The sequence below is a fragment of the Bidens hawaiensis genome, unplaced genomic scaffold, assembly GCF_021521415.1.
Source record: "Bidens hawaiensis isolate Kalapana, Puna unplaced genomic scaffold, B.hawaiensis_p1.1 tig00013614_1, whole genome shotgun sequence".
Classification (NCBI taxonomy): domain Eukaryota; kingdom Viridiplantae; phylum Streptophyta; class Magnoliopsida; order Asterales; family Asteraceae; genus Bidens; species Bidens hawaiensis.
Genome location: NW_027492155.1, coordinates 537,985 through 610,073, shown reverse-complemented (window position 1 = coordinate 610,073; position 72,089 = coordinate 537,985). Strand labels below are relative to the sequence as shown.

The 72,089-nt window shown below is 36.4% G+C and overlaps 3 protein-coding genes and 2 pseudogenes across 4 annotated transcripts; 2 read left to right on the top strand and 3 right to left on the bottom strand.

The window, feature by feature from the left end:
- Positions 1–7,499: 7,499 nt before the first annotated feature.
- Positions 7,500–9,587, top strand: LOC143544521 (ras-related protein Rab11D-like; annotated as a pseudogene). The gene is made up of 2 exons (XR_013137267.1): positions 7,500–7,723; positions 9,152–9,587. The product of XR_013137267.1 is annotated as a ras-related protein Rab11D-like (transcript).
- Positions 9,588–15,910: 6,323 nt separating this feature from the next.
- Positions 15,911–17,722, bottom strand: LOC143544520 (small ribosomal subunit protein eS6-like). Its single transcript, XM_077036610.1, has 6 exons — positions 17,703–17,722; positions 17,555–17,619; positions 16,952–17,009; positions 16,747–16,855; positions 16,386–16,658; positions 15,911–16,293 (listed from the first exon to the last, which is right to left on the bottom strand). The coding sequence occupies exons 1-6, from the start codon at positions 17,706–17,708 to the stop codon at positions 16,055–16,057; spliced, it is 750 nt and encodes a 249-aa protein (XP_076892725.1). The 5' UTR covers positions 17,709–17,722; the 3' UTR covers positions 15,911–16,054.
- Positions 17,723–32,947: 15,225 nt separating this feature from the next.
- Positions 32,948–33,373, bottom strand: LOC143544536 (ethylene-response factor C3 pseudogene; annotated as a pseudogene).
- Positions 33,374–36,661: 3,288 nt separating this feature from the next.
- On the top strand, positions 36,662–39,535 carry LOC143544535 (uncharacterized). Its single transcript, XM_077036623.1, has 4 exons — positions 36,662–36,681; positions 36,804–36,945; positions 37,718–39,380; positions 39,450–39,535. Exons 1-4 carry the CDS (start codon positions 36,662–36,664, stop codon positions 39,533–39,535), a joined length of 1,911 nt encoding a protein of 636 aa, XP_076892738.1.
- A 460-nt stretch (positions 39,536–39,995) lies between these two features.
- LOC143544534 (lanC-like protein GCL1) lies at positions 39,996–42,728 on the bottom strand. Its single transcript, XM_077036622.1, has 4 exons — positions 42,585–42,728; positions 41,728–41,918; positions 41,519–41,630; positions 39,996–40,840 (listed from the first exon to the last, which is right to left on the bottom strand). The coding sequence occupies exons 1-4, from the start codon at positions 42,726–42,728 to the stop codon at positions 40,028–40,030; spliced, it is 1,260 nt and encodes a 419-aa protein (XP_076892737.1). The 3' UTR covers positions 39,996–40,027.
- Between the last annotated feature and the right edge of the window lie 29,361 nt (positions 42,729–72,089).

Sequence of the window (72,089 nt, the reverse complement as noted above, 5' to 3'; positions counted from 1 at the left end):
GATCCGCTCTTGAGAGTAGGAACGAGTTAGTAAAAATATAAGAAAAGATTTATTGATAAAAAAATATAAAACAGAATTAAATAATAGATAAAAAATTTTTAATATGATGATTTAAAAGTAAAAAATGAATACTAATAAAGAAAAATACTAATTTGATAAATAGTTTTTAAGTAACATGAAAATGATAAATACTTTTTTCATAATACTAATTTAGGAAAAAAAAACTCGATAAATTAAACACATACCTATGATTATATGTAATATAATAATTAAAATAACAAACAAGTGTTTATTAAATGTGAATATTTTATTAAAAACTCGATAAATTAAACACATACCTTTGATTATACAGTATGTAATATAATAATTAAAATAACAAACAAGTGTTTATTAAATGTGAATATTTTATTCATTTTAAACAGGTTTTTGTCATAAAATATTTTGTATAACCAAACTTGAGATTTAGTTTTTAGGAAAACTTTAAAATACAAATGAAGATAAAAATAAAGGATTTATGGCCTAAAAAACTCTTATAAAAATTTAATAAAGTAATAAAAATTCATAACTCAAAATATAAATAATAAACTAAAATTGTAAAAAAACTAAAACATTTCTCCCGTCTTTCTTATTCAAAAAGAAGACAAAAAAACGTTAAGTAAAAAACACAATGACGAAAATAAACAAAAAAAATACAATGATAAAACAAGACATAATAGATCGCAAAATATAAAACAATATTAAGAAAAAAAACACAGTTAAGAAAAAAAAAGAGACGATCAATAACAAAATTAAACAAAAAAACATAATAACAAATTAAAAGGCATGCTTATTTTTTTTCCTCAACATTGTGTCTCTTTTTTTGGAACGAGGACGACGGTAGAAATATTTTAGTTCTTTTTTTTACATTTTTTGTTTTTAATTTATATTTTGAGTTATAATTTTTTATTTATTGTGTATTGTTTTTTAGATGTTTTTCAGGCTACAAATCCTTTTAATCCTTTTAATTTTTGTCCCTATTAGGATTAATACTAGTTTACAAGCTTATATTTGAATATACATTTTCACAAAATTTTATTAAGAGAAATAACAAAAACAATCATTTTATAGATGTTTTATGCTTCTTTAATCATTCATGTTAAGAGAGCAACCACATGTTTTACACTACCCAATTTTTGTATTTAGTTTTCCTCACACGCCGCATTGTAAGCCAATTAAAGAATGGTAAATGCATGTTCTACACAAACGCTACTCGTCTATCAATCATCTCTTTATTAATGTGTGTATAGAGACTGGGTGTGTATGCGTTATCATGTCAGTTCAAATAGTAAACATTTTTCATGTTGTGTGAAGCTGTGCTATGAGGTCCGTAACGTCTCAACATTGTAAGGAACTTATCGTGACAAGCGACATGATATTTGTGGTGGTATATTTGACCTAAACTATAGTTCATGATAGGTGTTTAATATCAGGAAAGCTCTTTAATTGTAAACTTGCAATGTGAACATTCGAGTTTTTGCACACTTACATTTGTGTGAGACAACACATGATGCTTTTTAAACCTATTAAACTCACGACATACGGTCCAAATGCTTTCAAAACTATCTTCAAAAGATTTTAATTATATTACAGTGATTAAGTCTCTGTAGACTTACGAGGTGGTTACTACTGGTATTGTGGGGTTTTGTATACAAGGTTTGTCTAATGGGCTATTAGACGTTACTTATTGGACAAGTGCTAGCCAATAAGTAATATGGCCACAGTCACAGATACAGTCGAGCGGCAAGTACCTTTCGGTAATTTGTAAGCATACAGGTGTAAAAACATCTTAATGTTGTAATGGTAAAATGTGTCATTTACAAATGAATGTACTCACCAATATTTTTTGCTAATCAAATATTTTTAAACATGTTTCAGGTGACTTGTTAGAGGCACATGAATGATGACCGCGTGCCTCAAGCTTAAATAAGTGATTTCTTACCAGAATAAAGAATGTGTTTTTGTAAATTAGGATTTACCCTATGAAACTTATGTTTGTAAAATATGGGTTTTACCCACAGTTTATAAAATAAGAATCATTGTATTTTTACACTCAGATATTTTTTTCTAACTACGGTCTTGATGAATTTTCCGCTGCTAAATATTTTAATAATAAACATCGATATCACCGCTCGATGTTTATGGCTCCCCTCCCGGGGTGTATGGTCTGGGGCTGTGACAATTGAGGTGAAAAATTGCAACTGCAACTGCAACTGAAGGATATAATTAATAGATTAGGATTACGGTTTATAGCTTAATCACCAAGAAACAATGAAATTGACCTAATTAACTTAATAATAACTCGGCCCAATAACTTCTCTATGTGATCTAAAACAAACCGAAGCCTAAAAGCTTCACTAATCCTAATAGCAAGTTATAGAACTCATGAGTTATAAAGTGTTTGTAAAGCATACAAACATTTTCACCTTCTATTTCTAGGTATTTTTTTCCTTCCCTTTTGTAGTTTAATTTTTCATACATATTTAGAAAATTTAATAGTTGGGGAAACTTGAGTATTACAACCAGACCATGAGCTATAAAGTGTTTGTAAAGCATACAAGCATTTCACCTTCTATTTCTAGGTATTTTTCCCCTTTTATAGTTAAACTTTCCACACATATTTGGAAAATTTAATATCGGGGAAACTTAAGTATTATAACCCAACCATTACCAACTACGTATTGTATATAATAACTTGGGGAACAAAGTTGATCGACGTTTTAGGACCCGTTAGTTAGATTTTATCTAGTATATTTGATAGTAGTGTTTTGATACATGATAAAACAAACTAACTTTTTTTTCTCATTTTAGTTTTATCAAGAGTCAAGACATTTACTAAAACGTATTTAACCATGCTTGTGTCTTATTTACACGGTATGCATCAATGTACTTGCATTAGTGTCTGTATGCATATAATTCAAATATTAACGAGGATTGAGGTTATCAAGTGCCAAAAGACAAGTACGAAGTTGGTGCGTGTAGTCGGTTTCATGGCCACTATTATTTTAATGGGCATAAATAGGACACATGTTTCACATTTCCAAGCAATGTTAGAAAGACAGAAATAGATGATGGACCTTGATGTGGTCTGAAATATACATATTATTATATAAATGTTTTCTATACTTTTATTACTTTTGAGCTAGGTTTTTTATGACTATTGTTTTTAGTTGGCTCATATGCGGGTTTTTAAGGTTTTAAGAGACAACGGGCTAAAATGAATTATATTTACTGATTTGAAACCAACAACTGAATAGTCGAACTTAATATATTTATACTTTCTATTATCGTTCTCCATTGCTTTTAATTATAGGAAAGGACAAGTTGTTTAAATATGAACTTCAAATTTTAAGGTATAATATGAATGATATTTATTTGATTCTCTTGGATACAGGAACATAACATGAAGAGTAAAACATGGAGCAATTCTATTATTGATTTATTTAATGGCCCATGTGAAGATTTGTGAAGCCCACGTGAAGATAAAAAAGGAAAAAAGGCAAATCGCATATAAGGAGGATATTTATTATTCTAACAGAAGTTGGGCACCCGTGAGCGGAAAGAGACGAAGGAGAACCCTACGGCTATCAGAGGGGGTCACGCAAAGAAAGAAGAAAAGAGAAGGAGCAAGCCACTGGTTCGAGTAGAGAGCGTTTAGGTTCAACGCCTACTCATCCAAACATCATTATTATTTGGTTCGAATTTATTGTTTTCGTTATGAAATCATTATTTGAATTTATTTATTTTGGTTTGTCCTTGAGTATGGTTGTTGGCTAAACCCTTAGACTGCCTAGATTATGATGAACCTACTTTGATGTTTTGATTTGACTTGGGATTATTTATCGTTATGGTTTTTATGTTTTAGTAAAAGATTTATTTATATTAAATTGATGCATATGGATGCTTAGGATTGTTTGATGAGTTTTGTTCCATAGCTTTCATTGATTATTGTTTGTCATATGATAGGATTGCTATTAGGTCAATTACTTCGTGTTTTGATTATTTTATGGTTGATTTCATGATAAGATCATAAGAATAATATTGTCAAATAAACTTAAGTGTGCTGCTAACCTAAAATATGTAAAGTGCTAGGTTATTGATAGATCTTTATTATTTAATCTTACTAGATTTAGTTCTTCGTAAGGAGTCCGTCTAGAATTGATTATTTATTATTGTCTATTGAGTCAATTAAATATTTTAAATTGCCTTTGATTTTCGCGCTGTAAGGTAGGATTTCGTATAAAGGAACTAAATCATAATTAATTAGGTGACCGTAAGGGAACTTGATTTTTAATACTGGTGTGCGTTAAAATTTATTAGAAACCCATAGGTGTCTTTTTGAGAAGGGTCAGGGGTCCTGTTCGGGTTTTCTTTAAGTGTCTATTTTACGATCCCAGTCTATAACTAAATATTTTCCCGGGTTAAGTCATAACTGAAATTTAGGGGATTCTAGCCTAGGTAGTTTTCTCATCACCATCTTATTTATAACAAACTTTTGCTTTTGCTTAAATTACTTGTTTTCTTAACTAGTTTTTAATTATAGTATTAAATTAGTATTTTAAATAAAACCCCCCAAATAAATATAAATTAATAAGTCGTGTGTAGTCGAGTCTAATTAGCTAATAACGTAATTTAAAGAGTCTCGTGGGTTCGATATCCGGACTTACTTAGCTTTACTAGAGTCGATCGGTTCACTTGCCGGTTAGTAGTTTAGTCGAGTTTTAGAGAGTCTAGAGTATTACTTAGTGTTTATTTTTAGTTAATTTAGTTAATAAATATTAAACTACTTTTAGCACATCAAGTTTTTCGCTTTCACATTTCCGAGCAATGTTAGAAAGACAGAAATAGATGATGGACCTAAAATGGCTAAAATCATTAACATGCCAATGTTTTTTATTATTAATTTTATAGATTTAAATATTGTTTACAAATTCTGACAAAATATTAGTAAACCAGATTGTAATATATTATTTTAGTCCAATAAAGACTTACAAATAATACGTGTTTTTAATTTTACTAACATGTATTAAATTAAATTTATACAAAAACATCATAATCGGGCGTTGATAATATAAAAGTGTATATTAAATAAAAGTTAACACAAAAATATGATGACAATTTTAGTGTCATTCATGTCACTCTATTTCAGTTGGATTTATTTAGGATCAAATAAGAAGCTTGAATATACATCAATGCGTGTTAAAAGATGTAGAGGGCACACTTAATTAAACTATGTGGTAAACCCTGGTGATAAGTTTGTTATACAATCGAAGGTGCTACGGACTCACCTGTGAAGGTTGCATAAATTTGATGATCGAAAGAAACTAACAAATGAGTAGCAAATATGAAGGTCGGTTGTGTAATCCAAATGAACTAGGGGCTCGACTTATCCAAATTAATTATTTCATGGGATTGGATTGTGTGAAAAACTCATCGGGATGGTCAGGATTAAATCATATATATATATATATATATACTATTAAACAAAAATCACGGGGTGCAGCCTATGCCCGTCTTCAATGTGTAGGTCTACTTATGTGTCACCCAGTTCATTTTTATAAAGTTGTTTCGCTAGAAATAGAGTATCATCTCTGTATGAAATAAATAAACGTGTTCAACTAGCATAATTCGATATCACATACTTAGTTTTCAACAAACTGAGTAAATTGCTAGTTTATAACATGATAGTTGATGTAAAGGTTAATTAGGCTTGCATGATGGTTATAATAAAATGTGAAAATGTACCGCTATGTCACTGTCACATAGATTTCACTTGGAAGAACACTTCGAACTATTAAAGTGTGTAATTGTTTCACTTGGAATATAAATAATAATACAAAATAATAATTGAAACTTAAGTTGAGTAAGGTGACACGATTGCATTAACCCAAAAAGAATAATTAAAACTAAAGTCCACACTGACACCATGTTTGGCCCAACGCTTTTGACCAAAACGTCCCAAAGACACCTATCGGTAATAGTGTGCGAGGCACTTTTCAGCTTAGGTGGTATGAGGCATTGTTCCATTATGGATGCCCTAAGTGTAATTGTCGTACGATGTTGCAACAAAAATCATTTGCACACCAAATGCCAAAGGTTTTATGCATAATGTGAGGCAATAGTTCAATCTCTTTGGTTACACCAATTGGTGGCACCGTGAATTTTGAGGTTTGATTATTTGACACCCCCATAAACTCAATTTAAGTTAAAATAGTTAATATGGTGGTTTAGTTGCTTGCCTTATTACTTAGTCATGTTATAATTTATTGTAGTTCTTATGTCATTATAATAAGAGTTGCTGTAATTTAATATAATTTTGTAACTCGGTCCATTGTAACATACACCATTTAAGCACATAGTGACGAAGAATCTTTTAAATCTACCACCATCTAAATAGTACAAACAAAACACATCAAATCACATCCTATTATTCATATCAACATCACTTGAAGATAGAAAGCTTGAAAGCATGAATGCTCCACTTTAACCTAACCATGCCCGACTAAACCACACGTATTCATGGTTGAGTGTAGTATTTATTCTTTATGTCCATGTATTTTATTTAGTTTTTATTACCAACACAATAATTTTATGGGTTGTTCAAATCACTCGTCGGCTCGTTTAAAAATTGCTCTTTGAATTCGGCTGGGTTTGTAAATGAGCCGGTTGGTTCATTTTGGTTTGTAAACGAGCCAGGCACGAGCAAATGTATGATCTGTTTGGTTCAGCTTGACTGGCTCCAATGAGTTTTACGCGCGCACACACACAGACATACATATAAATATAAATTTTCGTAACCCTTTTAAATTATCCCTTATTCTGTCAATTTCATAGTTTCATTTATTCGATTCAAGTTTTTAGTTTACCAGAAGTTTGTTTACATATACATTATACAACTTCAAACTTCATTCTTATAGAAATTTTTAAGCTGCTATACGTTTATCTAAAGGTTACTAGTTTGTTTATAGATACGTTATTTCCAACTTCAAGCTTATTTCTTATTGGCTCAGTTTGGTTTGTAAGTGAGTTAAGCACTGGCCACATGCTCACTCGGTTTGATTTAGCTTGTGAACAACCCTGTTCTTTTTTTAGAACGACGACTTTATTGTGTTTTTAGGCCACCACCTTCCCCAAATTTGGAGAGATTCGCTGTCCCACTAGGGCCAGACTATGTTGTCTTAACCAGGCTCATGCTGTCTTTAGAATTTGACTTAAGCATTCAACCGAGAAACCGTATCACTGACTACTTTTATCAGTTATTTTACTAGCAGAAGTTTCTGACGTAACGCAGTGTTTTTTTACCCAAAAAAAAAAGTAGATTAAAAAATTAAAAGGAAAAATGAAAGATGAGCAAATCTAAATGGGCCGAGAAACAAGCGAAGCCGACATCCATTCCGCATGTCAACATCTTCAGATACTTACTCTTAAATAAATAATAATTTTGAATTCACCGAGATCCATCAATGGCTACGTACAGTGATCCCAGCCAGAAGATGGACTATGTGTTTAAGGTGGTGCTAATCGGAGACTCTGCTGTCGGTAAGTCACAAATACTCGCTCGATTCGCCAGAAACGACTTCGGTTTGGACTCCAAAGCTACAATCGGCGTTGAGTTTCAGACTCGAACTCTTGTTATTGAACACAACTCCGTCAAAGCTCAGATCTGGGACACAGCTGGTTAAGAACGGTATAATTTTACTGCTTGTGTTTCTAGGGTTTGTATAATATATATGACGTGGTCAGTGGCGGACCCAGGATTTTTTGTTGACGGGGTCCCAACTTTTTCGGTTTACAAAATTTTCAGGTCGGTCGTTATTCGGGTCGGGTCGAGACGAGTAACATAATAAAACACGGAAATATGGTGTCATTGGAAACGAGTAAGTAGAAAGAATCTAGATTAGAAACTTAATAGAACATACATTTTTAATTCATTTTTATTCATACTCGAAAAACATAAACATAAGCTATATATATATATATATATATATATATATATATATATATATGGTCTTACATAAATAATCAAGACATGAAAAACTAACTCTTACACAAATAAATTATTAATTATAATATACATACATAAGATAATTAATAAAAGAATATGTAAAACCCATGTTGTTATTATATATGTTGGATGGTGATAATGACTATATGAGAGAAACTAAAAAAAACACAAATACCCCAACTAAATAACTAATATTGACTATGATATAAAAAAACAACAAAAACTGAGTATGGAGAGGCTTGAACCTGCAACCTCTCAAAGAAAAACAAGGGAATTTCCACTAGACCAGTTTAGCCTTAATAGTATGGGTTCCAAGTATTAATTTTTATGGGGTCCTTACAAAATTTAGTATACCGTCTCTAAGTATTTTTTAAAAAACATTGGTGTCCCGGGACCCCGATGGGACCTATGTAGGTCCGCCCCTGGACGTGGTTTATAATTGATTTGGCATTGTTGTTGCGAGTAATGTACGGTTGTGTTGATCTAGATCTTTGGTTTGATTTGCGAGTATATATATAATGCAAGAATCCCTAAATACGTTTGTGGTGTTTGATTCGTTGTTATCTGTCGATTACCCAAGGCGAATGGAAAAAATGATAGTAGGAAGTTCATAGTACAGTCAGTCAAAATAGCATTGACAAATGAATCAATGATCCAATACATTGAAATTACAAGCATTTCCACATTTTAGGCAATCAAGTTCGATTGCATAATATTAGCAAGTATCGCCAAAGTTTTTCTAGTTTCATTGTATTGTATTGAGCGGTGGTGCAGTGTAGATCATTGATCTGTTTGTGTATGCTATGTTGATGGAGTGTAATTTGGGCTTTCTATATCCAGCTTCCCACCGCCATTTTTATCTCTATGTTTTATGTATTGTTTGTTGACCGTACAAAAGAAAAACTTATTTTTCATTTTCATTTTAGCCTGTTAAAAATAAAGTTTCAATAAGACGTGTTATTATGGTCTTTAGGCTATATGTAGATTGTAAACACTTTAAATTGATTATGATATCACCTATCTTTTAAATTGTTACTATGGTCTTACAAAATTTATTTTTGTTTTTGATTATGCGTATACATATAAGTATCTCAATTTGTTAATGAGCAGGTACAGAGCGGTGACAAGTGCATACTACCGGGGTGCAGTGGGAGCCATGTTGGTTTATGACATAACCAAACGCCAAACATTTGACCACATACAGCGGTGGCTAGAAGAGTTGCGTAACCACGCGGACAAAAACATAGTGATCATTCTAATTGGAAACAAACGTGATCTGGAAGACCAGCGGGCGGTTCCCACAGAGGACGCCAATGAGTTTGCTCAGAAGGAAGGATTATTCTTTCTAGAAACATCCGCACTTGAGTCAACAAATGTAGAAGAGGCATTCTTGACTGTTTTGACTGAAATCTTCAGAATAGTCAACAAGAAAAGTTTGACTGCAGGGGAGGAACAAAATGAGAACCCGGGTTCTTTGGCTGGCAAGAAAATTATTGTCCCGGGTCCTGCACAAGTAATTCCAGAAAAGATGTGTTGTAGATCATAAGAGTCATTTATATATATATATCTATGGAGATAAGGTGTTGTATCGAAGAAAGGCGGTTAAAGATCATTTGTTCTTTTTGTACTTTTGTTTCCGGGTGGTGCTGGTATTTTTGGTCCAGATTCTTCCATTGTTGTATGGTTTATTGCAGAACACTACACAAGCAATTATACCGTTCGTGTATGTTATTGATCGACGGGCGTTTTAGATGCTATTTGAATGATATTCAGAGTTATGTTTTAGAATCAAAGATTTCATATATTCTAATGAAAAAGTTGGGTCAAACTGTTGACCATGGTTGACAAAATCACAAAACTGAACCCGCCGAAGGTTGGTTAAGTACAGTCAATATTCTAAAAATAAAACTTTTATATTGTTAATGGTCAATTTGGTTTACACGATCGATTTCAAGTTTTAAACCACAAACTCGACTATTAAACCGTCAAAATTGAGCTCAGAATTGTGTAAATTTCAAACTGGTCAACTTGCTTCAATTTAACACTTCGCTCCATTTCAAGTGTCTAAACAATTCTAGTCAAGACAACAGTGCTACATATACTAAAAGAGTTTTTTTTTTTTTTAAATTTGGCCATAGTATTATCTTCAGTTGTTCAAGAGTTTTATTGTGTCTGATTTGGTTCATTAGTTTAATTTTATTTATATCGAATTTTGAATTCAGGTTGTGTTACTACTTACCAGTCAAAATGAGTTAACCACACTAGTATTTAACACCACTAGAAAATTGAAATGGCTTGTGATAATTTAATTTGGGTGGACACTCATTGGACTCGTTAACAATATAATATCATAATTTTAATCATGGACAAAGTATTAACAAGATAAGAGTTCATTACAGAAAACATAAAAGCTCTTCCATTTCTGAGTTTCACTTCTTCAGGATAATAGAATTTCTTTTGAGAAAACCTTATTACTCTTTTCATTCATTTTGTTTTCCTTTAAACATTTCTTTAAATATGGATAATCAGATTGTCGAAGCACGAAACGAATTTGACCTGATTCATGACGATGTTTCCACGGATTTTTGAGATGAACGAACCACGTCTTGATCTTCTTCTTCGGCTGCGCCTGAGACCTGCAATGGTTTTCGGGGGTGTGGAGGTGACTGCTAAGATATCCTGAGGATTTCTTGTTTACAGACACAAAAAAGTGGTGGTGGCACTTATTGAGCATGACCTCTTGATAAGGAGGTGAAGACCTCCTTATATAGAGAGTCTCATGGCCACCATCATGATACCCTAATGGGCCTGGCCCAATTAGGGTTACCTCCACAAAACCCCCTCAGCCCAATAACATTGTATTAGTCCATATAATAAAATAAGCCAAACATAATAAATTTAGGATCGTAAAACCATGTTTAGTACCATACCCCTACAAGCCCCCCCAAGTCCAGTGTTGCTCCTGGACGCGCAAGCGTCTAGGTGGAGCGCTGGACTTTATGAGGTGTGTTAGGCTATGAGGCGGTTTTTTCCCTGTTCTTTGGCCTTGTCTTTATTGTCTTTGAGTTTTGGGAGATTTTCTTCATGATGGTGACGAGCTGTAAAAATAATGAAGCCTGCGCGTGAGGCGGCTTACGAGCTATAATAATAGAGCCTGCGCGAGTTGCGGCTTACGAGCTGTAATAATAATGAAGCTTGCGCGTGAGGCGACTTGCGAGCTATGAGAATAATAATGCCTGCGCGCGAGAGGCGACTTACGAGCTAAGAATAATAAAGCCTGCGCGCGAGAGGCGTCTTACAAGCAGAGAATGATATAGCCTGCGCGTGAGGCGCCTTACGAGCTATGAGAATAGTAAAGCCTGCGCGTGAGAGGCGTCTTATGAGCTTTGAGAATAATAATTAAGCTGGCGCGCGGGGCGACTTACGAGCTGAGAATAATAAAGCCTGCGCGCGAGGGGCGTCTTACGAGCTGTAGCATAATAAAGCCTGCGCGTGAGGCGTCTTACGAGCTAAGAATAATAAAGCATGCGCGTGAGAGGCGACTTACGAGCAGAGAATGATATAGCCTGCGCGTGAGGCGCCTTACGAGCTATGAGAATAGTAAAGCCTGCGCGTGAGAGGCGTCTTATGAGCTTTGAGAATAATAATTAAGCTGGCGCGCGGGGCGACTTACGAGCTGAGAATAATAAAGCCTGCGCGCGAGGGGCGACTTACGAGCTAAGAATAATAAAGCCTGCGCGCGAGAGGCGTCTTACAAGCAGAGAATGATATAGCCTGCGCGTGAGGCGCCTTACGAGCTATGAGAATAGTAAAGCCTGCGCGTGAGAGGCGTCTTATGAGCTTGAGAATAATAATTAAGCTGGCGCGCGGGGCGACTTACGAGCTGAGAATAATAAAGCCTGCGCGCGAGGGGCGACTTACGAGCTGAGAATAATAAAGCCTGCGCGCGAGAGGCGTCTTACAAGCAGAGAATGATATAGCCTGCGCGTGAGGCGCCTTACGAGCTATGAGAATAGTAAAGCCTGCGCGTGAGAGGCGTCTTATGAGCTTTGAGAATAATAATTAAGCTGGCGCGCGGGGCGTCTTATGAGCTGTATGAATAATAAAGCCTGCGCGTAAGGCGACTTACGGGCTGTAAATAATGAAGCTTGCGCGTGAAGCGGCTTACGAGCTATAATAATAGAGCTTGCGCGCGAGGCGTCTTACGAGCTAAAAGAATAATGACAGCTTGCGCGCGAGGCGTCTTATGAGCTGTATGAATAATAAAGCCTGCGCGTAAGGCGACTCACGGGCTGTAAGAATAATGAAGCTTGCGCGTGAAGCGGCTTACGAGCTATAATAATAGAGCTTGCGCGCGAGGCGTCTTACGAGCTAAAAGAATAATGACAGCTTGCGCGCGAGGCGTCTTATGAGCTGTATGAATAATAAAGCCTGCGCGTAAGGCGACTCACGGGCTGTAAGAATAATGAAGCTTGCGCGTGAGGCGGCTTACGAGCTATAAGAATAATAACAGCTTGCGCGCGAAGCGTCTTATGAGCTGTATGAATAATAACAGCTTACGCGCGAGGCGGCTTACGAGCTGTAATAATAGTGGAGCTTGCGCGTGAGGCGGCTTACGAGCTACTTTATGTCCCGCGCCATGCGCAGATGTTGCATGCGCGTGCGCGTAGACTTTGGTTTTGTGTTATGCGCCACGCGCAGATGTTGCATGCGCGTGCGCGTAGACTGTGAAATGTGTAAGCATGTGATGCGTAAGCATGTGTGATATGCGTGAGCATATGTGATGCGTGAGCATGTGGTATGAGGATTCCCATCCTTTAAGTTTGGCGGGTAGCCATATAGGATATTATGAGGATTCCCATCCTTTAAGCTTGGCGCGTAGCCATATGGGATATTATGAGGATTCCCATCCTTTAAGCTTGGCGCGTAGCCATACGGGATATTATGAGGATTCCCAACATTGAAGTTTTGCGCGTAGCCATATGGGATATTATGAGGATTCCCAACCTTGAAGTTTGGCGCGTAGCCATATGGGATATTATGAGGATTCCCAACCTTGAAGTTTGGCGCGAGGCCTGATGCGCACATGCACGGCGATGGAGTGGTGACTCGTGTGTGCGTGTGCATGGCGGAGGTCTCTTGCGCAAAGCCCAGATGGTGGTTTCCGCGGCGGCACATGCACGACTGCGGAGTGAGAATCCGCGGGCGCGCGTACATGGCGGCGGAAGTCTGGTAATTTCTGGATCTGCAATTTTAGAGTCAGATCTGCAACTTTAGACCTAAAATCCAGGTCTGTAATTTAGACCTAGATCTATAACTCTGATCTGGGCAGATCTGAAGCCCGGAGCAGATTTAAAACCATCACAGATCCGGAGACCCGATCATTCGAATCAGGCCGTTTCTTTTTGCACAGATCTGGAAGCCTCTTTTAGATCTATGGATCTTTTTGAGCTTTAATAGAACAAGCCTTGAAGCCTTTTTCTGTAAAACTTCCAGATCTGGGTTTTTCCTGGGAGAGATCTGACAGCCAAGATGAAGATCGAAGGGTAGTTCGTTGCCGTCCCACGGATGGCGCCAATGTCGAAGCACGAAACGAATCTGACCTGATTCATGACGATGTTTCCACGGATTTTTGAGATGAACGAACCACGTCTTGATCTTCTTCTTCGGCTGCGCCTGAGACCTGCAATGGTTTTCAGGGGTGTGGAGGTGACTGCTAAGATATCCTGAGGATTTCTTGTTTACAGACACAAAAAAGTGGTGGTGGCTCTTATTGAGCATGACCTCTTGATAAGGAGGTGAAGACCTCCTTATATAGAGAGTCTCATGGCCACCATCATGATACCCTAATGGGCCTGGCCCAATTAGGGTTACCTCCACAAAACCCCCTCAGCCCAATAACATTGTATTAGTCCATATAATAAAATAAGCCAAACATAATAAATTTAGGATCGTAAAACCGGGTTTAGTACCATACCCCTACACAGATTAATTTGTTCAATTTTTAAACCAGTATCGATTAGACGTGCACAAATCGGGTTCACCTTGAAAACCCGAACCGGTTCGGAACCGGTTTTTTCAAACCGGGTAGAAAATGACACCGGTTCCAGTCAGGAACCGGTTCGGTTCCCGACCCGAACCGATGCCCAAAAATGCAAACTTTTAGGAACCGGGTAGGGTTGGAACCGGAACCGGTTTTTACGTAAAAAACCGGTTCCACCGGTTTTTTTTGAAATTTAAATATTATAGCCGTTAGGAACCGGTTCCAACGGCTATATAGCCGTTTTTGACCGTTGGAACCGGTTTTTTAACTACAAATAGGTTATTTTCTTACTATAAATAGCAAGGTTTGTTTGTGTACTTGTTAAACCACTTCCAAAACTATAAAACACACTCCAAACCACAATTAACCTTAAACCGACAACAAATGGCAACTAATGATGACGTTATGGTGATCGAAACAACAAGATGCCCCGATGTTTGGGTTCATTACGATTTGTGTCTCATGACCGACTCACATGAGTTGGCACGTTGCAAATATTGCTCGAAGTTTCTTAAAGCAGGGTCCAACTCGACATTACGAAAACATACGAATAAGTATTGTCGAGAGAAAAGAAGTTTGGAAGCTAAAAAAACGGAAGTGGGAGAGTCGTCCGGCTCTACAACCCAAAAATAAGTATTCCCGGATTAAAACGACGGACTTTGTTTTTTATGTTTTAGTTGTTATGTTTAGTATCGTTTATGTTTTAATAATGTTTGTAATAGTTATTTTTTAAATAAATAAAATGTTCGTCGTTATATGGGCTAGTTTGACTTTTGTTTGACCCTTCAAAAAAAACTCGTCGGAACCGGTTTTTCCAGGTACGAACCGAACCGGTTCCAATTAAGAACCGGGTAGGAACCGGGTTGGAACTGATACTGACATACAAATAGAAGAACCGGGTACGATTTTCGGGTACAAAAATACCCAAACCGGGTATTGTACCAACCGGGTTGGAACTGGAACCGGTTTCGGTTCTGTTCCACCAGTTAGGTTCTGGAACCGGTTTTTTTGTGCACGTCTAGTATCGATAATGCTAAATATATATATATATATAAAAGTGTCAATTGCTATGCTACCAAATAAAGTGATAGCCACCCTCAATAGAACTAATCTCAATGTGAGATAAAAATGAGTGGACATCATCATAGCAAGAACACTAAGCTACACAAAGGATTCATGATAGAGATAATGCAAATGTAACCATGGGTGTATAAAATGAATTAGAGGCTTTGAATAGATAGAAATGACTAAGGAGTGCTTGATATTTCCCATGATTCCAATTAATCGTAACAAACTTTAAATACTGGCCAAGTTTTATATAATCCGAAGAGCCTCTGGCCAGTTCAAGTATGCTCATCTAGGGTAGTTTATATATACCAACAAGACTTTGGACAGTTGAGTACGCCTATCTATAAAGGTGCACAAAAAACCCGGTTCTAGACCCAACACCCATCTAGGGTTCGCTCAAGCATCAAAATACTTGAAAATGAGTAGACAACTGTTGTATGTGTGAAAACTCTTTTTGGCTGCTCAAATTATCTATGCATGTTTATACAAAACTGACACAGTACCAACTTTATACTAAAATTTATACTTATTAGCACAATAAAGGACTGCTTACAAAAATTGTAAAACAACATTATTTGTTCTACAAATATCATGGAATTGCTTTTTTATGCTTAAATGTTAACCATATGTTTATAAAAACTCAGATACTGCAAATTTTAATCATAAAACTTCGGCGCTTCCATGTAGATGAAAACTAGATAAAAGACTTCAAAACAAATAAATGTAGCACATCATCAGAAACAGTACATTAAGCCATAAAGCAGACCATAATGCCAAAAACTTTAATACGAGATAATCAGTCAAATAAACTTATAACAAAAAGGTATCAAAACAAAAGTCTCACTCATCATCAGCATAAGCATACCCTGAAACAGAGTTCATAACACTACCAGCAGAACAGTTTAGGCAGCAATAGAGGGTTTAGAAGCAGCAGACAACCTGGACCTCTTCTTTGCCAAACTCTCACTTCTCCTCTCCCTCTGCTCCTTCAACCTTGTTGCAAGAAGCTTCTGGTATTCTGCGGCCTCAGATTTAGCCCTTGCAATCCTCTTCTTCTTGTCGGCAATTCTAGCCCTCTTCCTTTGCAAAGTTAATGGTGTCACCAGCCTCTGAATCTTAGGTGCCTTGCTCACTTCCTTCCCTATAATAACATTTACAAAACAGACCCGTTAGTTGATCCAACCCAACAAGCCAACACTGATAAGAACGAATGAAAAAGACAAACGAACTAACCAGCTTTGTTTGTGAATGTACGCCTGTAGGTGTTGACATACTTCCTGACATCATCTTCCTTTGAAAGGTTGAAAAGCTTCTTGATCTTTGAAGCTCTTTTGGGACCCCTCATTCTTGGTTTCTCAACGTCAGTCAACCCCGGGAGGTCGTTTTCACCCTTTTTGACAATGACCAAGTTCAAAACTGAGAGGTCTTGGCTCACAATGCATCCGCGAACAGACTTTCTTCGGCGTTCACCGTTACGCCTACCAAAACCTCTGAAGCATGGAGTACCTAAAAAACAAAACCTAGCGTTGTTAATAAATTAACAACAAAATATAGAAATAGAAACCTATATTATAAATGGTTGTTGCTAACTAACCTCGAACAAGTAAAAGACGAACACGCCCTGGAGTTAGCACTCCCTGCTTCATTGGGAAACCTTGCTTATCGCATCCTCCCATGATCTTGAACACATAGCCCTTGAACTCCTGTAATCAAAATAAGAAAAAAGTTACAAATATAACTTTAAAAACGAAAAATATACATGACAATTATAGAAGATAGTATGATGATGCAAACATTACCTCTCCAAGCGCATCTCCACTGACTTCCTGAGAAATCCTCTTGTCGAAAAACGCCCGACTGTACCAATTATTTGAAACGCATAGTGATTAGTTTCCTTGAGATCTCTAAGCCCCAAAATCTTAGTTAGAGAGCAAATTAATAAAATGATATTCAGTTAATTACCATTTCCAAGATCAAAAATAACTTTAAAACATGTGACAATGTAAAACTACAACAAAATATAAAGGCAAAATACCATTAAAAAAAACTTATTTAATGTGCATATAATGTCAACATGTAAACTAATAGTTAAAACTGAACAGAAACTCTAATGTAGAGATGTCAGTGTCAATTTTAATCAACCACCCCAACTGTTTGATTGCTTGCATAACCAGAAGTTTTTAAAACCTCTATTAGGCTATCTATTACAGCAAACTTTTAATCACAAAGACATGGGTTAGGAATTAAAAAGAGTTAAACAAGTTAAGGTTTAACGAAATGAGCATCTATCTATTATATATCTAAAGCTTCGAATCAAACCTAATATACAAGCCAAACTAATAACAAAACATAACAGATAACAATATACAGAACAAAATCAAACGGTGATAATATGCTCTTACAGCTTTTGGTCATCGTCAATTTCGAGCTTCTTCTGGCATCCAGTTGTTGGATTTGCAATGTTGAACTACATATTTCACGTATTGAACGATTAATCTACTGAAATGTTCATGCAATTAATTTAATGAAATTAGGGTTTGAGTTAGTAACCTTCATCTTCAGGCCGCCGCGAGGATACCTGCTGCTTGAAGAGTCAGAAGAATTAGGGTTTCTGAACAAACTGATGCCATTTATTATATACGCTACTTAGTTTTTGTTTGTTTGGCCCACTGGGCTTCTAGCTCTCTTTTGGGTTCTTTATGTGCAAACCCATGAAATTATTTTAAAGTCCGAATTATGCACATATATACTCATATTTACCATAATTGAATGAAAAGATTTAATAGGTCACCATTTGATAAGAAGGCAGTAATCATGCTTTTACAATAGAATGCTCACACCAAGGCAAACTTTCGACACTACAGCTAGAGGTGTTAACTTCGAGCCGAATGTCTCACCGGAAGCAGCCTCTCTATTCCTTCGGGGTAGAGGTAAGGCTGTCTACATCTTACCCTCCTCAGACCCTACCATAGCTTTGCTATTGGTGGGATATACTGAGTACGATGATGATGATGATGATGATGATGATGATGATGATGAGCTAGAGGTGTTAACTAAATTAGCCGTCAAACATCCCTACTAATGTGTATCCTGTCTACCTGAAATCAAAATCTAGTTAAGAAAGCAGCATCTACTCGGTCGAATCCTATTCCAGCCACGCTACATGCTATGGCTGCTAACACTTGATGCCTACAGAAGATTGATAAATAAATCTAGGTGTAGTTGTGTTGCCTCTTGAACCATCTTCTTGCATGACGAATCGATCCACACATCTTCTCGAAGCACTACCTGTGAACTCCTTCACTTTGCGGACCTGGTGCTAAAGTCCTATGACTTGGTGCATGCCCATGCATCCACGCTCCTTCGTGTAGTAAACCCATGTAGCCTAGAAATAGGAATCCTTGTCATCAAGGAATCGTAAGACACTGGTGCGGCCACTCTCAATGCGAAAAGGGTTGTCAAAGCGCGTGAAATGATACAACTCGTTGCCATCTCCTATTGCTAGCTCACCCGAAGCACCTGCGTGACTGGTACTCCGGGTGCTGGTAAGATGGGACTGATGATATAACTGGTGGTCGTATCCAAATGACGTGTTGGCTCACCAACATCCTCGATGGGTATACACGAAACCTGAAACAAACGAGACCGGTATACCCGAAACCCAATGGGTATGGGCTGGTTATAGGATTAGGATTTAAAATTTTTCGCGGGTAGGAGCCGGGTATGGGATTAGATGATACCCTATCCGATTACCCAAAAAAACATGCCCATTTACCCGAATCGTATACCTGAAAAATCCTTTGTATTTTATATGTTGTGAAGTGTATATATATATAATTACATAAAAATTATAATGATATTATTTATTTATTGTCACACAAATATATGGAGTGTATTATATTAAAATTTGGTGATAATTGTTGTATGAATAAAATGTACAAAATAGTTATAATGATAAAAAAAGAAATGTACTTGAAAATCTCAAAAGGTATACCCGATACCTATGGGTAATTACCCGAAGGGTAATGGGCCAGGTATGGGACACGGTTTTACAAATGGGCCTAGGTATGAGATACCAATACCCGGTTCGAACCCCTATATACACGGCGTCTAGGGGTCAATTCGGTCCTCACAAGTCACCCTGTCAGTTCAGTGAAACCTGCTTCATGTCCGGGTTCTGCACGTAGACGATCACGCCTCGCTCGGCTCCTAAGATGGGTCATATCGGAAGATGAGGGAATGTAGGGTAGCTATGTCCCTATTCATAGATAGCGATGCTCCTCGAATGGTGGTAATCACGGTCTTACTAGGGTGTTGGCGGTGGATGGTCCATCGTTAGGGTCAACGGGTTAAGTGTAGAAATAATTGAGATAATGATGCATCAGGGGTAATCCTCTTTTCGTTGTTGGCCATCTATGCAAGCAAATAAACTTAGAGCATTCTCAGCCCGTTCCCTAATAATATGTGAGGGAGATTTGTAAATTGTACGGTATAGTTATGAGTGATTATGAGTAGAGAAGAGAGAAAATGCTATGTGGAAAAGTTAAATTTGGGGTTTTATTGTTCACACCGTATATAACTTTGTCATATTTTCTGAAAATGGTTGTGAGTGTAGGAGAGAGAAAATATAATGATAAATAAAAATACATTATTTAATTGAACAGAAGAGAGAAAATGTAATGAATTTTAGTATAATTATATGATATGTATTGGGAATGCTCTTAAACAGGTAAGCATATTCAAGTAATCAGTTATGTCCATTCCCACTCGGGTAGGGTTTACATAGGCAAATGTCAATTTTCTATTGAATTAAACTTAGAGGGATCAATTTCTTATGGTAGGGTTAGCCTAGGGTACGATATGAAACCTAATTCTCTGAAACATTTGGTTCTGATACCAGTCTATCACACCCGATACCAGGGGCTGGACATGACCAATTAATATCAACCAATAGCAGTTGAATTAGGATGTTTTAATTTCATGAAATTACTAAGTTAAGTCTCCTGGTTACAATGAAAGACTAACGGCCAACCATGACCTAAATTGTCTTTAATGCGTTGACATTGTTTAAATTATCTGTGGGTTACATCTAACATTTACACCATTATTCAAATCAAAGTCTTCACATTCGACTATGTCCTATATTCCTCGCAGGCGGCATCTAAGGCGTTGTTGGTGCAACTACGTGTGCTTCCCCAATTGTTAAGTTTCCTGAAAAGCACACACTGAAACACCTCAACTAAAATGTTGGTGAACTCATGAGCTTAAAACATATATATAGAATCAAAGTTATGTAAGTCAATCAAGTCCACAGCGAGTCCTGCATCAATTATAAGCCCTCCCAATTTATGCTAAACGTTAAATCGTCCCCGAGTAGTCATACAATAATCAACAAATATGGGATATATGTCCTAATGATTCATTGATCTCTTTGTGTGGGTACCCTGTATCAAGGTTCATATACACCTCTGTCCCAAACCCTTTTTTGGTTAATGATTGTGTAAGTTAAGGTTGGAAAAAATGGATAAACCACGTCTTCATAACCACATACCATGATAAAAGTTTTAGAGGATCTACTAGTTCTTAGAAACTTTTAAATAAAAAGGAAAGCACACGAGATGTTAAGTGTATGTCTTAAAAGTTAGTGTTCCTAAGTTAAACAGCGAATGGTAAACAACTTAGATCGGTCTAGACCTTACGTAGTGTGTCATGTGTGTTGATAGGTCACATGTGTTAGTGTCTAGATTTATAAATTTTTTATTTTAGGAAACGTTGTGTTTTATGACCTATATAACTTTAATCGAAGATATAATAAGTTGCAAGTTTTAGTTAGCTAGGTATTACTTTTAGATACTTAAATAAATGAATGGTTTGTAACAAATTTCAACAAATTATCAGCCGGCAACCGAGTTGTAAAAATCGGCATATGAAGCCGATTAATCGGCCAACTCGTCTTTGGTCAAAGTCGGTCATAGTCGGATAAAATCACCCAACTCGGCCCAATATATTCAGAAACTTTTTAGTGAAATCGGCCTAATAAAATCAGCATAAATAGACTTGTTGATCTATGTGACTAGCTCTGAAGCTTTTAAGCTTTTAAGTAAGTGATATATTATGTTAAAAGGTAAAAGTTTGAATCTTGAACTTCTATATATATATAGGCAAAGTATAAAATGAAAACTCACTTGAGTTGTGAAAACCCTATGTAACATCGTTTTTTTTGTTACATGTAATATATGTTGTTACATTTAATACAAAATATCGAAAACATAAAAAAAATGTTTTGCTATTTTTTTACTAATTTTTATATATGTTTTCAGGAGAGAGAAAGTCTAAATTAACTTTTATATTTTTTTATTAACTTTAATTATGGACCACAAGTCCACAAAATTTAATCTTTAATTAAAAAAATATGGTTGAGAATGGGTTTCTAGAGTTTTCACAACTCAAATGGGTTTTTATTCTAACTTAACCATATATATATATATATATATATATATATATATATATATATATATAATTGGGAAAGTTAACGTAAAAATGAAGTGAATGTGCTAATTGTGAGAATCAAGTAGAGTAATTATATATACAGTTAGAGTAATTATGTAATTGCATAATTACTCTACTTGATTTTCACAATTAGCACGTTAACTTCATTTTTATTTGATCCAAACCCTACATATGTGTGTGTGTCTGCGCGCGTGCGCATGTGTGTGTGCATGTAAATTTGAAAAGTTACTTACAAAAATTCCAATCCTATAAATGGCGCTTCGCAACTTCTTCAACACTAACCACAATAATTATCTATATTAGCAAGCAAAGAAAAATCTAAAATTTGGAATAGAAGGACGACGACAGCTTTTGGGCTAAGAAGTGTTTTTTCTTGTTGCGTACGTTATATTCCTCTATAAATATGAGCAGCCAGACCACATAGTTAATCTTCAATGGCGGAGCATGAGTTTCCTCCCGGCGTTATATATGATATCTTCTCAAGATCGTCGATCAAATCATTGGCTCGTATCCGATGTGCATGCAAATCATGGCTCAAATACATCAACGATCATTGCATTCAAACCATTCATCATGTCAAATAAGAACCCATGCCAATCATACATGCATGCATGCATACACACACACACCCACATACATATGCATATCTTGCTTATACTTTTGTATAAGTATTTTACGACATAGCTTGCTTTTACATTTTACCATATTTAACTCATTTATACCTTTAATCATAAACAAAGTCCCAAAAAGGCTCATGAACTTAAAAACTATAAGTTGTTTGTTTTCGTTCGAATATTCATACTTGTGTTATTCAATAAATTAGGATAAACCGTTGTGGTTTTTCCATGTCATTCATCAAACTCGCTTTTAGGCTTTGCCATTCTTGCTCCCATATCCATGTGAGTAATCATACCCCTTTGTACTTTAAACACTTTGGGGTGTATCATGCATCTGTATTAAACAATCACGGTTTTGTTATTCTTTCAATCATGCAATTCAATCTATGTTATGTGTTTATTCATGCTATGTGTTGTGTTGTATGAGTATTTAATCAATCAAGTGTGAATCAGTAACTTAACAAGCCACCGATAACGATAAGAAATCTACCCGGGTGACGCCCGTCCGAATTTGATTGGTTTTGGAATTTGGACGATCTGAACCGACTTTTAGTATAGCCATCGGGTTATGGAATCAAGTCAACAAGGTTTGATCACACATCATATGTGTTACTCAATCATACATGCTTAGACAAGCATTTGACATGTTGGATTGCGTTTTCATCTAGCTAACCGTCTTATTTATACATTAGGTAGGTACACAAGTTTGATGTTTACTTTGAAGTACAAAACGTAGTACCGCTCCCTAGGTTAATAAAACAATAAACAGTGTTATCTTTATGTTATGTAATGTGTGACATGTTTTAACGCGGTGAATTAATATTATAACTTTAATTAGTGTCATGTGCTATAAATCATCATCATTCACGCCCAGACGTATAATCTGTCGTCCGTTGTGACGTGACACTTTCCATTTGTATTTTATGTAGCATAGATAAGGCATAGCAAAAATTACCCATGTAATGCTTGAATTTTGAGGGAATAAAAACTAAAGCCAAAACCTTTATATACAACAATATTCATAAATCTTTTTAATGCCATTTTATTAAAAAGAAAAACAATGATAACAAAATCAAAAGAAAATCACAAATATGTTCAATTTAATTACAATAACAAAATATTAAAATTAAATTTTTTTCACCGGCATTTTTTTTTTCATAAAATAAAAACAATTATACATGTTACCTTGCCGACGTCAATGATGGTGGTGGTGGTGATGAGAGCCATATAAGCAGCCACCTCATCAAATAACAAATGTTTGTGTCATGCCAGCACCACCGAAAAATTCATCGGGTTAGACCCCAATTAGAAAATGCTTATAAGTTGAGAAAAAATGTTTGCAAATTGAAACGTTGAGAAGGAATTTCTTAAAATTGTATTAAAAATCAAACATTTTTCCCTTTTTATTTAGAGTTTAGACGGTTTATAAAAGAATTTATAATTTTTTTTAGTATCAATGAGTTCAGTCACCAAAAATTAAAGAGCATATAAAAGAATTTACAATTTTTTTAGTATCAATGAGTTCAGTCACTAAAAATTAAAGGTGCTCGTTTGAATATATGATCTTATACGCTCTATTAAATTCGTGAAAAAAAATTGATGTTATACATACCCCCCACAAAGGATGCATCCTTTGTAATTAGCTAGGTAACACTCCCAAATGATTATATAAATGCATGGTTTGTTTTCGTAACAAACATATTCGACTACAAGTGACAATAGTTATTTATATTAGTACACAATAATTTTATAGCTAATTATTATTATTATTATTCAAAAATTTGGAATATAGACTTGTGGGTCAAGTCACAAGGCAAGGTCTCTAAAATGATGTAAGAGCATTTCCAGTAGGTTCTCTAAATTATGTGAGGGGTTCTTCATATTTTAGAGATGATTAAAAAAGGTTGTGAGAGAGGAGAGAGCAAATGTTACTGTTCATGGTTAAATTTGGAAAAACACACTGTTCACCTCTATAATTTTATAAAGTTTTTTAAAGTGGTTGTAAGTGAAGAAGAGATAAAAAATAATGATAAAAGTATAAAAATATATTATTTAATTAAAAATGAGAGAAAATATAGTATTTTTAATGTAATTATAGAGATGAATATAGATAATAGACTGGGAATGCTCTAAGATCTACATACATATTGTACAAGGTTTACTTCTTTTTTTTTTACAAAATAACAAAAGAAGTCCTTTATGTTTAATTGTTTTTTCAATGGTCGTCCTTTAGCGAAAGAAATGGTAGAAAACATACTTCATTTTTTGAATCCCTTTCACATTACGTCATTTGACACTAACCCAGTTAATTTTTCTGAATCCTTCAGCGGAAACATTACTATATTTAAAAATTTACAAAAATAAAAACAGGGCAAGGCACATGAGGGTATTATTGTAAATTTACAATTTATTTAATAAAAACATTACTATATTTAAAAATAAATACCCCTCCCCCCATTCTCTTTATCTCTCCATCTTCTTCCTTTCTGAATCCTCATCATAGCCACCACCTACACCCCCTTCTGAACTGTACCACCGCCGCTACCATTCTTATATTCTTCAGCATCACCACCGTTCCCGTATTTCCACCCCAACCTCCCGTTACGTCCTTTAACACTAACCCAGCTAGTTTTTCTCGTTAAATCTGCTCATGTGCAAGGCACATGAGGGTATTATTGTAAATTTATAATTTATTTAATAAAAACATTAATATATTTAAAAATAAATACCTCCCCCACCCTCACCCCATTCTCTTTGGTAGCGTTTGTTATGCATGAATGAGAAGCGGAATGGAATAAGACCATTATGATGGAATGAAAAAAATGTGTTTGGTTGGTCAATGGAATGGAATAACCCATTACCATGTACATTCCATTCCCCCTAAAACACCCCAAATTCATTTCATCCACCACCTTGTTTTTTTTTTCATTCCATCTCACTTTCATACCATGTCACGTCCACCACCCTCCCACCACCATTACCCATTGCCCTCTCACCACCCACCACCACCGCCTCCACCACCCGCCACCACCGCCTCCGCCGCACGCCACCACCCACCACCGCCTCCGCCCGCCACCACCCGCCACCGCCTCCGCCACCGGCCACCACCACCCTCCTCTGCCGCCTGTCACCACCACCACCCACCTCCGCCGCCACCACCCACCACCACCTAGTAGCGCCGCTCACCACCAACTATCACTCCCGCCATCACCATCACCATCACCACCCACCATCGTCATCGCCACCACCACCCACTATTAGCACCACTTGCCACCACCAACAATCGCTCCTGGCTCCGGCCCATCGCCACCGCCTCCCACCACCATTACTACTCGCCGCCCATCGCTACCGCCGCCCACCGCCACTCACTACCATTTTTATTTTATTCCAGCTTTTCTAGCTTATCGGAAAATAAAGACTTATGATTCATTTCATTCCCACATGGTAACCAAACATGTCAATGGAATGGTAATTGTCCATTCCATTACCTCGTTCATTACATTCCATCACCCATTCCATTACCCCATATCAAACGGACCCTTTTATCTCTCCATCTACTGCCTCTCTGAATCCTCATCACCATAGCCACCGCCTACACCCCCTTCTGAACTGCACTAGCACCGCCACCATTCTTATATTCTCCAGCATCACCACCGTTCCCGTATTTCCACCCCAACCTTCAGCGGAAACCTAAAACTCCAATCAACGATGTCGGTTTGAGTAGACAAAGAGATAAGAGAGGGTTGGTGGTGGTCACCGACGATAGTGGTAATGGTTACCCGGCGATGGGTGTTTAGTATTATTAAAGGACGTCCTTTATGTTGTTTGGTTTTAATATTATTAAAGGAGTCCTTTATGTTTGAAACATCGAGTATGTTTTCTGCTATTTTTTTTGCTAAAGAACGTCTACTGAAAAAACGTTCAAACATAAATGACGTCTTTTACTATTTAGTCTTTTACATAATCAACAAAACAGAGCAGGAATCTAGATGGAGCTTTAAGCATTACTGGCACATCAAGATATAGTTTGTGCTATACAAGCGCTATTCCAGTCTTGGTTGTGTGGTAAAGGTTCTTGCTTTTGTAAGTGAAGTCCAGAGTTCATAATCTGGCATGAGAGTAGCTATTCTCTTCTTTTGGAGTAGTTTAGGAGTAGGTGTATATGAGTGTGTAGTCGTTAAAAATAGTTCTATACAATCAAACATGCTCTAGCCTAATCGGTCTCATCACACATTCTCCATGCCTTTATTTTGGTTTCGGATAATAGTTTCTCGAGGACTCAACTCAAATGGGTATGCATGTTTCACCCCTTTTGGTTTTGTTATATAAAAATAAATAGATTCAAACAATTTGATCAATAGAAAATGCCCTATAGTCAAATTTATTTCTAAGTTTTTTTTATCACAGTAACTTAAATTTCAATATTGGTTTATTATTATGACAATTAATAAAATAAAACCACTGAATGGCAATCAAATTTCACATATGTTTTATCTAGCTTACTTAACTTTTTAAAAAGTATTAAATTTATAATTTTTTTTTCACAACAAAAAGTTGATACTAATAGATCTTTTTAGCTGATAAAGAACTAAAAAATTAGATTGGCTTTGAAACAAGAAACAAACTTTGCTACTATTAAATAAAATATTGTCTATTTTATAATTTTACTAGTAACAACTATGCGTTATGGTTAACAACCCATTTTTCAATAGACAAAAGTACAACAATAAAAATTAAATATAAACACAATATTTATTCGTATTAAAACAAATATAACTGTGACAATCGTCAATTTCAGGTTAACTCCGTTAACTCAACTCCGTCAATTCAAACTTAAGATCATTGAATCTATAACGCACACTTCATTACATTTAAACTAGGGTTTAAATGACGCTTAACACTTACTACATGTGTAGTCTTTCGGGAATTGCACCGAAACGCAAACGAGTTGACGCAAACGATTGGTGAATAAACAAAAAAAAGTCAAAACAGTAATTATGTGATAATTATGTGTTAGACTTATGTGTTGTGTGATAACAACGTTATAAACACTAACTCAAGATGTAAACAAGTTAGTTTAAGCTAGATAAGTAATACTTAGAAGTGGATGGGCCAAAGTGTAACATAGTATTATTATAAATAATAATAATAATAAACCCTAACTCATTCTTTTCTTCCCCCACAATCCCGATCGGACTTCTCCCTTGGCTCCCTTGGCTGCCGCCACTTATACACACACATACAACCAAGAATTCAAGCCTTTGATTGAAGATTAAGGTGCTAGGAAGGTATAAACGACTATCCTATGCATCCTTTATAATTAATTTTGATGTTTAATGGGTTAATTGAAAACCCTAGAGGCCGATTTTATGTGTGTATGTAGTTCTTATGATTGTTGTTGATTTGTTTATGATTTGATAACTAGAATGGATATTGTTACATGTTAATTGCTTGTGTCTTTGATTTGAGTTCAAACAAAAACCCTAATCATGTATGTAATGTATAATTGATGTGCATGAGTAGTGATTATGGAGTCTAGAGTGTTATATGAATGAATGATGGTCCATAGATAGTTAATATGTTGAGTTTGGATGCAAACAGTTTCTGGACAGATTGTGTTATTGATGTTTAATTGACTGTAACGAAGTGTAAATGTGAAAATTGGTTGAGATTATTGATACTACAGTAAACTAGGTTGAGTCTAGTTTCTAAAGAATATAAACTTATAATTTTTGGACAAGTAAAGGTTAACTTTTATGATTTTACAAAAAACGTTGTGCAAAGCTGAGCTGTTAGACCTGCTGTTAGGTTGTTTTGTAAATGTTATATCTCATGAACTACGAGACCAATTGGGTTGGTTCCACTTCTGGAAGTTGACTCATTGAGTTAGGAACCTAACCCAAGTGGTCTCGCATTTATTGGATTTTTCGTTTAACGGGAATTTCAAATAACATTCTGTTGCGCATGAATTTGACTGTTGTGAGTTTGCTGTAATGATTTGATGATTGTGAGAAACCTATGTGGAATAAAAATATAATAAAATATGTTCTGGAAACCTAAGACATATATGCTTTTGTGATGATTTTTGGTAAATTAATTGTGATGCTATGATCGGTGAGATAGTACAATCTTTCAAGTAGGATTTCTGTCTCGGTGAAACTAGCTGCTGAATTTTGTGAAAATGCATGAAACATGATACTTGCTATATAATTGATATGTTTTGACCAAATTACCCTTGCGGGGAATAATTGCTAATTGATTGTCATTATTTGACCAAATTGCCCTCATGGGGAATAATTGCTAGCTAATTGTTATGTGTTGACCAAATTGCCCTTACGGGGAGTAATTGCTAGTGATGTACTTTATGAATACATGACACGTAAATAATTGCTTACACATGTAACGTATCACAAATACCTTTGTTAAAGTCATACACGATTCACAAACGAAACACGAAACATGTTATGTGCATAGGTATTATGTGCCGGGTCTAGAGACTCGATAATATTCCGACACTTAGAAAAATCTCTTTGTTATTTTAGAACGCTAGAGAGAGTTTTTCTGTGACGCGCATCTTGGTGAATTATTTTGGGAATACTTCGCAAACAGTGAGTTTCACTTTCCCCTTTTAAACTTTTTAAACGCTTTTCACTTGGGGGAGATAACATACTCCGAAAACGCATTTAAGATTTTGTTAATATAGATTATATATCACTCGTAAAGACTAAGTGGCAAACGCAATAACTAAAGTCCTTCATTCACATCGAACCGTTTAATATTGGATAATAGCGAGTCATTGTTGAGTAATACTACTGGGTTTGACAAACCCCACCCAACGCTAAACTCGACTGGAGGTCGAGTGGGTGTAATCTTGGCTAAACACATACCATGGTCGGGATAGACCTGGTGGCAAGGCAAATGATAAACAGTCAGCTTCGGTGTCAAACACTTAGTGATACTTGTTTTATAGGCTAGCTACCTATAGATATATAATTGACATAACACTATCTGGGAACGCAAAACGCTGTAACGCAAAACGCTTAACGCAAAACGCTGAACGCAAACGCTAAACACTTTATTTTGTATAAACTTGTGAACTCACCAACCTTGTGTTGACACTTTTAGTATGTTATTCTCAGGTAGCCGAGGCGGGCGCGCGGTTTAGGAACATGCATTGCTTGAAACACTTTTAACTATGCAAACTTATTTTTAACTGTTATCATTGGGTTTTAAGTCGTCCTGCGTGACGTAACATTGTTTTCTATGGTTTTACGCTTCCGCATTTAATTACTCGTAAACGTTTTCATGGTTTTGAAACTTTGTTTTATGGTTTGATTATAACTAATGATTCCGATCCTGTTAGTTCACACCCTATGACGGTAAAACTCCGTTAGTGGATTTTGAGGGTGTGACAATAACTTTCAAATTTTATGTATTTTTAAATAGTTTTAAAACATACTGCTATTAAAAGGTGTATCCACACATTTTTTTAACGACCAAACAAATTTTATAAAAAGCACTCGAAAAATACTCTAGAAACTATTCAAGCCACAAAACTAAATCACTCAGTGGAACAACAATTAAGTCATATTGGTGCCAAAAAGTACAACACCAAACCAAATAAACAAATACTAACCTTTTAGACCAAAATCAAAAGATCTTCAAGCCTCCCAAGTAATTGCGTACATCTTTGATCTATTTCCAAACTCAAAGAAAACCGAAAGCTTTAATTTCTCCCACATCACCATTAAGATTAACCGAAACCCTGTTAAACACCGCCTCATTTATAGCCCTCCAAATAACCCAAATAATGATATAATGTTTTTGCCTATCCGTTTCATAAACTTGGAGTATCTATGCATGCCAATAATATCATGAGGGTTAAACGCAAAGAAGTTTGATACCTTACACCAGGGGCGGACCTAAGCATTGCCTCCGGGTGTTGGCCGACCCCTGTGAAAAAAATATTTTTAGTGTTATGTATTTGATAAAATAATGACCGATCCCTGTGAAATCTAGAGAAAGAAGAAGGAAAATGTTTCAGTTGATTTCCACTTTGAAGTTTTTAAGACAATGTAGATCGACGGCTTCAACCTTAAGTAATCAAGTCCATTTCCATTTTAAAGTTTCTTTCAAGATAGGTGACGATTTGACTATTTCAAGAGTTAAAGTGGCGGAGTTAATGAATTATAGATAGATAGATATGAGGAGGAGTAGTGTAATTATTATTTTACTTGGAAATACTAAAAGGAAAAGTAGTCTGTCAAATACATTAATGAATCAAACAAACTCAACTACTCAACAAACATTTATTACTAAACAGATTTTTGTTTTTGTTTTAATATAATGTTATTAGAGATTTAATTTATCATTAGAGATTTAATATAATAAATATTTAGTTTTATTTTTATTTTTATATTACTTAAATGTAATTTAATTTTGTGCATCCCGAGATTAACACAATTTTGTTACAATAATTAATATAGTAATTTGGTTTTATTTTTTATATGTGACCCAACCCGACTCGACTCGAACAACCGAAAAAAATTAATACATAGCGATAGACAATTGACCCTTAAAAAATCCGACCCCTGTGAAAAAAATTTCTGAATCCGCCATTGCCCTACACCATTGTGATTTGTGAGATTAGTTGCCAAACATTTTGAGCGAACTCACATGACACAAAAAAAAGATGCTTGGCCAATTCATCTCTTTAACCACAAACCGGTCATAACACTGAACCAACATCCACATTCCGTCTAGCCAAAGTAAGAAGAGCCCGAACTCTCTTCGTTTATGCCGCCAAGCAAAAATTATAAAATACCAACCTTGCTCATGATTAAGCTATTCCAATAATTTGATCCATTACCGACCGTATGCTCGTAAAGAAACTTGGGTTGGACAGTTAGCTAGTTAAGCATTCTGTTTGGTTTTTATTTCGACACATATACCATTTTGTTTTAGGGAAAAGTTGAAATGCTAAGGGAGATAAAAATGAGAATGGTGAAAAGGATTTGTGGTCTCACAAAAAATACTCAAAGAAATATTCAAAAAAAAAAAAATTCATAACTCAAAATATAAATAAAAAACAAAAAAAATTTAAAAAACCAAAATGTTTCCCCGTCATTCCCGTTCCAAAAGAAAGAAGAAAAGAAACCGAAAAGACACAATGCCGAAAATGAACAAACAACATAATGATAAATAAAAAACACAATATGTCGTAAAATTTAATACAATTTCGAACAACATATAATGCAACGTTGAGTAATATAACACAATATCAAGAAAAAAAATACACAATGCTAAGGAAAAAGACACAACCAAACAAAAAACACAATGATAAATAAAAAAACGATGTTATTTTTTCCTCAACATTGTGTCTTTTTCAAGGGTTTTTTTTTTGAATGAGGAAGACGGTGGAAATATTTTTGTGTTTTTACATTTTCTATTTTTTTATTAAATTTTGAATTATGATTTTTTTAATTAATTTTTTATTATTTTTTTAAAGGTTTTTTTATAGCTACAAATTCTTCTCATACTTTTCATGCTTCTCATTTTTGTCTCTTTTCGTAGAATAACTTGGTCCTTTGTTTTAATATTTAATTTCAAAATTTAACAATATCTTACAATGATAAGAATAACAATACATTAAAAACAATAATTGTGTTAATATATTACAACTGAAAATAATAACAATTATTAAATGATTAATGGCATGCTGTAGCTGAAAGGTATTTTGGTTTATGCCATATACTTTTGCACTAAATAGAACAACAGTAAACATCGCATATATTTGCCAAGATTCCTTACCAAATCACTTTTCCATGCGACGTAGGTTGACAGGGACACATGATCAATTACCTGGCAAGTAGCTATTGACTTTACCCTAAATGTAGGGTTTTGAGATTACTAACTCTTTCATTTCATATAATAGTTCTGTAACTTTCATCTGTTTTACCATTTTGAGGAAAGAGTAACATATTTTATGTCTGGTAATAATATTTTTGTGGCTTTGAGTCATCCAACAAAAGTTGATTTAAGCTTGAAGATTTGGGTCAGAGAAGGCAATGTCTCAATTTTAAATCCGATTGGGATCGGGTTTTAACGGCGCAGTGGGCTTTTGGACGGCGAGTTATCCCCGGAGGCCGGAACAAGAATTTGGGCTACTGCGTTGTTTGCCATGGGTTACCCCGGGTTGCACGACTTTATTCGTTGCTCGATCATAAAAAATATATTAAGCTTGAAGGTTTCCTAAATATCGTTGGACAAGAAAACAAGAACTTTAATTGTTTCGGTCAGTGGTGGATTTAGAAGGAAAATTCAGTGGCATTGACCTAGGAGTATCCTGATGTTTGCTTAGGGATCCAATACAAAAAACGGAGAAGGTTTTTTTTTACGCTAATTTTGCAGTTTGAAGACAGATTTTTTTCCTAACACTAATTTTGTAGTATAAGAAATTCACATAAAACTTATAGATTACAAGGACTCTTCTGCCATATCTAGTTCGTCAAGTAGGTATTTAATGAACATTCAAATCAACGGTAACAATAAGTATCAAAACATCACTCTTTTTGCCAATGGAAGAAGTTTGATAACCACAATATTAACTATCATTTGGAGGCTCCAAGGGTGGAGGATATGACCTTTGAGCAGAAAATAAAGCAACCTCTATGAACTTAATAGCTCATCCAACAAATCAGATCCTAGATCTTCCAAAATCAGCAAGTTTTTCTGCTGCTTGTTATCTTCTCCCGAATTCGACGACAGAGACATTGATCTTTGAAGCTTATGCATCGCCTTTATAGCGAGTGCAGGAGATTCCCCCCCATCCATGTTACTGCAGCACTGGATTCCATTGAGAGAGTTCTTGATGGTTTCAACTGAGAAATTTAGAACAGATGAAGAGCCCCTCATTGAGTATGATGCTTGATCATACGCCTCCTCGGCGGTATCAAATGTCCCGAGCCATGGTCTCTTTCTCACACCAACATATTGTTTCTTCTGATCACCTTCTTCTCTCCTTTCTGAATTTGTGACTTCTTCATTTGGGGAACAATCAATGTTTCCTTCTTGGGATGACTGTGAAAAATCCATCATCAACTGATTGGGTTCAATCAGTTCTTCTCTCCTTGGAAAACCTCAATCTATATATATAGATAGTTTTATATGTCAAATCAAAAAATGTACTAATTTTATCATTTTTAAAGAAACAGTTGACCTCAGTATTTTATTGGTGGAAAAATCGTTTAGTATTAATTAATAAGAAACAGAAAATGTTGAAAATTAGTGAAAGTGAGAAATACGAGATTATTATCGATAGATAGATATGAGGAAGAGTAGTGTAATTATTATTTTACTTGGAAATACTAAAAGGAAAAGTAGTCTGTCAAATACATTAATGAATCAAACAAACTCAACTACTCAACAAACATTTATTACTAAACAGATTTTTGTTTTTGTTTTAATATAATGTTATTAGGCTGAGGGGTGCGGAGCGCGAGAAAGGGCGCAAGAGGCGAGACGGTCGCGCCCCGGGGCGCGAGGACCACACCACCGAGGCGCGAGAGGGGCGCGAAAGGGGCGCGAGCGCGGAAAAAGAGGCAGGCGCGGGTGGGGTAGCGGCTGGGGGGAGCGTGAAGGAGGTCTGGGAATGCGTGAAAAGAGCCGTTGGGCTCGTTTTTTATTAAAAAAAAATTTTTACCCTCTATATAATAACATACATTGCAACCAATATCAAACCAAAATCAAACCCGATTTTTTCTCTCTATTCAACCTATATCAAACCCAAACCAACACCAATATCACATACCAATATCACATACCAATATCACATACCACACCCAAAACCCAAAATCACCCCATCTTCCAAACCTTTTTTTAAAAACATGGCTGGAAATTGGTACCCAAACCTAGATTCAGATTACAGTTACGAGGATTTATGGTCGGCACCGGACCAAGCGATGTTTTATTCGGGGTCGCAACAACCATCCGGCTTTCAACCATCCAACATACAACCGTCTCCTAACTTTGTAGTTCCGGAGACACAAGAACCAGAAGGTGAAGCTGCGGGACAAAGAAGACGCGTCCACCGGAAAAAACAAATTGCAACGGACGGGTCGGGTTCGGCTTCGACCGGAAGGACGAAACGGAAAATCACTCCGTGGTCATCGGATGAGAAGGAAGCCCTGTGTCGGGCTTGGATAGTCACTTCTGAGGATCGGCGTTGCGGTAATTGTTTTAACGTTTTTAAAAATGATTTTTAATAAAAAAGTTAAATGACTTACAAATTTATTTATGCATTTTGCAGCGGACTACCAAAAGAGCAAGGTCTTTTGGACAAAGGTTAGGGAGACGTTCTATTCGCTCGTTGGGAGTACAGAGCGGAACGCCGATATGATTTCGGGTCGGTGGACCGAAATTAGAAAATTTGTCGGCTTGTTTACTAATCTGTTCAACAGGAACGCCGGTCGTATGAGACCAAGTGGCAGTGACGATTTGGCGGTTTATAATTTCACTGTCGAAGAGTGGAGGCAGGAGTGCCTGCGGAGGTATGGGACGGTGAAGACGTGGGACGATGTAAAGGTGTGGGAGAGGTTGAGAAGGTGTTCTAAGTGGGTTGAGCTGGTGGCGCCGGACGTTGATGCGGAAGTAGGGCCGAAACGGACTAAAACTAGTTCGTCTGGAGCGTACAGCACTTCCGCCGGGTCGGATTGCCGGGTTGGATTCGACCTAAACGTTGCGGGGGAGGAAACGTCTTCACCGCCGAGGAGGCGGCCATTGGGAAGGGACGCCAGGGGCAAAAAACCGGCTGAGTGGGAAGCCGTAAACATCAACGATCTTGTTGAATCCCTCAATAAATTCAACAAAACCATGGAGGTGGTCTCTAATGACAAAAAGGAAAAAAAAGAATGAGAGATTTGGAATTCCTTACAAGAGACTTCAGTAACCTAAATCCGGTCGACCAAATGCTGATGGAAAAACAAAAGGAACGTATCCGGAAGAGGTTGATCGAAGAAGACCAAGCCGAAGAATAAGAATAATGTTTTTTTTAGTACTTTAATTTTTTTTTTAGATATTAATGTGTTTTTTTAATTAATGTGTGTTTTTTTAAATAATTTATGAGTTTTTTTAATAATACGTTTTTTTAATACATTTATAAAAAAATAAAAAAAAAAACCGCTCGCGCCCCCTCTTGCGCCCCTCCACACCATGCCCCGGGGCGCGAGCACCACTACCAACACCCATCTTATCAAGTTTCTCTCTCTGCCACACGTCACAATATTATTGGCTGGCGCCCCCACTCGCGCCCCCTCTCGCGCCCCCCACACCCCTCAGCCTTAGAGATTTAATTTATCATTAGAGATTTAATATAATAAATATTTAGTTTTATTTTTATTTTTATATTACTTAAATGTAATTTAATTTTGTGCATCCCGAGATTAACACAATTTTGTTACAATAATTAACATAGTAATTTGGTTTTATTTTTTATATGTGACCCAACCCGACCCGACTCGAACAACCGAAAAAAATTAATACATATCGATAGACAATTGACCCTTAAAAAATCCGACCCCTGTGAAAAAAATTTCTGAATCCGCCATTGCCCTACACCATTGTGATTTGTGAGATTAGTTGCCAAACATTTTGAGCGAACTCACATGACACAAAAAAAAGATGCTTGGCCAATTCATCTCTTTAACCACAAACCGGTCATAACATTGAACCAACATCCACATTCCGTCTAGTCAAAGTAAGAAGAGCCCGAACTCTCTTCGTTTCTGCCGCCAAGCAAAAATTATAAAATACCAACCTTGCTCATGATTAAGCTATTCCAATAATTTGATCCATTACCGACCGTATGCTCGTAAAGACCTTCAATACTTAAATTAAATTCACACACGATTTAAAAACAGGCAAAGAGAAAAAAAACAAACAACTACACTTTCCTTCCTCATTTCATTAATCTGTTTAAATTACATTGAAATAGAAGGTAAACAGACAACAAGTTGTGTTGCTAGCCTCTTTTGGATTGCAAAACCATATTTTTTGTAAATTACATTGGTTAATCTTGAAGTCATACGTTACTATATATTACGCGCTGAACTCTGTTAAGTAGCTCCACATCCTTGGACATAAGCATCAAAAGACAGAATTTTTTTTATAAAATAAAAACGGGAAATACAGGATTTGGTCAATTAATTTCTCCATGTAACGTTTTACTTGATCTTTTCCCCATTTGTCATTTCCCGTCAAATCCATTAATATAAATTACGGTTCAAAGTCTGCACCCGCCAACCTCGGACTCCTTCCCTGTGGGTTATTATTATTCCGATTTTCTCTCGTCTTCCAGAAAGAAATTGCTGAATTTTGACAACCACAATGTTACGGTCCAAATCCAGGTACTAATCTCTTCTCTGTATCTATCTCTTTTCTTCGTCGATTCTTTCTTTCGTAATATATAATATAATACAACCCCATCAAATTCATACGTTACATTTGTTTTGTTGATCTCGATTTCTAGATCTGGGTATTCGGAATTCGGACAAAAGAAGCATTCATCCTTTCTAGTTAGAAGCATTTCTGGATCCAAGATTTGTAGTGCGTCACAGGTCGATAAACAAGCTTTAGTTTCCCTCGATCGCCATTCCATTTGTTTGTCTGAGGTATTTATTTCCTCGGATTTGTTACATCGTTTCTTTCAACGACGAATTTCTTTTAATCCTTGTCAGATTGTATTAACACGCTTAATTAGAAGATATTACAAATTAACCTGGCTACAAAACTAACAAACCTTAATTACAAAGTCACTCAACTAGGGGTGTAAACGAGCCGGCCCTAAACGTGGAGCTCGTGTAGTACCTTAAACGCGCTAAAGCTCAGTTCGGCTCGTTTCTTGTTTATTAATTAACTTTTATATGTTTTTAATTATTTCGAAGAAAACCTCAAACGAGCCTACACACAGCCGGCCGGCTGGTGCTTGTGTAGTACCTTAAACGTGCTAAACCTCAGCTTGGTTCGTTTGTTGTTTATCAAGGAACTTTTATATGTTTTTAATTATTTTTATAATTGTGAGGAAAACCTTAAATGAGCCTAAACACGGCTGGAGCTCGTGTAGTACCTTAAACATGCTAAAGCCCAGCTCGATATCAGGGGTGCAGTGTGAAGTTAATGCATAGAAGGCCAAAAGGTCAAACTTAAAAATACACTAGGATCGTTAAGGCTCGAAGAGTCTAAAGGAGCTTCCCATGCAAGGCTCATGCTTGTGCTCGATAGCTTAATAAGCTTTATTTGAGGCTCAGGCTCGGCTCGTTTCGAGCTTTTTATTGATCCGATCTCGAGCAGCTCGCAAGCCGCTTGGCTCATTTGCACCCCTACACTTAATTAACAGATTGCACATATCACATTATCACTATGGTTTTTGATTTTGTTGTATAGAATCGGATAGTGAAAGCTGCAATGATGCAGAAACAAATGAGTAATCTAGAAGAGGAATTGAGGAACACAAAGGCTAGATTAGCAGAAAAGGATGCTTCATTTAAGATACTCAAGAAACGAATTAGTGAACTGGAAGATGAACTGGAGAAGACGAAGCAATCAGAGTCGCAAATGCTGGAATCACTAATGTTTCAAACTCGACAAATCGAGCAAACTAAAATGGACCTAGAAGAATCAAAGCTTGATGTCATGGCCCTCCAAGAAAAACTCAACAATCTCCCACAGGGCGGTAAAAACGGCCTCAACAATAATCTGGATGCTTCATCTTTGACCATCAAAGCCCTAAAAGATGAAGTCACAAAGCTGAGAAACCAAGTGAAAGTGGCAAATGAAGGTGAGGAGAAAAGCAAGAAAGCCATGGATGATTTAGTATCAGCTTTAAGTGAGGTAGCAATGGAATCCAGTGCAGCAAATGAGAAAGTAAGGTTATCAGAAGAGCAAGTAAACCATTTGAAGAAGGAGATCGAACGGTTACATGAAGAACTTGAGGTGCAAACGGAGACATCTGAACGGTTAAGAGTGGAGTTTGAAGAACATGTTCTTGCATGGACCTCGAAAGAAATGGGATTCATAACTTGTATAAAGAAAGCCGATGAAGAAAACGCGTCACTCAAACACGAAAACCATAGATTAAATGAAGCTTTATTTGCAGCAGAGAACACCGCACGGATTTCTCGAGAAGAAGGTTTCAAGTTAAGGGATATTCTCAAACAAGCTCTAAACGAGTCATCGGTTGCTAAAGAAGCTGCAAACATTGCACGAGCCGAGAATTCTGAACTCAAAGACTTATTAGCTGAAAAAGAAGAATCCGTACACTTTCTCACGAAAGAAAACGAGCGGTTAAGAATAAATGAAGTTGCAGCTCGTGAAAATGTGAAGGAGTTCAAAAGATTACTAGCTGCAAAAGCCGAAGCTAATAAGTTTTATGAAGAGCATACCGAGGTTTTCAACTCTCCCGATTCTGATCTTTATGAAGATCATTTAGATGGAAGGATGACGCCGCGACAAATGTTTAATTTTGATTTTGACGAGTTTAAAGCGTTTAATAAAGACGAAGAAGATATGATGTTTTATCATGAAGATGATAATATAGCGGAAATTCACGTAGATGATGCTGATCCCGAGAAAGCCGAAGCGCTTAAAGGATCGATTTTCGATACCAGCGCATCACCAAAGTCGGAGCCACAAACGCCAGAGTCTGCAAAGGTGCAGCGTCGCAGGTCTGCAACGGGTTTTGGTGAATCGAGTGATTTGGGTCAGTTTGAAGAAGTGGAAACTAGTGTGCATGGAGGTATCAGTACTCATCATCATCACCAACACCATCATCACGGTGAAGATGGCGACGATAAAGGGTCGTATATGTATGGGCTTTATAACCGGAAGAAGTTGTTTAGGAAGATTGGAGAGCTTATAGTCGGGAAGAACAATACTAATAATAAGAAAGAAGGGTCAATGGAGGAAGGTAAAGAACATGCAAAAGAACAAGATAAAGATAAAGAACAAGGTGAACAAGGCAAAGAGCCTGCCAAAGAACAAGGTAAAGAGCCTGCCAAAGAAAAAGTTAATGCGAAAGAAAAAGGTAAAGAACATGCAAAAGAAAAAGGTAAAGAAGGTAAAGATCATACAAAAGATAAAAGTAAAGTACAAGGTAAAGAACATACGAAAGAAAAAGGTAAAGGACAAGGTAAAGAACAGGCAAATGAACAAGGTAAAGATAAAGAACAGACGAAAGAACAAGGTAAAGAACAAGTAAAATAACATGTCTTATAGTCTTATATTAAATTTATACTTGGAATTTAAAGATATGATTATATGCTTTAGTGAAATTATTCCTATAAATTTTGATATTTTATATTTACTACTGATCTTGGTCATGGTTGTTACTGACCTATTCATTGCCGTCCTGATTTTAGACAGACATGACGGTTTTGACATATTATAGGCTCAACTGCTAATTACGGTTTAAAAAAATGATACACCAGTCGGCCACTCGGCCTTGCTGTTTTCCAGTTCGTTTTCGATGTTTTGTACCATTATTTGAAAACATAAATAACAAAGGTTAAATGGCGGTTCCACATTTTAAATCGGATATAGCTGTTAAACCTAAACCCAATTGTTTGAATCTCAAACCAGCTGAACTAGACTTAGTTGACAGTTTGGTGTTTGAACACACGTAGTTCAGACTTTAGATTGTGAAACTTGATTATTAGAAAATAGCATTGTCACATAAAAACCAAATACATTTAAGTCCTAGATTTCAAAACCAGGAAACCTGGAGTCCTCTGGTCTAACCAGATCAGACCAAAGACAAGCGGCTCCAGCTAGTCCTTGAAAAAGTGAAAACCCATGGTCAAGTCCACTAGAAGTAGTGTTAGATATAAGCTTCCTAGCGTTGGCATACAAGAACCCACCAAACGCCTTGGCTCGTTCCACATAAATAACATCTCCCGTTAAACGATACAGCGCAAGAAAAACATATGCATTCCCAGAAGCACCATCTGCAAGCCCAGCTTTCTCCACCAACCCACTCTTCCACACCACTTCCCCTGCTTCAATCGCTGCATCACGCAACTCACGATCATGCTGAAACACCTCAGAAGCCTTGCACAGGGTTATAGCCATGCCACCCGCACCGTGCAACCACATCACCAAATTATCCCTCCCATTACCTTCACTACACGGGTAATTACCAGTATGAGGAAACCTCTTGCTCATCATGTATTTTAAAGTCCTTTTCACATCCTCTGCATCTTCTTCAGATAACGGGAAATGAAGCAGCACATGTAATATGCCAGCGAGCCCATGCGCTGCACCCCAGTATCTGGTTCCATGCCATCTGTACATCAACGGGCACATAGTGTGGTCAGTTGCACCTGCCCTTCCTCCATCCATCACTGCTTTGACTACCCGTTCAAGGATGTCGGATGGTATTGTTTCGTGGCCAATATGCTTGTTTATGAATAGAGCACACCATAAGAAACCTGCACGGCCGTGTAGAAGATCGTATGACATTCCAAAACCGCCTTCCTCTGGTCCTGCAGGCAGGGCTTTCTCTTGCGCAAGCTGGAGATGATCAATTTAAACAAAGTACATAATGTTACTACACTCTAAGATAAGTTTCATCTAATTGAGAGCCAATACACTTAAACCGTGTTTTATTATTTAATTATTAACACGACACATTTCTTGTCCACAACCGATTTAAGACTTGACTAGGTAACGATTTTGGACCGTTTTAATAGTCATGTAATCTATACGCAACCTTCTATCGTGTTATGATTTAAAGAATGGTCCCACTACTAGTCTTGGTTAAGGAATCTCACAAAGATACTGTTGGAAAGCTATTTGATAAGTAATGGACCACAATCAATAATTGTGTGAACAAAATATCTTTTCTTCCCACTTGAATTAATACACACGTTATAAGTCATATCCTTATCCGTCATTTCAGTAAATAGACCCATAAGAACCATAGCAATTTAGGCATGTGCATATAAGTTTATGTACGTGAACACATGAACGCGTTCACTAAGCTTTGGGTGATAAAAGTCATAGACGACAACGATAGTGTCTTCACAAGTAAGTTTTTAAAAAAAGATTAATCGTTTTCTAGTCTAATTTTGTTGTTCTACGATCCTTATACTTATCTTGGATAACGGTTTAAGATCACTCTGAAACAACTACTGTAGACCATATACATTTTATAAAACAAAAAAATTAGTATTTGTATATATACCATACCTCCATGAATTGGGCAAGATAGAAATTACGCTTGTGATGATCTCCACATAGATTCGAGATGACTGCACCCAAAGCATATATGCCTCCTCTTCCACACAAAAATGTGGTATACCTGTTTTTTAAAAAAATAGCAATAATAATAATAATAATTTGTAAATGGTGCTAGAATCTTGTAAAATGATTAGGTGAAGACAGACAAGACAGTTTACCTAATGGAAGTATTACTATTAGTAAGGGAAGTAGCAGAAGCGTGAACAATATCAGCAGCCAACTGCAGATCCCGGTGACTAGCGGTAGCTTCATACAAACGCAGGCAGGTGAGTGCGGTCCCTAACAGACCTGTGTAAACCGTTGGATCCACAATTTCCCCATCGCCTTCCCTCCACGTGCCTTCCACCACCTGATCGATCATAAATCATTAACATAAAACCTAACCGACGCCATCCTACAAATTCCAGATTTCCTCTTCAATAATTTCGGGGTGTAAGCTAAGACCCAACTCGACCTCTTTTCTCTAAAACTTCAGCTTGGCTAGTGAGTCGTCTTCCCAAGTTTGGCCGCGGCTCGTTTGTTCTATATATTTTGAGAAAAACCTTAAACGGGCTTAAGTTCGGCTCGAGCTCGTGTAACCCCTAACAAGCCAAAGCTCGGCTCAAGCTCGAGTTCGGCTGTACAATTTGAAATTAATACAAAGAAAAATTAAAATACACAAGGCTCGGATTGTCGCCTTAAACAAGCGTTTTTCTTTTCTTTCTTTCGTTTTTTTTTTTTGCTTAGGAGTGTAAATTTATGTGTTTCTTCCTGAAAATTTTTAAACGCGGTATAATTTTACCTATTTTTGTCTGAAAGTTTATTAGCCGGTCATGCGGCGTTTTAGTCCAAGCTTCGCCCATGGAGCCTAAACGAGCTTTCATACAATGCTCGAGCTTAAACACGAAAACTAAACGAGTTTTATTTAAGGCTCGAGTTCGAAAAAACTCAGCTCCTACTATCCATCCGAAAATCAGAACTAAACCATTATATTATTATATTCACAAAAATCACAATCGAATGAAGAACAAAATACCTGTTCTTTGAGAGCAATAGCAGCTTCCAGAAAGGTCGAGAGACTACCGGCGGACGGCGAGCTTGTTGTATTAAGAAACTCAAGCTGCTCGCAACCGCCGTCATTACTGTTATCACCTGAAGTAAATTTCACCATGGATGACATTGGTACTATCAACACAGTTGTTTATTTTCCAAGCTTCTGATTCGTTATCCGAAAGTGTTACAGATCGGTTGCCTTATATATCCGATTGATGGAAGAGGAAGGTAGGACAGAGCACGTACGGTTTACACGTGCCACGTTAGTCATAGACACCGTGCTTGGCCCAACATCACGCGTTACTTGTGGGCTATTCGTATATTTTTTATAGGCCTTTTTTTTGGAGTTTATGGTGATAACTGATATGTGATGCGGATTTGCCTTGATTAATTGATTACTTTAATCCATGATATTAATTCAAGATTAATAGTTACGCGATATTAAATTAATCAAATTGTAAAAGTTATTCGTCCTGATCATTAAACTAATGATATTAATTAGATGACGTGCCTGATTAATTTTGATGTGACATAATGTTAGAAACGTGAGTTTTTACAAGATTAATATGTATTTTAATACTTTAACTTGGTTGATTAGCTAGTTTTTATTAATAGAAAGAGTTAATTACTTGTTATGCGTTATCGTTTATATTTTATAGCAATCACCTTTCCGTTAAAGTGTTAAATATTATCTTTGTTATATTTACAGTACTGATCTTTTAAAAGTTGTCTTGTCTCCAATTTATATAAGAGAGTACGCATTTATATAAGAGAGCATAGACGGATTCATTACTTAGCTAGGGTGGGCCGATGCCCATTATCCGCCTATATGAGTGACGTGTTTGTGGTCATGCGTTATTATATGATAATGTGTAACATCCTAAAATTTTAATGTTGAGTAAAGAAAGTTATGTTTAGTGATTTCGCGTTAATTTTTGGATATCGAGTAAGGAGCGGATCATGGACTTGGATTAATTGAGATGGGTTAAATGAGAATGGGCCTTAGGTCCATGGGATTTAAGGGATATAAATACCCCCTAAACCCAAAAATATCTTTCATTCTATCACTTTTCTAACACACTCCAAAACACACACACCACACAACTTCGCCGCCGGCCGAGGGAAGAACCGGGCAGATCCGGGAGAGAGAGAGAGAGAGCGTTGGTTGTGATTAAACAAGTAAACGAGATCCAAACAAGCTCAAAAAGTCAGCCGTGCACAACTGAAGAAAGGGATTACGATTAACGGTGAACGTAACCGTGTTCAGGTGAGTTTCTAGCCCCATTTATGTGTTATGTTTTCGGGGCTGTGTGCATACTCGATATGTTTGTTAATACGCTTATCCTAAGAGATAAGTGTATGCCTTATGTGAATGATATGATATGTATGAATGATTGCTTGATGGTACGTGAACGATCTTCGAATATTGCACGTACTGTCAGGTTGTAACGTTATGTGTAAGGTAAGTATGATATGTATGCTTATGTGTATGAACGTGATAAAGTTAATAAAAGAAGGAAATGACGGTTGCATGGTTGTATGGTTACGAAAAGGGTACCGAGCCCTAATAATACTCGAGGTATGATGTATGGTTGTATGGTTACGAAAAGGGTACCGAGCCCTAATAATACTCGAGGTATGATGTATGGTTGTATGGTAACGAAGAGGGAATCGAACCCTACTAATATTCGAGAACTAGGGAACCGAACCCTACTAATATTCGAGGAAAGAGGGAAACCGAGCCCTAATAATACTCGTGGAAAGAGGGAAACCGAGCCCTAATAATACTCGTGGAAAGAGGGTACCGAGCCCTAATAATACTCGAGGAAGGAGGGTACCGAGCCCTAATAATACTCGAGGAAGGAGGGTACCGAGCCCTAATAATACTCGAGGAATGTAGGGCGTAATGCTCTTTATAACGTAAGATATGAAGGTAAGTTAATATAAAAGAAAGAATGAAAGTAGGAAAGAATGAAAGAATGAAAGTATGAAAGTATGAAAGTATGAATGAAAGAATATAAGTTTATGTGTATTGTATAGTGTATGATTAACTAGAACTCACTCAGCGTAGCTGACTTTTAGTATGCACGCGGGTGAGTAGGATGAGGCAGCTCGCTTGAGGAGACACGTGGCACTGAATAAGAGTCTGGCATCTGAAGACTTATGATGTTTTAATTTTAATGCTTTAATGTTGAAAGACAAAGGATGTTTTGAGACAAGTTATGAATTATGTAATGTTTTATGAAAGTTTTATATTCCGCGTAAATGTTTTAATTAACTCTGATATTTTGAACTGTGTTTATGAGTAAATCCAACACGAAAGTAGGGCTACCGGTAACCGGGCCTTACAAGTTGGTATCAGAGCAAAGTTCGAGAGATTTAAGCATCCTACATACTTAGACTCGAACAGAGTATGGGATATAAGTAAGAAATGAAAGAAGATGCCAGTTCAAGAATGCCATGTGTCGCTCAAGCAAGATCCTTAAAGGTAAAGTGCATGATTAAATGATATATGTGAATGAGAAAGAAAAGATATGTGAACGACAGGGATATGAATAATTGATTGTTTGATTTGACTAATTGCTTAAGTAGAACCAGCAGAAATAGACTCATAAAGGGAAGTGTATAGGACACGGAAAGTAACGTGATCAGCTAATCACAACTGGCCACTGTTATTACCTGTTAGTTTTGCTATCCTTGTACTAAATAGTTCCTTGAGTGATGATGTTTGTGTTTTCCCTTAGAATACAATGGCTGGAGCTGGAGACATTGTTGGAGCTGGAGGTCGCACTGGACAACGCGGCAGGCCTCGTCGTGTCCAGCAACCTTCGGTTGAGACAGCTTCCAACACCGAAGCTGAAGGAAGCGCAGCTGGAAGAAACCCGGAAAACAATGAAGGAGTTCAACTGGATCCCGCCATTCAAGCAGCTATTGTTCAAGCTGTGGCCACTGCTGTGAAGAATATTACCCCGGGAAGGTCTGCTGGAAGCCGTGAAAGAACTGTTGAAGGGGCAGGTGGTAATGGTAGAAAGGATGACGAGAGGGAAATGGGTGATTCAAGTGAGGTGAGGTCCGTGAAAGTTGATGATGGGAAGAGGGGCCGAGGCGGTTGCAAATATAAGTCCTTCAAAGGTTGTGACCCGCCTAAGCTGACTGGTTTAGGAGACGCAATCGCTACTCTTCAGTGGATAACCGCCATGGATAAGGTTATCCGCATTAGCGAGTGCCGTCCCGATCAAGCGGTAGGTTATGCTACTCAATCATTTGAAGATGAGGCTATGTATTGGTGGGAGAGTGTGGAGCAGAGGAAGACCCGTGAAGAGATCAAAGAGATGAAGTGGGACGATCTGAAGGAGTTAGTGATGATAAAGTTCTGTGCTGACGCCGAGGTTGAAAGGGCGGAGATGAAGTTCCTAAACTTGAAAGCTGGGACAATGACACATCGTGAGTACACCACCGAGTTCAATCGAATGTCTAGGTTGGTGCCCGATATGGTCAACACTGAGGCTAAAAGGATCAAGTGTTACGTGAGGGGATTACCACAGAGAGTCCGCATGTTAGTCAGGACAAGTAAACCTGCTACTTTCGATTCTGCTGTCGAACTCGCAGAAATGGTCTATGCAGACTTGGCTGCGGATGATGTGGTGGTGGGAGACGAGAAGAAAGAAAAGAAATGGGTTGCTCATGCTAAACGACCCGGTACCCAGATGTGGAACCCTAAGAACAAGCAGCCGAGAGTTTGGGAGAACAGGTCGTGCAAGACCTGTGGCAAGGCACACAGTGGTGAGTGTAGGTGGGGAAAGGGTTCGGATACATGTCATAAGTGTGGAAAGATTCATGCCGGAGAATGTAGATTTGGGTCGAATGTTTGTTACAAGTGTGGGAAGGTAGGACATTATGCTAATGAGTGCGGTGCGAAGTCAGCCTGTTACAAATGTGGCAAGACATGTCATATGGCAAGGGAGTGCACTGAAAGTGAGGCTGGAGGTAGTAGAAGGAAGGATGCCGATCAAGCTAGGCCAAGAACTAGAGCCTACATGTTGACCCAAGAGCAAGCTAGACAGATTCCTGATGTTGTGACCGGTACGTTCTTAGTAAACGGCATTTCTACTGCCGTATTATTTGATTCTGGTGCAAATAGAAGTTTTGTAGCTATGACATTTAGTAAACTCGCTAAAATGAAAGGCTGCCGAGTGTCTGAAACTTTTGTAGTAGAAACCGCTAGTGATACTTCGGTTAAAATAACAAAGATGGTTAAGAACTGTAAGATAGAATTGGAAGGACATGAGTTCCCGGTTACCTTGTACGTTATGACTTTGGGAGGGTTCGATGTGGTTTTGGGTATGGATTGGTTGTCCGAGTTTGAGGCTCAGATAGTGTGTAAGAGTAGGATGATAAGGTTAAAGTCATTGGATGGTAGTGCGGTGACAGTTTACGGTGATAAGGAAAGTTCTGGGCTTAATGTCATTTCGATGATAAAAGCCGAGGGTTTGCTAAGGCGAGGGTGTTGTGCCTACCTGGCGTATGTCGTCAACGTTACGGCCGAGACGAAAGAAATGAAAGATGTTCCTATTGTGCGCGACTACCCAGAAGTATTCCCTGAGGATCTTCCGGGGTTGCCACCGGAGCGAGAGATAGAATTTCAGATAGATCTAATACCAGGAGCCCAACCTGTCGCGAAGGCGCCTTACCGTCTAGCACCGTCCGAGTTGAAAGAATTGATGTCCCAACTGCAAGAACTCCTCGACAAAGGTTTCATAAGACCGAGTGTTTCCCGGTGGGGCGCACCAGTCTTGTTCGTGAAAAAGAAGGATGGAAGTATGAGGATGTGCACAGACTATCGTGAGTTGAATAAGCTTACGGTAAAGAATAGATATCCATTGCCAAGGATTGATGATCTGTTTGACCAACTGCAAGGTTCAAGTTGGTTCTCACGAATAGATCTCAGATCAGGCTACCATCAGCTGAAGGTGAAAGAGGCAGACATCCCTATGACAGCGTTCCGAACGCGGTATGGACACTACGAGTTCCTCGTAATGTCGTTCGGTCTAACCAATGCTCCTGCAGCATTTATGGACATGATGAATAGGGTGTGTCGACCGATGTTGGATAAGTCGGTTATCGTCTTCATCGATGATATATTGATTTATTTAAAGAGTGAGTCTGACCATGCCGAGCATCTGAGAGAGGTATTGGAAGTTCTAAAGAAAGAGAAGTTGTTCGCCAAGTTTTCGAAGTGCGCATTCTGGTTAAGAGAAGTGCAATTTTTAGGTCACGTGATTAATCCTGAAGGGATTACCGTGGACCCAGCTAAGATTGAAGCGATAACGAATTGGAAGACTCCGCAGAATCCGACTGATATACGAAGTTTCCTAGGGTTAGCTGGCTACTATAGGAGATTCATCGAAGGTTTCTCCAAGATAGCCGCACCGCTGACCAGTATGACCCGAAAGTCGATAGTATTCAGTTGGGGAAAGTTTCAGGAAGAAGCCTTTGAAGAATTGAAGAAGAGACTCACGCAAGCTCCCATCCTTACTCTACCTGATGGCGACGAGGATTTCGTTGTTTGTGCTGATGCCTCGCATCAAGGGTTAGGTTGCGTGTTGATGCAACGAGGGAAGGTGATAGCCTACACGTCTAGGCAGTTGAAGGTCCATGAGAGTACTTATCTGACGCATGATTTGGAGTTAGCAGCTGTAGTACATGCTCTTAAGATATGGAGGCATTATCTGTACGGTACTAAGTGTATTATCTATACAGATCATAAGAGTTTAAAGTACTTCTTCGAGCAGAAAGAATTGAACATGAGGCAGAGAAGATGGTTAGAATTGATAAAGGATTACGACTGTGAGATTAAGTATTACCCCGATAAAGCTAACGTGGTCGCTGATGCGTTAAGTCGTAAGAATAAGAAAGTCCTTGCAACAGTGAAGTCCTACAAGTTGATCATGAACCCAAGTCTTTTTAAAGAAATCATCAAAGTGCAGTCAGAAGTGTTAGTAGATGAAGGGTGGGTAAAGAAAGAAAGGATTTATGGGCAGCAAGATTAGTTGATGGAAAACACTCATGGAGTTAAAACTAGGTTCGACCGTATGTGGATCCCACGCCATGGTGATCTTAGAAGTCGAATCTTAGATGAAGCTCATAAGTCAAGGTACTCAATCCATCCTGGAGCTACAAAGATGTATCAAGACTTGAAAAGAGATTACTGGTGGCCAGGAATGAAGAATGATGTAGTGGATTATGTTAGTAAGTGCTTAACTTGCTTACAAGTCAAAGCCGAACACCAAAAGCCTTATGGGAAGATGCAACCGCTAGAGATACCTGAGTGGAAATGGGAACACATCACCATGGATTTCATAACTAAGCTACCTCGTACAGCTAAGCAACATGATACCATCTGGGTGATTGTGGACCGTTTGACCAAGAGTGCTCACTTTCTGCCCATACGAGAGACCATCTCGTCAGAAACGTTAGCAAGCTTGTTCATCAAAGAAGTTGTAACCAAGCATGGAGTACCGTTATCAATCGTGTCTGATAGAGATACACGGTTTACTTCTAGGTTCTGGAAGAAATTCCATGAAACTATGGGGACGAGGTTGAACATCGGTACGGCGTATCATCCTCAAACCGATGGACAGTCTGAAAGGACGATCCAAACCATTGAAGATATGCTACGTGCTTGTGTTTTAGATTTTGGTGGAAGTTGGGATAATCATCTGCATCTGGCAGAGTTCTCCTATAACAACAGTTACCATTCAAGTATTGGTATGCCACCGTTTGAGATGCTTTTCGGTAGACGATGTAGAACTCCGGTGTGTTGGGGTGAGATTGGTCAGAAAGAAATGGGAAGCCTAGAAGTGGTTCAAGAAACGTCTTCAAAGTTCGATCAGATCAAAGCAAGAATGAAAGCCGCTTAAGACAGACAAAAGTCTTATGCAGATAAGCGGCGACGACCAATTGAGTTTAACGTTGGTGACTATGTGATGCTCAAGGTCTCGCCTTGGAAGGGGATTATCCGTTTTAGGAAAAGAGGAAAGTTGAGTCCGAGGTACATTGGATCGTTCAAGATTGTAGATCGTGTGGGTGAAGTAGCTTATAAACTGAATTTACCCGATGAGTTAGAAGGAATTCATTCAACCTTCCATGTTTCTCATCTGAGGAAGTGTCTAGCTGATGACACGTCTCACGTGCCATTGATGGACATTGAAGTTGATGAACAATTGAACTACATCGAGCAACCGATAGAGATCGTTGACCGCAAGGAGAAGCAGCTTCGTCACAAGATTATACCTTTGGTAAAAGTGATATGGAAACACCGCAAGGGATCAGATGCTACTTGGGAGGCCGAGGATGAGATGCGCAAGTTTTACCCTAGTCTGTTTATGTAATAGTTAGGTTTCGGGGACGAAACCTCTTTAAGGAGGGAAGACTTGTAACATCCTAAAATTTTAATGTTGAGTAAAGAAAGTTATGTTTAGTGATTTCGCGTTAATTATTGGATATCGAGTAAGGAGCGGATCATGGACTTGGATTAATTGAGATGGGTTAAATGAGAATGGGCCTTAGGTCCATGGGATTTAAGGGATATAAATACCCCCTAAACCCAAAAATATCTTTCATTCTATCACTTTTCTAACACACTCCAAAACACACACACCACACAACTTCGCCGCCGGCCGAGGGAAGAACCGGGCAGATCCGGGAGAGAGAGAGAGAGAGCGTTGGTTGTGATTAAACAAGTAAACGAGATCCAAACAAGCTCAAAAAGTCAGCCGTGCACAACTGAAGAAAGGGATTACGATTAACGGTGAACGTAACCGTGTTCAGGTGAGTTTCTAGCCCCATTTATGTGTTATGTTTTCGGGGCTGTGTGCATACTCGATATGTTTGTTAATACGCTTATCCTAAGAGATAAGTGTATGCCTTATGTGAATGATATGATATGTATGAATGATTGCTTGATGGTACGTGAACGATCTTCGGATATTGCACGTACTGTCAGGTTGTAACGTTATGTGTAAGGTAAGTATGATATGTATGCTTATGTGTATGAACGTGATAAAGTTAATAAAAGAAGGAAATGACGGTTGCATGGTTGTATGGTTACGAAAAGGGTACCGAGCCCTAATAATACTCGAGGTATGATGTATGGTTGTATGGTTACGAAAAGGGTACCGAGCCCTAATAATACTCGAGGTATGATGTATGGTTGTATGGTAACGAAGAGGGAATCGAACCCTACTAATATTCGAGAACTAGGGAACCGAACCCTACTAATATTCGAGGAAAGAGGGAAACCGAGCCCTAATAATACTCGTGGAAAGAGGGAAACCGAGCCCTAATAATACTCGTGGAAAGAGGGTACCGAGCCCTAATAATACTCGAGGAAGGAGGGTACCGAGCCCTAATAATACTCGAGGAAGGAGGGTACCGAGCCCTAATAATACTCGAGGAATGTAGGGCGTAATGCTCTTTATAACGTAAGATATGAAGGTAAGATAATATAAAAGAAAGAATGAAAGTAGGAAAGAATGAAAGAATGAAAGTATGAAAGTATGAATGAAATAATATAAGTTTATGTGTATTGTATAGTGTATGATTAACTAGAACTCACTCAGCGTAGCTGACTTTTAGTATGCACGCGGGTGAGTAGGATGAGGCAGCTCGCTTGAGGAGACACGTGGCACTGAATAAGAGTCTGGCATCTGAAGACTTATGATGTTTTAATTTTAATGCTTTAATGTTGAAAGACAAAGGATGTTTTGAGACAAGTTATGAATTATGTAATGTTCTATGAAAGTTTTATATTCTGCGTAAATGTTTTAATTAACTCTGATATTTAGAACTGTGTTTATGAGTAAATCCAACACGAAAGTAGGGCTACCGGTAACAGGGCCTTACATAATGAGCAAACAATTAGTCAGTGCAACCATTCGTTGACTCTCTGGCCGACAACATGTCATACAGAACCGAAATCTAGCCGTGGCATGACAAGAAAGTTCTTTTCTAGCCGGTGTGCAACGGTTGCAACATTCTCTTATGGGTGTCTTTCACTCTTTTGGAGTTTGGGCGAAGAGTATGAAAGAGAAACATGATTCGTGCGCTATTTTTTATGTTACGTGGACTTTTAAATGTTTGCTTTGTGACCCAATTAAAAAACTAACAAAAGAAAGTCTCCATCTACCTATACTAATAAAGAAAATAATCTGGACACATGACACTCTGAGGTTGATGTTCATTATCAAATTCCCGCCCAAATCACTTCTCTTTTATTGATGGAAAACAAAAAAAATATTTTGTTCTAAATATAGTATTGATTATAAATTTAACATACCGTATTAATTGGTCAATCTCTATTAATTGAATTATTAATGCTATAAATTATAATGTAAACATATTTAATATAAAAAAATACTAATATATATAATAATAACGTGTTATAAAGATATTTTCTTTAAAATTAAAATGTATATAAAAGAATTTGTGTTTAAAGAATACACTAACATTTAATTTTTTAGAATCTTCATATTGAAGAAAACTATAATAATTTTGTTTACTTTTTACAAATATCCAATGTTTAATAAGTCTTAAAAATCATAGGCAAAATTTTCGTTTTTTATATTTAGTATAAGACTATTGGACATTTGAACAACATTGTGTTTATAAGGATATCATGAAAGCTGTTTAAAAAGAAAAATCTGGTGTCTTTTTTTGTTTATGATTTAGGGTTTAGGGTATGGAGTGAAAAACATTTTTGTGAAAGGCTTTAACTACATCCTTCAGATTTAAAGGCCTCACTGTTTTAAATGCTGCTTCCAGTAATATTGCTTTTTAACATTAATTATCTTTTATTTTATTTGTATTAACTTATTTATTATAATTTATACATTAACTTATACCGTGTAATACACGGGGTTCTAAAGCTAGTTGAAATAATATAACTTTAAACTACCAAAACACTTCAGCTCATCTAAATCATCTTTTTGTGACTTTTTGTAAATTAAAAGGAGAACTAAAAAACTAATAAATAATTATTTTTAACTTTTAAAAGAAAAATTATGTTTTTCCTTTCCTTCTAATAAGTTGATATTGTTCATAAAAAAACCTGTTGATGTAGTGCATGTGTGTAATAATGGGTATTGTATATATACAACAATGTTTTATTATATATAATACTACACAATTATTATACAATACACGCTATTGAATATATACGCATACAACACTATTTCTTGTACGCAATACACACTATTCCATATATGTAATATGACACTAATACACATATGCGTTATATCGATCTTTTTTTTTTTCCGTATAATATAACATTATTGCACATATACAATACAAGAAATTGCATGCATGCTATTAAACACTATTGTACATATAAAATACATACTATTGCTCATATGCAATATAAAAAAAGCCGATGTATTGCATATGTACACTACAACGAGTTTATTAGTATTATTTATTTTTACTTTTATATATGTTCTGGTGAAGAATAACAACAAAAAAAAAATATGAAAGAAAAAAATTTTTAAAAACTTTTTTGATTAAATTAAAAATACTTATTTATTAGTTCTCTAGTTCTTTTCTAAAAAGGAGTCGATGTATTGCATATGTGCACTGCAACGAGTTTTTTTATAATTTTTTTTATTTTTATATTTTTTTATGATGAAGAATAACAACATATAAGAAAAGATGAAAGAAAAAGAATTTTAAAAGTATTTTTTTGGTTAAATTAAAAGTACTTTATTAGTTCTCTAGTTCTCTCTTTAAGAATGAGCTCTCTTTTGATCCCCTTTCATATATAACATTTGGTTCCGTCGCTAGGGAGAAAGAAAACAAAGATGATACTTGCCAGTGTTAAATAGTGGTTCAGGTAGATGTTTGTGCATATTGGTGCCAACACATTGGTTTATGTTTGTGATTGACTATGTATATGATACATTATGTTTTGGATGCTTACGTTTATATTTTGAGTATGCTTAGAATTAGGTAGAGGCGAAGATGTTTAGGAGCGAAGTTAATAAAGTGGAGAACTCGCTTAACTTCGCCATGTTTGTAATAAGTGTAACACCGTGAAAATACCCCATCTAATTTTGGCTAAAAATGTCAATTTTGAAAGTTAAAGGACTGAAAATGAAAAAAATTTGAGTTTTGAGACCCATCGCGCTACGCGATGGTCTCCTGACTAACTCTGTCGCGCTACGCAACAGAGAATCACATAGTTCAAGAAAAAGGGGGCGCCGCGCTACGCGACGGCCAAACCTAACTGGTCCATTACGCTACGCGATGACCAGGTTAAGTAACCCGGGACACGTGGCCAACCACGTATCAACACGTGGCAGCTTCTGATTAATTGTGGCGTCGCGCTACGCGACGGCCTTGGGGAAAAGGCCATCGCGTTACGCGATGGTCTGCAAAACTCGCCTATAAAAGGGCAGCTACGGGTTCAAGCCAATGCATCTCATTTTCACCTTCATTTCACACACATAACCTAGGAAATCGTGCCAAGGTTGTTCCGGGGTTTCGAGGGCTGTTCTTGCGAAGAAACGAGGAGTCGTTACGCTGTTAACGAGCTGTTGATCACGTAAACGAAGTACAAGCTGAATTGCTGCTGATTTCTTAAGTTCTTAAGTCCCATCAAGCCGATTAAGGTAGGATTAAGGTTAAGTTATTTTACTAGTTACTTTAAATATCTAGTTACAACTTAGGTTAAGGGTATAGTCGTTAAACTGTTAATATTTTCCAAGTAATGTTTTACAAAGCAAAGACGTTGCTTCCACGTGAAGTAATGTTACAAAACTATTATTTTGACGGGCATGTAGTAACTGGAAGGGGGTATCATTAGTAGACTCTTCTTGCATAAGGAAAGCAATTCATACAAATCCCAATCAACCGCGGGACCCGTTTGCTTACCTGGAGAAGAGTCTGCTGATTAGACCTCGAGTCTGCTGAAATTCAATCAGACTTCAAGTCTGCTGATCAGACCTCGAGTGTGCTGAAACTGAATCAGACTTCGAGTCTGCTGATCAGACCTCGAGTCTGCTGAAACTGAAACAGACTTAAAGTCTGCTGAATAATACCAATTAGGTACTTATGCAAACCTATTATGATATATAGGTTAATAGCATACTGAAGCCAAGGAGGTTAATATTTCCAACTGATAATATAAGGTGAACACGTTAACCTTTTACTGTCTGAACTGATTTTACTCTTGTAATAACCTGGTTGTTTATTACGAAGAGTCTGATAAATGTATGCATGAGATATAATTTATAAAATCGTTATAATACAAAATAGATAATAAAAAGCAACTCAGACCGAATACACATGTATCTGGATCCAAACATAACTGATAATTGGCATATAAAACCAAGTCAGTCATAACCAGTTCTCCATAAGGGTTACATAGCCTAGGGGAAGGTTGTCTCCGAACAGGGGCTATGTACTCGGGGAACCTTTGAATTGTGTGTGTAGGACAGTGGTACAAATCCCGGGAATGGATAGGCATTCCTGCTGAGCTTGTGAAACAGAATACTATATTTGTACTTAACGACTGTTATAAATGTTTTATCGAGTCGACGTTTCACCAGTATACAGCTGACGTGTTTTCCCACCCTTGCAGGTAATTAGATGGTATACAAGGATTGAAGTTATAGAAGATCGCTCAAGATGGCTCGCTTTTGAATATTATAAATCCTTGTATTATTAATATCACTGTTTGTAAAACTGAAACTTGGGTATTTTAATTCCCGAGAAATTTTGGTAATGTAATTTAATATTTTAATATTAAAAGACTTCCGCTAAAATGAACCCGCTACTCTGATATATTTACAAAACAAGTACCAACTGCTGGTCACACCACTAGGCCCTGGACCGGGGTGTGACAATAAGTGAAGTTGCGTTATATAAACACGACTTCGGCTAGGGTTTTGTAGTTGCTTTGTTTGCCTCTACCGTGTTATAAGCTGTGTATCGATCGCTACCCAGATATAGTCAATACCCGCGAAGCTTTTGTCTGATACCTTGTCTTATTACTTGCTCTAATACCTTAATAAACTCTTAGGACACGTTCGTTTCACAGAATTTGTGGGAATTCAAAGGAATTGGAATTAAAATACCACGACATGGTGTGTTCGTTTCGTTGGAATTAAAATCTTAATTCGTGGGAATCTAAAATGGTGTGTTCAGTTGTCAAGGAATTGGAATTCAATTCCTTCAAATTCCTTTAAATAGTGAGATTCTAAATCCTTCCAAAATGTAGAGGATTTCAAGTGATTTCGTTGGAATCTTTTCTCGAGTTTTTTTTTTTATTTTTTTTAGCGAGAACAATGAATAAAACATTTTAGTTTTTTTTTTTTTACTTTTTTTGTTTTCGATTTATATTTTGAGTTATGAATTTTTTATTATTATTTTTGAATATTTTTTTTGAGGGGTTTTAAAAGCCCCCCAAAAAAATATTCAAAATTAATGATAAAAAATTCATAGCTCAAAATATAAATTGAACCAAAAAAATAAAAAAACTAAAATGTTTGCGCCGTTATCCTCGCTAAAAAAATGATTCCCAATTCATTTTTCAAACGAACATATCAAGAATTGAATGGGACTTCAATTCCTTCAAATTCCAATTTCTATTAGAATGCTTATTAGATTCCAAATCCAATTCCTTCCAATTCCAAATCCAATGCAAATTCCAATTTTAATTCCGTTCCATTCCATGAAACGAATGCGCCCTTAGAGTTCGTGACAATCTCGTTATCATTCCATTTCAGGGACCTACAGTAGAAAGAGGTAATGCCAGTTTATATTTGACCTGGCTCATTTTTTATCAGATCCATTTTGTGTCCCCTTAATGAATTTCCTGCATCCGTCTCTTTAAAGGAGTAGCCTTTGTAAAGGAGGACGACTTTATATGAAGACAAAACGATATTTGAGAGGACAAATTTATATCTGAACGGCATATTAGATGAACATTTTGGTAATCTTTGATTCCATTGGATAAAATCAAGTAGTGAAAGTAGATCCATTGCGAATTTTTTCAAATCAATATTATTTCATGTGTAATGTTTTTGGACCCGGTTGAACTTGGAAAGTAGCAGGTAGAGCATTTAATAATATTTTATAGTAAAAAAGGTTTCAATCATTTGTTAAGATCGACATGGTAGTGTGAATAGCAACACATCCATGATGCATTGGCTTTTGAATCTTTCCAATGCGAGTGCGATCTTACGGATATATGCAAAATAAGTGAGTTAGCATTCATTAGTCATGAGAGCTAATCATTATTGTTTTTTTTTTTTTTTGAACTATGAACTTTTATAAACAACAAACAACCAAACAAACGCCAAGCACACCCACCCGCTAACTCCACAACCTGGAGAGCGGCGCAAACACCGAACAAAAAATTACATGAGAGATAATCATTGTGGATAAGCGCTTTGAACCATTTTGCATAAACAATTAAAAGTTTTTTAGGAATTTTTAAAGTAAAATATTAAGACGTAGACAAATCGTGTGACTTTTTTATTATTATTATTTTTTTATTTTAATAAGTTCTTCATTCTTACTTATTTGAGGATCTAATCGGCATGCCCAAATGAAAGACTATGAAGTGCTCAACTGAATAGACAATGACTGCCATTTTCGGCCTAACCGGCCAGACTAGTCCAGTCCGATCATAAAAATTGATATACATCTCGTAGCTATGGCTGTAAGTGAACCGAACCAACAAAAGCAATGTTCATTTTGCCTTTCAAGCTTTTAACTGACAAGCGAAAGGTTCACGGACACTTAATCGAACAGCATGCCTTGTTCATATTTGTTTTATTAAGGAGATGAACTTGTTTGTGAACGATTCACTAACATAAACCAATGAAGAAAAATGAACATAAACAATGATTTATTTATTTGATTGGCTAACCGATAATGGTCGGTTCCATTACCAAATTTGCTTTCGTAAGCTTTTTAAAATTATACTATATATTAACCAAACCTAAACGGCTACAATAAAGTTTTTTTTTTATAATTTTAGTCCCTCAACTTTTAAGTCTTTGCAAATTTGCCCCCTCAAAGTCCTAAACTGTTTTAATTGATTCCAAACATTCTCTTTTGCTAAACTTTATTTAATTTTGCCCCCCCACCCAAATATTCATGGTTTTAATATGTTCCCTAATTTATTATTATTATATATGTATATTTAAGTTGCTGATCTTTGACCACCATACAAAGTGTTTTTTTTTTATAGATTTTTTAGTATATCATTACGACATGTTTATTTTATCAACGCCGTTAAAACAATGGTATATTCACAATAAAGTATATAACTTCCGTTGAAAACGAAATTATATTTGCAATACAATATATTTTTTTATTGCAAGCTATATGTTGAGTGCAGTATCACGTCAATACCGTAATGAGCCAAACTTATGCAAACCAAGTTTTCTTTCATATTTAGAGAAACATTTTTATATCGAAGTGATAGTCATCATGGTGTATTTGTATATCTTTATTTAGAAACTCGAGCTGTTACCGAGTTTCTCGCGTTATGCGCGAAGGGAAAACACTAGTTCGTTTTATATGTTACTTTACCATGCAAACTAGGTTAGTAACTCGTGTATTACACGCGCTAAAACAATTATATAATGTCAATAAAAAGTGTTTGAATATTCGATACAAGTTATACGTGAAATCAAACAGGAAGTATATGTCATAGCATATGAAACAATTATAATATATATTTAAAGCAAAACATGTTTTCCACATGACCTTGCATTCACATCGAGTTAATTAGAAATTGTTAATAATATAATTTTTAAAAAGCCATAATTGGTTTTAATTGAGCTAATTAATAAATATTAAATAGTAATAAATGCGTTAATTGTTATATCATTTATATGCATTAAATTGAAGAAACGGTAATTAAAAAAATTAGTTAATTAGGTTGAATATGTACAAATGGAAATTGATTAGTTGCAGTGGTGAAGCTTGGACTTAGTGACAGCGGTGATCGAAGACAGACCTAAAAATTTTTGGTTCAACGATTCGGTTCGCGTCGGTGGGTGATTCGGTCGGTCGGGTCAAAACAATATGAAATCTAAATATCTAAATTTTCTTCATTCATTCAAATGATTATTCTTACAAAAAAAATATAAATAAATTTGCAAAAACTAGATAATTTTTTAACCAACAAAGGACCTAAAATATTAATGATAATGCACGAGGAAGGGTGCGATTACTAAATGCTGCAGCGTGTGTGGTGTCTCCAAGGTGAAGGCGTTGTCTTGCATGTGGTGGCCGATGGTCTCCAGGGAGGAGGCTGACAGCGGAGGACGATGATGTGCGCTTAGTGGTGGCCGGTGGTCTCCAGTGAGGCAGTGACTTTGAGTTATGTACTGAATGAATGGTAGATGGTGTTCAAACCCTAACCCAATGATAATGTTGTTCTTTTTTGTTGTTGTTGTTTAAACAAGTTTATTATTGTTACAAATATCCTCCTTCAAGTTTGAGTTTTATATAAACAAAGCTTTTAGTATTCGATTAATATTTGTTTAGAAAAATGCGAGGTTTTATAAACAAAAATCAAATGCTGGGATGCTATATAAAAAAATTCAACAGTGACCGGTAGTTTTTTGGAGAAATACCTTGGGGGTGACCGTGCTCAATACTTATAAAAATTTTCCAACAAAAATTACGAAATTTACCTTATTAATCGAGAAAACGGCAGTGGCCAGGGTCACCCCCGATCCCATAGACCTTCGTCCTGGTTAGTTAGTATCCCATATGAATAACATATTTGAAGGTCTTGTGAAAAACATGTTTTGCATTAATAGATTATTTAGATGTTGCAATCTTTATCCATCATGATTTCTTAATTTTTTTTATTTTTAATGTTGTAATCTTTATCTAAATCATAATTTTAATAACAATTTAAAGGTTGCAATATTTATCCATTTATCCCTACATCTTTTCCGAGATCGAGAGAACAATGAAGCGTTCAAAATATTTTGCTACCATGAGAGCCTCTGTTTGATAATTAAACTCAGAATCCGTTTCTGAATACCTGCTTACGTTGTAAAACTCGTTAGACGTTAACTATGCGGTGTGTTAAAATGATAATCAGATAAGAGATAAATCGAAACTTTATTTTTTGAAGCCCAATCAAACACCACGAAAGATCACAAAGTCTTGATTACAAAACAGATCAACAAGAAGATGATCTGCAACACTGACACTAAGATCTAACAAGTAATGATTACGAAGATAGCAAACAAAATCAAACTCTAGATATCAACTTTTGAGAGAGAAATGTAAAAAAAGAAAGTGAAACTAATAATATTGGGAAGACCAGAATATATAGACTCAAAAGTATCGAACAACTTTGACCCGCATCAATCTTTAACTAGCAACAAAGCCCATCCAGCCCATTAAACTTCTAGGTCCACTTGTAAACACTAGCCCACACTCAACCATCCGGAACTAGAAGTCTCATAAAAATAAAAACACATTGAATTGAATTAGAACACTTGTAACTTTAAACCCCCCCAATTCAATGACTAAACACGTCAAATAAGCCTAATCTTTTACAAAGTTCTGCATGTTGATTTACTAATAACTCCTTTGTAAAAATATAAGCTAATAGATGTTCAGATTTTATACCAAGAGTCCTGATAGTACCTTTTGAAACCCTATTACTCAAGAAGAAAAAATTCAACTCAAAAGTGTTTTGTTCTCTCATGAAAAACAGGATTGGTTGCAATAGATATTGCATCCGAGTTATCACAATACAAATTTACAAGAAGTTCAGATATGAAGTTGATTAACCACATAATTTCTGATGTTGCGGCATACATTTGCCGGTATACTGACTCAGTAGAAGACTTGAAATGGTTAATTGTTTTTTTTTTTGCTTTTCCATGTAACTAAACATCTACCAAGATAGACACAGTATCTAGTAACAGATTTCCTTGACTCCAAACACTTGGCACAATCAGAATCTGAATAACCTTTTAGATCAAAAGAATCACTTTTACTAAACATGACTCCTTAACCTGGTACACCCTTCAAATACCTCAAAACTCTTATAGCAATTTGCAGGTGTGAATTAGTAGGTTTGTGCATATATTGACTTAGATAACAAGTTACATTGGTTAACACAACACTATCCTTTTTACACTTATTTGTTATCACAAAATTTTGTTCAAGTGGACTACTGTTGGTTTGCATCATGTCACGCCATACTCAGCTAGTAAATCTATACAATACATTTTTTTTTGACAAACAAATACCTTTGTCAGTTTTAAGATCACCAAGATCTTTTATCATGAATTTTGTTTTAAGAAATTCTTTTATTTTATATATTTCTTCTTGACAGTTGCCGGTTAATATTATATCATCTACATAAACAAGTAACGCAATAAGCATAAAAGTACTCGTTTTGATGAACATGGAATAATCACATTTAGTTTGAACAAAACCTAATTCAACTAACACATTGACACGTTTTTCATTCCACATTCTAGAGGCTTGTTTCAAGCCATACAAAGATTTTTTTTTTTGTCTTTTAATTTACACACTCAAGTTTCTCCTTTAGAAAAATATCCCTTAGGTAAAGACATGTAGACATTCTCATACAAATCACCATATAAGAAGGCATTATTAATGTCAAGTTGAGAAATTGATCAACCATTTTTAACAGCAATAGATAACACACACCTAAGTGTTACTATCTTAACTACAGGAAAGAAAGTTTCAAAGAAATCTACTCCTTTTTGATTAAAACCTTTAGCCACCAGCCTTGCTTTAAATCTCTTCACTTCTCCATTAGACTATTATTTAATTTTGAAAATCTGTTTACACCCGATAATTTTTCTATTGGGTGGTAGATCTGCTAACTCCCACGTTTTATTTATATTAAGAGCCTCAATCTTATCATTCATATCTATAATCCAATTTGGATCACAAGCCGCTTCAAAATAAGTTTTTGGTTCACTACTCTTATATAACACAGAAGTAAAACATTTATTTAGCATAGATAGATTTGCATAATTCATAACTTTTTCATGGCCATATTTAACTTTGCCTTCAATAACATTATCATTTAAAGTCCTAGGAAAACTAACATTCCTAGTAGATCTTCTTAATACAGTTGGTATATTATGTTTTATTTCAACCTCAATACCCTCAAAATTATTATCATTAGACATTTCATCACTTCTTCCTACATCCTCAACCCTACCAGTACTTAACCCTAAACTACTTGGCTACTGGAACATGACCAGTCCCACCTTCAGCATGGGTCATTTCTAGACCACTGAGACTGATGGGTAGAAGTATCTTGCCTACCTGAATTAATATTTCGTCATCGGAAATGTCCTGAACACTAGAATGTTGGGTATCATTTTGTTCAAATAGATCAAAAAATTTAAGTTGTTGACACCAATATGAATATTATCAGGTTCTCGCAAAACTTTATTATCAACAAATGGAAAAATGGATTTGTAAAATTTCACATCCCTAGAGAATGTTATTCGTTTTAATTCCACAATTTATATCCTTTCTTTTGATTAGAATACCGAAGAAACACACATTTTTCAGCATAACTAGAAAACTTATTAGTGTTATTCAAAACAGCTGAAAAACATAGACACCCAAGCATTCTAATGTAAGGCCCCGTTCTCGGAAGCCCTACTTTGGTGTTGGATTTACTCATAAACGCAGTTTTAAATATCAGAGTTAATTAAAAACTTTCGCGGAATATTAAAACATCAACCATCATATTACAAAACAACAAAATCTTGTCTTAACAAAAGTTGAATTGTTTTAACATAACATCATATTTCATAATATTTCTTTCCCGAGATGCCAGTCTTCCAGTCCCTACCATGTGCCATCCTTAAGCCAGCTCCTTTAACTGTAAGGCCCCATTCCCGGAAGCCCTACTTTGGCGTTGGATTTACTCATAAACACAGTTCTAAAATCATAGTTAATAAAAAACTTTTCGTGGAATACATAATATTGAACATTCTTACATAACATAAGTGCTTGTTTTTAAACAAAACACATTAAGTCTTAAAAGGTAATGTAAACGACACGTGAATCTTCTTTTCTTCGATGCCAGTCTTCACTTTTTTGCCACGTGTCTTCCCTTAAGCAACCCGTCGCATCCTATTCACATGCGTGCATACTAAAAGTCAGCTACGCTGAGTGAGTTCTAGTTAATCAATTAACATACAATACATTCATGTTCTTACTCATACGTGTCCGGAGATACGTATTTCGGACTTTACTTACTATTACTTCTTTCATTCTTGCTTTACATACATACATACATTCATTCGTGCTCTCATACTTTCTTTCTTAATCCCCTATGGTATAACATAGGCTACACCATCTCTACCATCACAGATATTTTTAGGGTCTGGTCCCTTCTGTCTCAGATATTATTAGGGTCTGGTCCCTTCTGTCTCAGATATTATTAGGGCCTGGTCCCTTCTGTCTCAGATATTATTAGGGTTTGGTTCCTCAGTCTCAACTAACCATACCTGTCTCTTCACTCTTTCATACATTCATTTTCATACGTGCATACTATACATATCTTCTAATCATGTATATAAATATATATGTATATATATATATGTGTATATATATATATATACATACATACATATTCATTCGTATAAACATTCTATCATAACATTCAATACTTAATCATACATATATCATACACATATCATACGCGTATCATACACTCTCCACTTAAGGTAAGTGTATTAACAACTATCACATTGGGTATGCACACAGCCCCGAAAACATAACATATAAGGGGCTAGAAACTCACCTGGAGTCGGTTTCTCTCGCCGTTGATGGTAATGCCCTTCCTTAGTTGTGCACGGCTAACTGTACAATACATTACGCGTGTCAATTATCTGTTACTAGTATCTCTTATATCTATGATAATGAAACCCTCAGCTAACGGGGGCCATGGAATTTCGCATGGAAGAAATTCTCATGGAAGAATTTATCTTCTCATGGAAGAATTTCTCTTCTCATGGGAAACATCCATTTTTTTACATCTCTTCTTTTTTTGCCATTTTAAAGCTATTACTCCGTGACTCTTTATTAGGACCTGATTTTACCCTTTTTATGGGTTTTGGGTTGTACCAACTTTGTATACTCGTGTTTTATGAGGTCCGAACATCACATTTTTATCCTATAACATACCCGTGAGGTTATAACTCACCAAGTTTATGTTTTTCTTACATTTCACAGCCCGATCTATCATCCTATCAGTTTGCATGTCGAAACCGACTAAAAACTTAACCATTTAAACTGAAACCTACCTTTTGCTTCGGGTTCGGTTCGGATCCGAGACGACTCGAGGATCTGGACGTGATTCTTGTTACTTGAAGACACTTGAACACCAAGATCTTCCTTACTTTAACCCGGATTTGGATTCGGGTCTTGAGAGAGAAAGTGTTTGTTCTTGAGTGGGTTTGTGTGATGAAAGGAAAGAAAAGTGGTGAAAGGAAGGATGGGTTGGATTATATATATAGGGGCTGTGGGCCCCACAACCCACTCACAATTCCAATTCTTATCCAAACACTTTAACACCCGACTAACTTAACGACACACGGTTAATAACAAAACTTTATGTTATTTATTATTTAACAAAAGTTGGATGTTACATTAACCTATTTACCTGCGTGCATACTAAAAGTCAACTACGCTGAGTGAGTTCTAATTAAGCAGGTAACCTACATTACATTCATATTCTTACACATGTTTATATATATATATATATATATATATATATATATATATATATATATATATATATTCGAAGACACATATTACGTTGGTTCTCACTTTCATACTTCCATACACTCATATCTTTACTTACCTTCATTATTTTTATACATACATAACCGTTCTACGTTTTAAAGAGCCTTTCGCCCTATGACCTTCGCAGATACTATTAAGGTTTGCAAACCTTTACGCTTCGCATATATTATTAGGGTATGCAACCCCGTACTCTTCGCATATGTTAGTAGTGTATGCAACCCCGTACTCTTCGCATATATTATTAGGGTATGCAACCCCGTACTCTTCGCATATATTATTAGGGTATGCAACCCCGTACTCTTCGCATACCCTTTACCCATTCAACCATACCTGTCTCTTCAATCATTCATATAATCATCATATAATAATAACATTCAATACGTAGTCATACACATAACATAAACTTACCATTCAAGTAAGTGTATTATCTATCACAAAGGAGTATGCACACAACCCCGAAAACATAACACATAAAATGGCCAGAACTCACCTGAAGTCGGTTTCTCTCGCCGTTAATGGTAATGCCCTTCCTTAACTGTGCATGGCTAACTGTACAACACATTACGCGTGTCAGTTGTCCATTACTACTGCTTCTTACATCTGAGTTAATGAAACCCTCAGCTAACGGGGGTCCGGGGGCAGCGCCCCTGGTAGCGGGGTCTAGGGGCGGCAGCCCCTAGCAGGGTCTAAGAGGCAGACCCTAGCAGGGTCCAAGGGACAGTCCTTTAACAAAAGTGCATCAGAAAATGGATTTCATGAAATTTCGCATGGAATTTCGCATGGAATTTCGCTTGGAATTCGCATGAGAATTTCGCTTCGCATGCGATTTCGCTTCACATGCTGATTTCGCTTCGCATGCTTATTTCGCTTCGCATGAGAATTTCGCTTCGCATGAGAATTTCGATTCGCACGCTTATTTCGCTTCGCATGGCGTGCAATGCGAAATTCTTGGATTTCGCATGACATGCGATGCGAAGCCCTTTTTCATGCGAAAACCCCCTTTTTACTTCGTTTTTACCATTTTAAGGCCATTCTCTTCCAAGATTCTTCCTTAGGACCGGATTCTACTCTTTTTATGGGTTTTGGGTTGTACCAACTTTGTATACTCGTGTTTCTCATAGTCTAACCATCACCTTTTTAGCTTAAAACGCACCCAAGAGGTTATAACTTACCAAGTTTATGTTTTTATTACATTTTACAGCCCGATCTACCATTCTATCAGTTTGCATGTCGAAACCGACCTAAAACTTAACCTTTTTAACCAAAACCCACCTTCGGTTCTCGGGTTCGGTTTAGATATGAAACAACTCGAGGATCTGGACGTGATTCTTGGTGTTTGATGGCGTTCACACACGAGGTTCTTTCTTCTTTTGGCTCGGGATTGGTTTCGGGTGTTAGAGAGAAAGTGTGTGTTTTAGTGTGTGTTGTGGTGGAAAAAAAATGGTGAAAGGAATGGGAGATGGCTTTATATAGGAGGCTACGGGTCCCACCATCCACTTCCCTACCCACCCAATCCTTATCCAAATACAAACATGCACACAATTAAACTAACGACACATCGTTAATAATAAAACTTTCCGTTATTTATTCACAGAATTGTGGATGTTACATCTAAGATGACTCAAGACAAGTTTAAAACCATACACCAACTCATACAGAGACCTACCATTTGTGAAGCCATAGTTACCGGATCTAGTTCTGTGATACGAAGATTGATTCGCTAATACAATTAGGTATACTATTATGTTAACGAATGAACGAATATGTGAGTGTGTCAGGAGAGATTTTGGCAACGTAACGAGATGCATATTCAAAATAATAAACTTCATTACTTTAGAAATAGATTACAGGGTATTGGTATTTATAGGAGATGAGGTCATTCGTTAAACAACTCTTAACGAATGAACCCTCATTCATTATAGAATACATTAATATAAACGAATGGCCACAATCGTTCTTATCATTCGTTAACAAACTTAACGAATGATGATACATTAGCAAATGGGTCACATTCGTTAAGACTCTTAACGAATGTGCCTTACATTAGTTAACGAATGGGCTTACTTTTACCAAAATACCCCTATACAATTAATTCTAATATAATAATACTTTAACAAAGACTGAGACGGAAAACCGTGTACTAACAAACTCCCCCTCATCTCGTGATCTTTGTGTCTTCAAAATACTTTATTGGATGAATTTTCGAGTCTTCCAGTCATTGCAGCTGTGTATCTTGAAAGCATAAAAAACCCGCACTACATGCTGGAATTGCATCGCAAGATCATAATCTTTAAGCTCAGCCCATCGAATCTGGTTGTTATAAAGTGCATCGTTGTCGGACTCTGATAAATTAACAAGCCACATAGGATCGATAACACGCATGAACTCTGTTTTCAGCCCGATCCTAATACAATAACCGCTTCTCTAGTATAGTTATCATAATACCACTTGTTAAACGTTGTGAACAGACTTTGAGGAAAGATCTTAACAGGTACTTTCTTCATTGTCTTTGGCGGTTTGACTTGTAGAATCATTTTCCTCCAACCGGTGCGTGGATCGATTTCATCGATATACTTGTGTGTCGGCACATGAGGCCTGAAAATTTTAAATCCACAACGAGCTTTGTCTAACAAGTATTGGTAAAACCAATTAGCCCACTGATTGTTACCATGATTAATGAATGGTCGATTCGCCAACGTCCTCACATCCCAACACGGCATGGATAACATTTCAATTATTCTTCGAAAGTATTGTATCCCGTGTTCCCACTTGACCACACATACTTTAAGTTCCGAATCATGTAACCACGAAATAATATTACCTTTAACAGATTTCGAGCTCACATACTTCTTCATTTGGTATGCATATGCTCGGACTTTCCCTTGTCGTATTTCTTCTCGTTCGTTATAGCGCAAAGCTTCAATCATTTTGTTCATGCATTGAACGTTGTGCCCAAACATACTATCAGAAGTTCGCTTCTTCTTCTTTTCAACCACCTTCTCTTTACCCTTTCCCCGATCCTGTTTCAGATGCTCTTCTGCAGCTTCAAAATGTTCGGTCGTGAAAAATAGAATTCCATCATCAGAATTATTACTTGTATACATCTCTGGATATTCCTCTACAGTCACATCTTCAACCTCAACCTCATCATAATTAAATGGATTATCCCCCCTTGGAATACCTATATTTACATTAGGCTCAAACTTGATTTCCACATCCACAGTTTTTCCCAATTCCTCCAACTCTTCCTCATTAATTTCCAGAAGCAAGGCGATTTGTTCTTTGGATGATCAACAAATTCTTCTTCTTCGATCTCGTCAGCATTAACCATACCTTTAACAATCCCGTACACGTCAACTAACAAAATCATATTAGCCGCTATCATGTTGACCGTCTTTACATTAGTGTAGTCCTTGTACGGGATAATCTGCAAATTATTACCATTACCACTAGCCTCAGAAGTTTTACCTGAAGACGACGCACTGCCGCCGGCCGGTTGCTGGTCACCTCCACTACCACCACCCATGTTCGGATCCTAATCCATCTCCTTTAAGCTTCATTAACTCGTCTTGTTTACACGCAAGCTGGAGAATGATCTCATCTTGTTTATCTAACCTCTCCCCCTGAGCAGCAACAAGGGCCTTTAATTCCCTGTTTTCTCTTTGAACAACCAGGATATGTCTAAACATATTCCACTGCTCTAGCCTCATTTTCTCTTGAAATACACGGTTCGCAGCCATCTGATTTTGTTATATTTGAGCCGTTGACTGAATTTGATTTGAGACCGGCCGTATAAAAGTGAGACAGTCCGTATATGTGTGACATCCCGTCACAAACTATTTTGATTCGTAACAGAGGTTGGGATGAGACGGACCGTATAATGATTAGACATTCCGTCTAATCTCACTATTTGTCCTGTTAAGGGTAAAAATCAGTTTAACAACTTTCCAACGATTGTTTAAGTGTTATATGAACTTGAACATGAACAAAAACTTTTTATACTACTTCTGTAAACCATTTTGACTAGGGTTTAACTGATAATAGCATGGATACTTGGTTAACATAATAACCGAACTTAAATGAGTGTTTAAACATACCTACCTTACTTCCTAGCTATATCAGAATCTAGGAATGGTTTGTGAATGCTCCTAACACCTTTGGAATGCTTGATCAGAACTTGAACTTGATCAGAACCTATTCCCTTAGCTTGTTCTTGCTTAAACACCTTTGAAACAACTAAACACTAGTTTTACTTGCTTTAAGAGTTTGAGAATAAATCAGGAATGTGTTGCGCATGAAATGAACGTTTAAGGGTCCTATATATAAGCCAGCTTGCTTGGATGAGCCAGCAATGGGTGTAAGACATGTAGCAAACGATTTTGACATCTCATGTTGTCAAAAGGGATTAGATGGACCGTATAATCATGAGACGATCCGTCTCATAATTGCAGCCTGCCCTGTCTTAAACGGTAAGTGAGTGAGATGCCCCGTCTTAATTTGGAAACCTTTGGGCCCGGGCTATGAGGCCCCGATCCTGGGTGCCCAACTTTTCTTGGGTTGGACTTACCCATTCACATAATTCGAAAATCAGAGTGAATTAAAAAAAATTCGCGGAACATAAACGTCAATCATTCTTACAAACATCAAGTACTGGTTTAAACAAAATAACATAAGTTTTAAACATTAAACATAAATAACACGTGAATCTTCTTTCTTAATCGATGCCAGTCTATATTTTTATTCGCCACGTGTCCTCATCAAGCAACCTGTAACACCCCGGTTAAAGCGGAAACGCCCGAGTGTGACGTACAGATTGCTCAAACACACGTGACACTATTAGGTGACCATAATAACCTCATTTCATTTAAATCTTCATGTAACACAAGTTTATCAAATAATACAAGTTGTAACAAATAAATAAACAAATGCTAGGTTGTTCTTTGAATATCCTATAGGCATGCTATGTGTCATCTAACTTTCATCCTCGTATCTTTCACCTGTAACATATGTATAAAAGAAAGTCAGCTATAAATAGCTGGTGAGTTTCCACAGTTTAAGTACGTACGTAAAAACCATACAATTCATGGACAAGTGATAAACGAGCAAGTAAGTCCTTTCCAGCTGGTAACAACCATCGTACTTGGGTAATCGTGCAAGTAAGCTCCTTTCTAATTGGTAACAACCAACGTACTTGGATAATGAGGCCCTTTTCCACTCGATACAAATGGACCGGGGTGCAAAGGGGGGTGTATGATCATACTTAATGAGGCTTCACAATCGTGCAAGTAATATTCGTGCAAGTAATACAAGTAGCACACAAGTCCATATACGAATTGTAGTTTGTAATAGAATAAACAATGCTTGAATTTTTATAAGCATACATATGCTACCCCAAAATATTAAAACTTTAAAAAGGGGTGGTGAAAAACTCACCTCGAAATCGAAGACAAACTTGTAATAAAAGCCGAAAGCACAATAAAGAAACCGAAGCAACCGAAAGTGCATTAAAGAATCCGAAACGATTGAACTTCTCGAACTATAAAATAAAATTGCATATTTAAAGACTATCTAACGGGATTATTAAAGTTAATTATTGTCCAATTTTATTGGAAATATATATTGTTTTATTTAGCTTTTATTATTTTAAGGCATGAATTTATTTAATATTATTTTTAGGCTTTAACGGAATTTTAACGAACTAAGAATTATTTTAATATTATGATCTTAACACTAATATGTGAGTTACAATGTACGGATTTTAAACGAGAAATTTATCTAGTACAATTATTTTAGCGTTTATAAATATCTGACGAAAAGGAATATAAAGTTGATGCAATAAGCTAACGGTTTATAAACTAACTTTAACGGTTTAAAAATATTTTCAGCTAACGAATAAAATTATAGTTTACCAAATTATCTTTACCGAATCAAAGTTTAACGGATTAAAACTAACGAATTAAACTCAAAAGAATTATGGTTAACGAAATAAAGTTAACAAACCAATTAATCTTAACGGATTAATGATTAATGAAATATAAGCTTAATAAATTTTAAGGTTAATGAATTGAATCTAATGTACCGGAATTTAAACAATAAATTTATCGTTTTAACGGGTTTGGAAGTTGGTTTTTACATGGAAAATGGTGAGATAAAACTTATACTTATTTATATATAAAAAATATTGTTTAGTTTAAAAGTGGTTTTATTGATTTATAATGATTTTTAAATACATAAATCATTTAATTAATATAACTAAACAAGCTGTTAAAAGAAAATACAAAAACCTTATGTCCATAAGCACACACAGTGACCAACTGCTCCAGCTTGTATGCTTTAACTTAGAACAGAAACAAAAATTTATATATTTTAACATGAAGTTCATCTTCTTCCCATAGAAACCCTAAATTTCAATTCTCCTAATTAGTTCCATATTAGTTTAATTAAGGTTGGGGGTTTTAATTAACGTTGAACAATGAAACAAAACTAACTAACTATTACCTGTAAGTATTTTAGGTTGACGGCGACAGCGGATGGCAGGAAAAACGGACTGTAAGGAATCAATGGCGTATTATAGAGTGTTTGTTAGATCAATTGATGGTTGTGGACGAGTTTAGCTTTAGTTAATGGTCCTATTTATACTAGTAAATGGGAGCGTAGGCTCGTTAATGGCATTAATTTGATTAACCCGAATTCCGGCGAATGACACGGGAATTAAACCGCAATTATAGAGCATTATAGTATAATTAATATATTAGTTATCATATAATATCGAGGTTTAAAGTCGTTCGGCTAATTTAGCGGGTCAAAGAGGCGAAGATTGAGGTGTTTGGAGGTTGGCCGGAACCGTTTTCCGGTGGCTAGAAAGCCGGGCCGGAAAAACGGGTAGGGGGAAGGGTTGGGTGGCTGGGTTTTTAATAAATAATATATTTTGAATTCCAATGTTACACATTAGGCCCTTATACTTTTCAAGACTCTTAAAAACATAAAGTAAACTAATCTTTCAAAATGAACCTTGAACTTTAAAATGTCTTATAAATGTAACATAGGTTTATAACTTAGAAAATTTTGAGATTATACTCTTATAGTTCGCGAGTCGGTTGAATAGAAACGTTAACTCTCGAAGTTTTAATAATTGACCGCAAATAAAAAGAATGCTCGAGCGATTAACTTCAATCGTCGGGACTATTTATTAATGATAAATATTAATAAATAAAAATACATCAAAACGAATTTGATATATACATATATATACATCGAAACGAATTTGATAAATAAAATATTAATAATAATTTGATATATATATATATATATATATATATATATATATATATATATATATATATATATATAAACAAAAACAAAAAATTCAAAATGGGTAGAGGTTTCGGGTTTGAAAAGTAACAAATGTTACACAACCTGCCTCATCCTATTCACCTGCGTGCATATTAAAAGTCAGCTATGCTGAGTGAGTTCTAGTTAATCAATTAATATACACTACGTTCACTTACTTATTAATACGCGTCCGGGGATACGTATTAATTTATTACCTATTCATCTATCATTCGTTCATACGTACATACATACCTTCATACACTATTTCATAATTCATACTATCCTACTTATTACATTTGTGCTTACG

Coding starts and splice junctions, on each gene's coding strand:
- LOC143544534 (XM_077036622.1), bottom strand. CDS start 42,728: ATGTCATCCATGGTGAAATTTACTTCAGGTGATAACAGTAATGACGGC. Junction 41,919..42,584: donor CTATTGCTCTCAAAGAACAG/GTATTTTGTTCT, acceptor ATGATCGATCAG/GTGGTGGAAGGCACGTGGAG. Junction 41,631..41,727: donor AATAGTAATACTTCCATTAG/GTAAACTGTCTT, acceptor TTTAAAAAACAG/GTATACCACATTTTTGTGTG.
- LOC143544520 (XM_077036610.1), bottom strand. Junction 17,010..17,554: donor ATTGACGATGACCAAAAGCT/GTAAGAGCATAT, acceptor TAATTGGTACAG/TCGGGCGTTTTTCGACAAGA. Junction 16,856..16,951: donor GTGGAGATGCGCTTGGAGAG/GTAATGTTTGCA, acceptor TTTTGATTACAG/GAGTTCAAGGGCTATGTGTT.
- LOC143544535 (XM_077036623.1), top strand. CDS start 36,662: ATGTTACGGTCCAAATCCAG. Junction 36,682..36,803: donor ATGTTACGGTCCAAATCCAG/GTACTAATCTCT, acceptor CTCGATTTCTAG/ATCTGGGTATTCGGAATTCG. Junction 39,381..39,449: donor AGAACATGCAAAAGAAAAAG/GTAAAGAAGGTA, acceptor CGAAAGAAAAAG/GTAAAGGACAAGGTAAAGAA.